This window comes from Trachurus trachurus, assembly GCF_905171665.1.
Source record: "Trachurus trachurus genome assembly, chromosome: 23".
Classification (NCBI taxonomy): Eukaryota; Metazoa; Chordata; class Actinopteri; order Carangiformes; family Carangidae; genus Trachurus; species Trachurus trachurus.
Genome location: NC_139912.1, coordinates 1,327,700 through 1,399,788, shown reverse-complemented (window position 1 = coordinate 1,399,788; position 72,089 = coordinate 1,327,700). Strand labels below are relative to the sequence as shown.

Here is a 72,089-nt window from a genome sequence, read left to right as displayed (position 1 = left end):
AATAGGATATGAATACAGTAATAGATAAGTGTAGAAAACAAGTCTAAAATGACATTTTGTAAGATTGCTTTTTGAGCACAAATGTTGTCATTCTGCCGTTCTATTTTCACCAAATGTCTCAAATGTGAGATAAAAGAAGCTGCATATTGACTTCACATTACATATAAAGCTCATAGCTGCACGTGCAGACCTCAGGATGTTTAAATGACTTGATGAACCCCGGTACCTTTCTGATCATGTGGCCCCCCACCTAACGGCTGTGGCCCTAAACAACCACATAGAGGGTTTATGCCAGGGGCCGGCCCTGTGGAGATGAGCCTGTTGTCTCGTTGTGTCTCGGTCCCGTCCTCCCTCTGATGAACTGAGCGTCTCTTTGTGTCTCCATCCTGGTAGTCTGTCTCCATGGTCTGGTTTATTTAGCTGCAGACAGCTGCTCTGTCTTTCCTCTCTTTGTGGAAAAAATGTCCTGCAAGAAATTAGCTCTGCAAAAACACACGTCTCCAAAAAAACGCAACAAATTGAATAATTCGACCCAATTAGCTGAACAAACACACACTTTCACGCATGTTAATGGGATTAACGAGCTGCACTTAACCGTCTGTTGACATTTGTGTCTTTAAACCAACATCCTCTCCCTGTAACGAGGCCGCCGCTGATTAGCTCGGATGCTAACGGGGCCGTGGGACGCGTCCAGCTGAAGTCGCTCCAACAACAACCCGCCGGTGTTTGAAGTGTGAGCGAGCGTCCGGCAGACCTGAACAACAACACCGAGGCTTCCAGGGCCACCGAAGGAGAAGGAGGAGAAGACGAAGGAGAAGAGGAGGAAGGAGAAGACGCTCCGGCCTGAGGAGAGTCTGCACGGACCGAGCTCATGAATGAACTCCACTGAGCTGCACAACGTCAAACTAACACACACACACACACACACACACTCCATTAATCTGCTGCTCAGGACCAAAAGACACTGAAGTTAACATTACATCATAGTTCAATACAACTAGTATACATTTAGGTAACAAGGGAATAAAAACCAAAACAAAACAACAGTAAAAAATACAGAAATAACGACAGGAAGCCAATGATCCATAAAATTTGTGAAACAGCTCAGAAATAAGAAGAAGCAGCAGTGAAACAGTGACTGAGGCTAAATGAATAAAACGTTTTACAGGAAGGAGTAAATAATGATGATAAACTAACAATAGAATAGAAATAGAACTCTGTATTCAAGACAGGAAGTACAAAACAATCTCTGTCTGCAATTCTTCTGTTAAAGGGATAGTTCAACATTTTGACAAACTGGCCCATTGCCATAATCCCTATAGTCATAGCAGTAGGTTTGTTACCTTTAATTGTCGGTGCAAGCTATTTACACTATTATTATATTATATTATATTATATTACGCTACAGAGGCTCATGGGATTTCTTGGTTTCCCTCATTAAAACTCATCAAATACACAATCCAACAACTCCACAACGCTCTGGTGGACAAGTTGTGAGCTGCACATTCACCACGCTATGAGATAATAACACAACGTTACCAGACAGAGTTGTTTTAGAGGGAAATACAGAGACTGATGATGAAAAACTGTCCCTGAAGGCAACGTGCATCAGCGGTTTTGCATGAATTTCCCTCTAAAACAACTCTGTGTGGTAACGTTGTGTTATTATCTCATAGCGTGGTGAATGTGCAGCTCACAACTTGTCCACCAGAGCGTTGTGGAGTTGTTGGATTGTGTATTTGATGAGTTTGATGAGGGAAACCAAGAAATCCCATAATGAGCCTCCGTAGCGTAGCTCTGAGCAGCTCACGGCTCTGCTCCGCCGTTCTAAAAACACCTTGCACCGACAATTAAAGGTAACGAACCTACTGCTATGACTATAAGGATTATGGCAATGGGCCAATTTGACTAAATGTTGAACTATCCCTTTACATAAAACTGTGGCCTGATCTGATCTGGAGATGATGTGTGCGACTGTCGGCCATGTTGGACACCAATTAGACGAGGAAGAGGAGGAAGCTGCTGTCTGCTGGGCCGGTGTCGTCGTCTCGTGTGTAGGAGGAATTAGTTTTCATCTGTTCAGACAGAAAACTGAACAAACACTAAACGATTCTGTCTCTTTGCTCATTCAAGCGTCGCCTCTCCCTCCTCCTCCTCCTCTCTCCACCTTCATCCCAGATTTCCTCGTCTTCCTTGTTCTCATCCATCCCGGCGCCACAGCCAAGGATTTTCCTTCTCCTTCCTTCTTCTTTGTCAGAGCTGCTTCTGCTCGGAGCCTCGGTGGCTGCACTGCAAAAACTCTACATCTTTCCAAGAATATTTGTCTTATTTGTAGTCAAAATGTCTCATTTCTAGTCAAAACTAATCTCTATAAGACTCATCACCTAAAACTGAACTTGTTTTCAGATCATTTTCACTTGTTTCAAACTAATTTTCACTTGAAATAAGTAGAAAAATCTGCCAGTGAAAGCAAGTTTTTTGTGCTTGTAATAAGAAAGAAAAACTTGCTCCACTATCAGATTTTTCTACTTATTTCAAGTGAAAATCTGCTTGAAAGAAGTAAAAAGTGTCTAAAAACAAGCTGCTTTTAATGTGATGAGTCTTATTTTAAGTAGAATGAGATTAGTTTTGACTAGAAATGAGACAAATATTCTTGGAAAGATGTGGAGTTTTTGCAGTGTGACTGTTACAGTAAAACGGACGCGACGGGAACTCGGCGTCGGTGAATAAAGGCTCCTCTGTGAGGCCGGTCCTCGTCGTCATGGCGGCGGCGTGGATGCTGGATGGGAGCTGACAGAGCGTTTCATCACAGAGAGATTTCAGATGAAGGCTGTCTGGCCCCGGGTCAGGGCGGGGGAGGAGTCCAGTTATCCTCAAAACCTTCTGACAGCAGCTGAAGACTCCAGAGGCCCCGACAGAAGACCAACTACAGCCGACTGAGCTGGAGCGGCTTCAAGCAGCAGCTTCATCGAGCCGCCGGGTTGGACGGGATGAGCTCACTCCTCATTCCCTCCATGAGAAAAACCAGGGTTCTTACTGATCCTTAAAAAGTCTTAAAAGGCATTGAATTCATTCATCTAAAAACAAGGCCTTAATTGGCATTAAAATGTCTTAAATCAATTTTTCAAAGGTCTTAAAAATGTTAACACATGGTAAGTGGTATTTTATGGTTGTAATTAGTCTCAAATCTCAAAATAATTGGTAACATTCCGAGATAGAGAAGTTAGTGGCGGCCGTCAACGCTAAATTTCTCACCGCCACCAGCTCCCCAGTGTTTTGTTTTTTTTCTGGACTTTTTATGCATTTATTTAGAAAGGACAGCTGGAAAGAGACACAATCCAATGTTCATGTAGCAGTCACTTTACCTTGGATCACATAGGAAAGTGGGTAAAATTGTCCCTATAACCCTATGTAATTGATGTGGTGTTTTTTTTCTTCTTTTTTCTGCATTTGTGTTTATTATGAAGTCGGTCTTAAATTTCATTTCAAGTGGCTTTAAAAAAGTCTTTAAAGGTCTTAAATTTAACTTGGCTTAAGCTGTAGGAACCCTGAAAACAAGAGGGAAGTGAAGTGAAGTGAAGTGAAGTGAGGACACTGCTCCCGTCCATCCACCTCTTCATTATATTATATCATCACTTTGAGTTTCCTCCTCTCTCTGATTCTCATTGGTTCCTCGTTCCTCCAATCAGCTTCATCCAGCTAGAAGATTACAGAAGAGAAAAACTTCTTCTGCTTCCTCATGAAGAACTTGTGTCGTCGTCATAGTCAAAGTTTCCCTCAAAGTCTGAGACTGGATGGATGGATGGATGGATGGATGGATGGATGGATGGATGGATGGATGGATGGATGGATGGATGGATGGATGGATGGATGGATGGATGGATGGATGGATGGATGGATGGATGGATGGATGGATGGATGGATGGATGGATGGATGGATGGATGGATGGATGGATGGATGGATGGATGGATGGATGGATGGATGGATGGATGGATGGATAGATAGATAGATAGATAGATAGATAGATAGATAGATAGATAGATAGATAGATAGATAGATAGATAGATAGATAGATAGATAACACTTTACAATAAGGTTAACGTTAGTTAGTACATTATTAAGCATTAATTAACTGTTTACAGATATTAACAATCATTTTCATGTATTACTTAGGATTAGGAAACACATTAATTAATGTAGCCTATTAGCAGGTAATTAACGTTTACTACTCAAAGTTAGATCATGAATAAAAGTTGAATAATGTAATTAGTTATCATTATGTATGCATTACTCAGCATTAATTAACACATTAATTTATATATTAATGCTTAATAATGTACTAACGTTAATTTAGGGACCCTTATTGTAGAGTGCTACCGAACGATAGATAGACAGATAGAACGATAGAACGATAGATAGAATGAATGAACCTGCTAAGGGCAGTTCTGGTTCTGGTTCTGGTTCTGGTTCTGGTTCTGGTTCAGGACTCCCTCAGGTCCGTCAGAACCGTCAGGATGTTGAAAGACGTCAGAGTGTTGTTACAGGACACTGATGCTGACGTGGTTCAGTCGGTCCAACGCTGCTGCTCCAAATCCTTCTCAATACGCCACATTGGTTTAGTCTCAGTCTGACCTGGAGTTACCCCCCAACCCCCACAATTACCCCCCCAACTGACCCACTTTACCTGGTCTGGACTCCCCGCCCCCCTCAGTGGTCCAAACAAACCTGCTTTTATGATTGACTGATCTCATATTGGCACCAGAGATGCTCCACGATTTGGCATTTTTGACACTGTTCTTTTTCTTGTAATAAAACTCCTTTTTGAGTGCAAGTGAAGACGTGTCGGTGGTGATCCCTTCTTTTCATCAACACATCAATATACCACATCAGTTTGAGGGCGGTTCAGTGACTCTCGCCTCTCGGTTGTTTTGACGCGGCTGCAGTTCTGGGTTCTGGCCACCAGGTGTCACCGTTCAGATCGACTGTGACGACAAACTCCTTCTGGCACCGCGACGCTTCAGTTCTTCAGAAAACTCTGTTTCCTGATTTCCTGCACAAACACTCAGTGTTCTGGGCGTCAGAGAGTGATTCACCTTTCATACCCAGTGTGTGTGTGTGTGTGTGTGTGTGTGTGTGTTTCCATCGCTGGCCCGTAGCTGGTCATGGTGATCCTCTGTAAAAGCTGTTAAGGCTTTGTTGATCTTTGTGATTACATGTCATCTTGGCTCCGTCGGGTCCGAAGGTTCGTGGGAGGTTCTGAGAAACATTAATGCGAGGGAAAGTGTTTGGCTGCCGCGGACGGAGCTTTTAGCACATTCCTCCTGCGCTGCAGAAACGTAGACGTGGTCTGGGTTCAGTCCTGGTTTGTCCCCGCTCTCGCTCTGCTCCCAACAGAACTGGGCTCGAGCTCGAAGCCAGTCAATCACGGCTCAGGCTGATCCTGAGTCAGCAGGTTGAGGCGCTGGGCTGGTTGTGCCATGCTGCCGATAGCTGAGCTGGCTGTTGCTGCGTCGCTCCTTCTCCGCTCTGAAGAAAGGTACTTCTGTTTTTTAAAACACGCTCTCCTCGGGTTTTTTTTCTCCGTACGGAAACCTGGGAGGAAAATCCTGACCTCCACTTGGAGTGTTGCAGAGATTATTTAAACGCCAGCTTGCCACAGTGGTAATAATTACGAGTTGTTTTAGACCGACTACTAAAATGTGATGAGCTTACTGATGATTTTATGTGACAAGTCCAACCACATCATTTGGTTGACCCCCAATTTCATATAATAACTACAACATATAACCCTCGTCGTGACAGTGGAGAAACAGAATGAAGACTAAAAGCCCAGTTAAAACAACATTCATGGCAGCAACATCTGGACGGCGATCAATTAATCCAAATGGACCTGCCATCGTTGGTGGATTCGCTCCTGAGAGGAAAATAAGTGAGTTCAACTGTGGTGAACGAACCCCAGAATCCAGAATCCCAGAATCCCAGAATCCCAGAATCCCAGCTCCAAGGCGAGAGGACGAGAGGACGAGAGGACGAGGTCGAAGTGAAGGTGTAAACCACCGCACCAACGGTTCTCGGACCAGATAAAAGCTGGTAGTCAAATGTCCAAAGATCAGATTGGGTCTGAGACAGGAACGTTTTCTACGACTTCATCAATCACATGAACTCCTGTCGTCTTCTGGCCCAGTTGTTCAAAAGGTGAAATCCCTTTTTTTGCTATCCAGAATCATAATTTTATTCCAGTTGTTCAAAGCAAAGTCGGATTGGATCAGTCTGATCCAGATCCAGATCCAGATCCAGAACCTTTCAAGATGACCAAATCTGGATAATGATGCTCTAGATGGGACTGTGCATCACACTGAAGGCTGATTGGTCTGTTAACAACATAGAACAGCAGTATGGACCCACTCACAGTGTGTTAAGAGTGTATGTATTGTTTTCTGTGCCCCTTGTTGTTTCTTCGATGTCTTTTAAACAGCCAGACTCCATCTGGTTGGGCTGTTTAAATAAATAAACAAAGCAAATATACAGTACATACATTATAAATATTGTTTATTTGACCAGTTTGTATATAATTTAAATCACATTTTGTTCCTGAATCCACCAAACTGCTGGATCAGAATAATCCTGCTTTTTTGGATCAAAGTTTTCTCGATCCTACTGAAAAGTTTTGAACAACACACTGAGGGTTTTGATCCAGATGAAAACCAAGACTGGATCACGTGATCTGATCCAATCTCAGAATCTGTTTTTTGTTCATTAAAAGAAAAAGATAATTTAAAAAAAGAAATAACGACTGATTGCAATAGAAGAGAAAGATTCTGGCCTTTCCCAAAAAAAATCAAAGCATGAAAAGCATGTGTAATCTTTTGCCTCCATGAAAAAACTGGCCGTTATTTCTAGGGGGGCTATTTGTTGACATTATCACGTAATAATTATTATTTCTTGGCTATTTGTTGACATTACCATGCAATTAATTGTTATTTCTTAACATTAAGATGCAATTAATTGTTATTTCTAGGCTTTTTCTTGAAGTTTACTACACAATTAATTGTGATTTCTTGGCTATTTCTTGGCATTATCGTGTAATAATTGATATTTCTTGGCATTACTACGCAATTAATTGTTTTTTCTTGACATTATCATGTAATTAACGGCCTGTAAATTCAAGGGTTACCAACTGATCGTTATAAAATAAAATAAAACGGTAAAAAAAAACAACAACCCATTTTCAAGATTTGATCCGATCCATTATCCAAAATCCAAAAGGTTACAGAGCTCTGGAGTCGCTGCTCTCTCTTCCTCCTCCTCCTCCTCCTCTTCCTCTTCCTCCTCCTCCTCTCTCTTCCTCCTCCTCCTCCTCTCTCCTCCTCCTCTTCCTCCTCCTCCTCTGTCATCCTGCTCTCCACCTGCAGCTGCTTCCTGACGCTCCGACACCAGCAGCCTTCAGACCCGGTGGAGTTTGTGGTCTGGGGTCTTTCTGCCGCCTCGAGGCCTCGGCCCCGAAGCCACAGAACAGTAAACCTGGCAGCGGCCGAGACCAGACTGTGGTCAGCGGCCGAGACCAGAGCTTCAGAGCCTCGGGATTCCCCCATTCCCCTCGGAGAGGAGGAGGAGGAGGAGGAGGAGGAAGACTGAATACATAAGCTTAAGCAAGACCAACAGACTAGGGATGCAAATTATCCATTAATTCATGAATCGATAATTGATACATACAGATTAAATGGTCTTTCCTTCCAATACACTATGATGATTACTGTAGTATTTAACTAGGCTACTTCAATCACAGTAGCATAAACTGATGTGTTGAACTCAGCCTGATGTAAACATTAATAAAACTCAGTAACCCAGTGGTTCCCAAACTTTCTCTGCTGGGCCCCCCTTTCCACGCCATATTCAACCTGACCGCCCCTGCTGCTCACACTGTAACACACGGTTCATAGTGATTCCATCACCGTCAGGACGATTAAGGGAAACCTCTGCCTTCACCTCCCAAATGATTGACAGCTGTCAGATAGACAACTTTCCAGCTTGTGTGTGCGTTTATGTATTTGTCAGTATCTAAACAGAGCACGAGAGAGATGAACACACACACACAAAAAGACTTCCAGGTGTCCACATGGAGATGCAGGGCCGGCCCTAGCATGTTGGTGGCCCCCTAAACAAGGTTTTTGTTTGTGTCCCTGCACTCTAAGCGCAAACACCAAATCACTGGTTAAAACTGAATACAGACGTGTTTATGCCCTCTGAGGTTTGAGGCCATTTTCTCAACTTTTACATATTTTCTTACATTTATCTTTTTAAGATACTTGCAGATGTAACAATACTCAAGTGTTTTATGTCTAAATATTAGAACCTCCGCTGTAAGCACACTGAGGCCAGTTTGTCCTAGAACGTTGTAGAAAGAAATAATTTAGGCCAAATGCTGGAAATTTGAGGTCTGCTTTTTGAAACATTTCAAATCCCTTGTGAAAACACTCCTTCAGTCATGAGAATGAACTGTTTTGGTGCTTGAAATAGGATATGAATACAGTAATAGATAAGTGTAGAAAACAAGTCTAAAATGAAATTTTGTAAAATTGTTTTTTGAGCACAAATGTTGTCATTCTGCCGTTCTATTTTCACCAAATGTCTCAAATGTGAGATAAAAGAAGCTGAATATTGACTTCACATTACATATAAAGCTCATAGCTGCACGTGCAGACCTCAGGATGTTTAAATGACTTGATGAACCCCGGTACCTTTCTGATCATGTGGCCCCCCACCTAACGGCTGTGGCCCTAAACAACCGCGTAGAGGGTTTATACCAGCGGCCGGCCCTGTGGAGATGGTGAAAGACTAAAACTAAGAGTCTGGTTGACATTTTTCTTCCCAGTATGAATGAATCCTCCATCTTTGTTTCCTCCTGTGTGTGTGAACCATCAGGCCTGCATTGCATTTCATTCCATCTGCAGCAGCAGCAGCAGCAGCAGCAGCAGCAGCAGTGGGGAGTCTCCAGTATTTCAAACATTTATGTCGAGCAGAGAAAACGCAGCCAGTTGTTTAACGGCCTCTGAGTTCTTGTCGATGTTGCCGGCGTCACAATGAGCTCCGCTGGGAAGCACTAAAACTTTTAACTTTAGCGCTCCAAAGCCCTGAGAACGTTTTTTTTTTCATTTTAAAACGCAGTGTTTCTAAACACGCTGCTTTAATTCCCACAGTCAAACGGCTGCAGCGTGTAGCTATACTATAGGAGGAACTGAGCGTCTTTGTGTGGAATTGATTTCTGAAACTATAACCTGCTTCCTGTCAGAAGTGCTCTGTGAGGAGCTGCTCACAACTCAAATAATGGAAAAAGTTGCTGCTAAGCGAAGTCTAATAGTTGGATGCGGCTCATAAACATGCGGCTGTATATTAGAATTTAATTAACCATCAGAATCACCAGTTTGAGTCCCATTTTTCTGCTGTTTGGTTTGGTTTGGAGCCGGCTGCACATAGCTCGGGGTGAGGTCAGCTTCTCTTCATGTATCTGTAATGATTTTACATGTTTATGACGGTGACTCACTGAGAAGAGAAGAATGTTTTCCATCACCGAGTGAGGTCTTATTCTCCTGCAGCAGCAGCAGCAGCAGCAGCAGCAGCAGCAGCCACCCACCGCTCCGGCTAAGGCTGCTCGCTGCCACACGCCCAGTTAACGCCCGGCGTCGTAGCTACAGCACCGAGCGCCGCCGCCGGCCTCGACTCCCAGCTCCCAGCGACCCTGCAGCGGTACGCCGGTTACCTCTAGCTCCCAGCTCCCAGCTCCCAGCTCCCAGCATGCCGTTGGGCGGATCAGCAGCCAAACATCACAATCACATTATTATAACACAGAGAGAGAAAGAAACATGCAGGTAAAACACACAACGACCACAACGTCCTACTCGGCTCTGGTCCAACTCTGACTGGGACTGACTCATCAAGGAAGGAAGGACGAAAGGAAGGAAGGAAGGAAGGATGAAGGGATAGAAGGAAGGAAGGCAGGCAGGAAGGAAGCATAAAGGGATAGAAGGAAGGAAGGACGAGGGAAGGAAGGAAGAAAGGAAGGAAGGAAGGACAAAGGGATAAGGGAAGGAAGGAAGGAAGGAAGGAAAGCAGGCAGGCAGGATGAAGGGAGGGAAGGAAGGAAGGACAAAGGGAAAGAAGGAAGGATGAAGGGAAAAAAGGATGAAGGGATAGAAGGAAGGAAGGCAAAGGGAAAGAGGGAAGGAAGGAAGGATGAAAGGATAGAAAGAAGGCAGGAAGGAAGGACAAGGAATGGAAGGAAGGCAGGAAATGCAAAGGGATAGGAGGAAGGAAGGGAGAGAGGAAGGAAGGAAGGATGAAAGGAAGGAAGGAAGGAAGAAGGGATAGAAGGAAGGAAGGACGAAGGGATAGAAGGAAGGAAGGAAGGAAGGACGAAAGGAAGGAAGGAAGGCAGGACAAAGGGATAGAAGGAGGGACGAGGGGAAATAAGGAAGGAAGGAAGGAGGGACAAAGGGAAAGATGGGAGGAAAGAAGGAAGGGGGAAAGGAAGGAAAGATAGATAGAGGGAGGGAACAGATTGGGTCAAAAAAGTAAAGTAAAGTGGATGAAGGGAAAGAAGGAAGGAAAGGAGGGAGGGAGGAAGGCAAAAAGGATTGTGGAAAGATGGAAGGGAAAGGGGAAGGAAAGAAAGATGGAGGGAGAAAACAGATTAGTTTAAGGGAGGAAGAAGAAGGAAGAAGTAAGGATGAAGGGAAGGAACGAAGGAAGGAAAGAAGGAAGGGAAAAGGAAGGAAAGAAGGAAGGGAAAAGGAAGGGAGGATGGAGGACTCTTCAGTCGGAGGTTGACTGAGCTAAATGCTAATGAGGCCTAGCTGCAGCTCAGCAGAGTTCATAAAGTCCGTTCATTATCCAGTCTATAAAACATCTGAAAACACAAAGACGTTTCATTTACTTCACTTGTGTTGAAACAGAAAAACATAAAAATGTCGCATCTGAAGGAAAAGTGGTGTTTTTGGTTGAAGATGAAGAAACAGCTGATTGGCTCTGAGCTCATCACGGCTCATAACAGAGAAGTTCCACTTTATAAACACAGTCTGACATCTGAGAGGCAGACAGGCTAAAATACTAACCTCAGTATAACTTTATTAATTTATAAAGCAGCTTTACAGAGATACACCAACATTTTTTTTTTTACGTGTCTTGCCTCACTCCCGAGTCCATGACCAGCAGATAGACACCATCCTTTCCACTGTGTGTGCAGTAACAAGGGAGATAGAGCCGTATCGCCCGTAATTAGCTTAGCTCAAACACTGGAAGTATATGGGTAGTGTTAGCCTGCCTCCACCTAAAGTCGCTAATTAGCTTAGCTCAAACGCTGGAAGTGTATGGGTAGTGTTAGCCTGCCTCCACCTAAAGTCGCTAATTAGCTTAGCTCAAACACTGGAAGTGTATAGGTAGTGTTAGCCTGCCTCCACCTAAAGTCGCTAATTAGCTTAGCTCAAACACTGGAAGTGTATAGGTAGTGTTAGCCTGCCTCCACCTAAAGTCGCTAATTAGCTTAGCTCAAACACTGGAAGTGTATAGGTAGTGTTAGCCTGCCTCCACCTAAAGTCATCAGAGAAACTCTTCAGCAACTCTAAATGGAAACCGGCGGGCCGATCTTCGTCTCAGAGCTACAAAACTCTCCGGTAAGGCATCTTGAGCGGTCAAATGCCGCTAACGGGACGAGATCGGTCAAAACGGAGGGTTCAAGCAAAGACGCTTTATTTTGGTTCAAGCTAGCTACATCGAGGGTAGGTTAGCTTCCTATTTCAAAGTAAAAGCACAAATTCTACTGTCATGGTTTTCTGTATGTAAAGGGCAACGGGTGTTTTATTTTGTGAAAGTAACCGGAAGTGCGTTGGTCACAACGGCTAGCTTGAGTAGCGCCAAATTCGTCCGAACAAAATAGTAAACAGCTGGTATTTAGACAAATTAACGACACACTGCTGATCTAAACGGCTACTTTCTCACCTAAACATGTTTGAAATGTGGATAAAGTGATATATTTACAGAGTTTAGAGCTAAAATGAAATCAGCTTCTGACTGCTGATTTCAGCTCGGGTAGGAGGCAGGCTAACACTACCTATACACTTCCAGTGTTTGAGCTAAGCTAATTAGCGACTTTAGGTGGAGGCAGGCTAACACTCCCTATACACTTCCAGTGTTTGAGCTAAGCTAATTAGCGACTTTAGGTGGAGGCAGGCTAACACTACCTATACACTTCCAGTGTTTGAGCTAAGCTAATTAGCGACTTTAGGTGGAGGCAGGCTAACACTATCTATACACTTCCAGTGTTTGAGCTAAGCTAATTACGGCGATACGGCTCTATCTCCCTTGTTACTGCACGCACAGTCGAAAGGATGGTGTCTATCTGCTGGTCATGGACTCGGGAGTGAGGCAAGACACAACAATTTGGGGGGGCGTATCCCTTTAAAAACACAAGTTTACAAAGTCACAAATCCCATAAAACCATAAGAGATGCAGCACTGCCCAGGTTCTACAGCAACAACACGGGCAAAACAACAAGAACCCAACAACAAACTGAGACCAAGAGGAGTCTAATTAAAATGCAGGAAGATAAAATAAATAAAAAAGAGGGGTGAATACATGATAAAAGTAGATAAGATGAGACAATAAGATAAGAAAAGATAGGATAAACAAGTTAAAACAGGAGAAGGTGTAAAGTAGAAGCATCTGAATGAAACTGTGAGATAAAATAAATGATAAGTAAGTCTGTAAAAGTGGGTTTTAATAAGTGATTAGAATAGAAGTGATGGAGACAATGAAGTTAACTCTGGTGTTTAGTTTCCACCTCTGGAGACAGATGTTAATGAGTAAAGAGATGAAGCTGAGACGACTTCAAAATGATCAGTTTCTCTGGTTTTTACTATTTATAGGTGTTTGTTTTATTCTATAAACTACTGACAACATTACTCCCACATCTTAAATAGAAATATTGTCATTTAGAGCATTTATTGGCAGAAAGTGGCAAATGGTCAAAATAACAAAAAAGTTCCAGTGTTTTCAGACCTCGAATAATAATAATATAGAAAACAAGTTCACATTCATTTTTATTTTTATTTTTATTTAACATTGGTGGAATAACCTCAAATTGTAATCGCAGATGTGTTTTTTTTATATATATAATCTTCCATTAAAGATGATTTAGCTGATCAGCGCCTCATTAAGTAGAACAAGCTGACGTTGTGTTGGAGTTCAATAGAGAAGAGAAGATGATTTATGAACATTTTGGAGTCGTCTCTTCATTTTTTCCAGAGCTTTGTGAATATTATACTTAAATAATGATATAATAATAAACTTAGATGATTGTTTTTAGGGAGTTTAATGTCTAAAAGTGAGAAATAACCAAATGTCTCTGTGTTTTTTCTGAAACATTAAAATAACATTTCTGCTTCAGTTTAAATCAAACACGTTCACATCTTCTCATTGATGCGATTCATCAGCACAACTTTAAAAATATATGAATTAAATGTAAATAAATGTGGTGTTTGTGTGGTTGAGTAACTCCCTGAACTGAAGCTGCTCATCTCGTCTCCATGTGTTGGACAACAGCGCCACCCAGAGGACGGAGGGTGTAACTACAACTACAGCAGCAGCTTCACCAACATCAGGGGAAAATTATCAATAATCAATATTAGATATCAGAGACAAACTGGAAGATCATGCAGAACGACCTGAAGCTCACCTTAGTTTTATAATTGGAGCAATTTAAATCTTTAATTTCAGTTTTTATTTGACCTCCAACAGTTTTTTTTATACATTTAAATTGGTTTTTAATTCATATTTTACTACATTTACTCCTTTTTTCTCCTCCATCACTAATTTATAATTATGTTATTTGTGTATCCTAAATGTCTTTATATGTTCTTTTCACCCAGTTATATTGTAAAATAGGTTGCTACTGTCTAAATAAAGGTTAATAACACTCATTCTATTAAATCCTGGATTCAAAAGTGGTTTAATCCACATTGTAAACTAGTTTAAATTATATGTCACAATGAAAATATTGAAAATAAACCCAGAAAAAAGTTCAAATTTCAAAGTTTTAACTTAAACCTTTTTTATGCATCTTAGTTTTAAATATGAATAATGCACTTTTCAGTTGTTTTGTTTATTTCCTCTTGGCTTAAACTTTATCTTCCATGTTTTCCAGCAACAACAACTTTATTTAAATAAATGATAATCTCTCCACAGGATGTGACAGACACTCTGCTCTTCGTTTCAATCACACATTTAAAAACTTCTATTTTTTTCTTTTCAAACATCGTGTTTGAGGTGCGTTCAGGGACAGTCTGGATTCATTCATTCATTCATTCATTCATTCAGCGTTGTGTCGATGTAAAAAGAAATGACTCGTACAAGACGTCTCTTCTTCTATTATAGAAGTTTTATTATCATTTCCCGCACAAAGTGAAAAAACTGCTTTAGTAGAAGGTGTTTGGTCTCTTGGTGGTGAAGCGGGGTTTGTGCTGGCGACGCAGGACGCGGTGGGGCAGCGGGAACTTGATCTTGGAGTCCTGAAGGAGGAAGAAGCAGAGGAGACACAACACATTTAAAATAAATCAACACTCATTTTAACACAAAATTAAATAAATAAACAGTTTAATAAAGGGATAGTTCAACATTTTGTCAAATTGGCCCATTGCCATAATCCCTATAGTCATAGCAGTAGGTTCGTTACCTTTAATTGTTGGTGCAAGCTATTTTTAGAACGGCGGAGCAGAGCCGTGAGCTACGCTACGGAGGCTCATTATGGGATTTCTCGGTTTCCCTCATCATCAAACTCATCAAATACACAATCCAACAACTCCACAACGCTCTGGTGGACAAGTTGTGACCTGCACATTCACCACGCTATGAGATAATAACACAACGTTACCACACAGAGTTGTTTTAGAGGGAAATGCAGAGACTGTTGATGAAAAACTGTCCCTGAAGGCAACGTGCATCAGTGGTTTTGCATGAATTTCCCTCTAAAACAACTCTGTGTGGTAACGTTGTGTTATTATCTCATAGTGTGGTGAATGTGCAGCTCACAACTTGTCCACCAGAGCGTTGTGGAGTTGTTGGATTGTGTATTTGATGAGTTTGATGAGGGAAACCAAGAAATCCCATAATGAGCCTCCGTAGCGTAGCTCTGAGCAGCTCACGGCTCTGCTCCGCCGTTCTAAAAACAGCTTGCACCGACAATTAAAGGTAACGAACCTACTGCTATGACTATAGGGATTATGGTGATACGCCAATTTGCCAAAATGTTGCACTATCCCTTTAATCCATGCATTCATTAATTCTTCTATCATGTCGCCAGTTTCAAAACCGCCAGATTAGCAGATGGAAGCTGGAAATCTGGAAGAGGAATCTGGCTTTTATTGTGGCGGGTTTATGATCTGGACCGGACGGATGTGGCGTCCGACCAGAGAGAGACCCGCGTCCTCTAGTGATGATGTCATTGATGATGTCATCGATGACAGGCGGCGGCGGCGGGCGGAGACTCACGTGGAACTGCTTGATGGCAGGTCTGCGACACTTGTTGGCGGCGATGACTTGCACCTTCATGATCTGGATGGAGTGGGCGCGGGCGCGATGGCGAGCTCCCATGTCACGGTCTGAAAGAGACGAAGACACAGAGTTTACACACGTCCTACATCAGCGCCTGGTCCTCGAACGCACCACGAGGCTCAGTGAACTACAACTCATTCAATATGGTCCAATTCATTCATATTTACTGAACATGTTTAGTGGTTTTATCATAGCTGATTGTATTATAAACGTTAATAAAACGTCTGTATACACTATATTTTACTTATTTAGAGAATCATTTTTACTTTTCTTGATCAATATTGGTCAAAAACGATCTTGAAAGTGAGTTCCTATGATTTAGTTTGAGTGTAAAAAGAGAAAATGTGACAGAATCCTACTGGAAAATAACTGAACATATTTATCATGGTCAAATTTATTCATTTTTATTATTTACTGAACATGTTTAGTGGTTTTATCACTGTTGTTCTCATTCTTTACATTAATAAAACGTCTGTGTACATTATATTTTTACTTATTTATATCATAATTTGTGCTTTTCTTGATCAATACTGGTCCAAAACGATCTTGACAGTGAGTTTCTATAATTTAGTTTTGTCACACTTTCTCTTTTTTACACTCAAAGACCAACTCAACTACTGGAAAATAACTGAACATATTTATTGTGGTCCAGTTTATTCATATCTATTATTTACTGAACATGTTTAGTGTTTTTATCACAGTTGATCTTATTATAAACATTGATAAAACGCCTGTGTACATTATATTTTACTTATTTATCTCATAATTTATACTTTTCTTGATCAATATTGGTCAAACCCATCTTGACAGTGAGTTTCTATAATTTAGTTTGAGTGTAAAAAAGAGAAAATGTGACAAAAACCAACTCAACTATTGGAAAATAACTGAACATATTTATTATGGTCCAGTTTTTTCATTTTTATTATTTATGGAACATATTTAATGGTTTTATCATAGCTGATCTAATTCTAAACATTAATAAAACATCCATATATGTTATATTTTACTTATTTAAATCATAATTTATACTTTTCTTGATCAATATCGGTCAAAAACAATCTTGATAGTGAGTTCCTATAATTTAGCAGCTCTAGTTTGAGTGTAAAAAATAGAAAATGTGACAAAGACCAACTCAACTACTGGAAAATAACTGAACATTTTAAAGCTGCAATAAATTAAACTTGTCAGAAAACCAGAAGGTCAAATATTCTTCAGACTCAAACGATTAATAATAACCCAGCTGATTGATCAATAGCGGTAAACGTTTATATATCCAGCAGCAGTGAGAGTTCAGGTGTCGGTCCTTGAATTCACTTTCAGAGACACAGCAGCGTCGGAGAAAGGCGACAAGGATCAAATCTCCTGTCTGCACGCCAGAAAAAGTCAAACCACAGACAGATCTGACCTTGGGTTTGGGTGCAAAAGTAGAAAAAACTAATTTTCTACTATTTTAAAGACTGTAAATATATTTCTACAGGATTAAAACATGATTTTACAAACCACATCTTCAGTTTACTTCACTTGTTACACATCAGTATTCAGGTTTTTTGCTATAAATGTGATGTGAAGTCAATTTAGATAGTAATAATAAGTGTTCATTTTATATTTAAACTCATTTTCTTGCAAATCCGTGTTATTTCTACTGTTATCCTGTCATTTAATGTTTTAACTACTCATCATTTAATGTCAATGATGCAACGATGTGACTGTTACCACCATGTTAATATAATAGTGTGTGCATCATGGCTTTTAGAGGTCAAGATGTCACTAAAAAAACATTAGTTTCTCTAAAGCGATGAAAAGATTCTTGCAGTTTTATAGTTTTTTCATGGACTGACATTTAATACGGCTGATTAATTCATCTTTTACAGTTTTTATTCTTCCCTAAGTATGGAAATGTAATCTATTTGCTGATGATGATGAAGTCTGACGGTGACGTTTCAGGTTAACGAGGCTGAAGACTGCGAAGCTACGAGCTGCTAAATATAAACGCAGGGAAACAAAGAGGAAGAAAACTGTCTGATATTTTACTGATGAATTGAATTAATCTGATTTATTTGTTTCATTATTTCACTCGACACAGGAAATAATATGATATGAAAGATATGAAAATCTTGTTTCCGTTTATTTATTTTTATCTTCTTGTTTTTTATTCTTATTTAATTTTTTCCCCCACGTGTGGAATGGTAAAGGTTCATAGCAGGTTCTGCTCGTAGTGGTCTGTGATGTTTAAGAATACAAAAATTTAAATAAATAGATAATATTAATAAGGATAATAAATAAAATGTAAAAGAAAAATGCAAAGTCTAACCCTGTCATTATACAGTGAATGAATGAATCCCAACAGGGAAGAAAAACATTAAAATTATTCTTATTTTATCTGGTTCTCAGTTTTCTGACCCGTTTCAGTCTGAACGATGAAACTGAAGCAGCTTTAAACCTGAGTGTTTCTTACTAAACGATGTTCATCCTCTTTATATTGATTATTGATCATGTATACATTTTTTTAATGATGTATTTATTCATTTTCTTACCTGCAACTAGCAGACTTTGCACACAGCTGTCACACAACTCTCTTTTCTTTCCTTGTTCCTCTGTTATGTTATGTGTGTGTTTGTGCTATGAGCATGTGGTGTGCAAGCCACCAAATGGAATTGCCCTTTAAGGGATTAATAAAGTAGTCTTGAGTGAGTGTGTGTTTAAACGTATTGATCATGTGTGTGTGTTTTATAACTCACAGCACTGGGTGACGGCTCCGGAGGTGGTCAGGTCTCTGTACTCTCTGTACATGTTGTGAGTTCCACTGCGAGAGTCGTAACGCAGCCAGATGCCGAAGTTCTTCACCTTCAGAGGCGTCTTCTCGTGGACCTGCAACCAGAACCAGAACCAGGGTCAAAACCAGAAACACAACCAGGGTCAGAGGTCAGAGGTCACACAGGAAACAGACACAACACATGCAGGGGGATTCATCTGCAGCTCAGACGCTTCAGGTTCTGACTCTAAATCGTCGTCTCGGATTCATGTTAAAGGGATAGTAACATTTTTTTTTAAGTGGGGTTGTATGATCTACAATGGATTGTGTATTTGATGAGTTTGATGGAGGGAAAACAAGAAATCCCATGAGCCTCCGTAGCGTAGCTCTGAGCAGCTCACGGCTCTGCTCCACCGTCCAATTTAAGATAACAAACCTACTGCTATGACTATAGGGATTATGGCAATGGGGGGAATTTGCCAAAAATGTTGAACTATCCCTTTAATTCATTCATTCATTCATTCATTCATTCATTCTTTTATCATGTCGCCAGTTTCAAAACCGCCAGATTAGCAGATGGAAGCTGGAAATCTGGAAGAGGAATCTGGCTTTTGTTCTGGCGGGTTTATGATCTGGACCGGACGGATGTGGCGTCCGACCAGAGAGAGACCCGCGTCCTCTAGTGATGATGTCATTGATGATAATAATAATAATAATAGCCCTGCCCAGAGATTTACAACATACAGTGTTGTGAACAGACCCAAAGAAACGGCCTATTTTCACAGCCTAAAAGAGGTTTTACCTGAAAACAAATACACAGTTCCATTGTTTGCTATAATATAATTTTTTCCAGCCCTTCAAAGTGCAGGAAAAACACAGTTTTTATTTGGACCTAACCAACTCACGTATCCCTCCGCCCAGGGTTAGCGCCCGCCGATCAGCAGTTGGTTAGGTCCAAAAAAAACTGTGTTTTTCCTGCACTTTGAAGGGCTGGAAAAAATTATATTATAGTGAACAATGGAACTGTGTATTTTTTTTCAGGTAAAACCTCTTTTAGGCCGTGAAAATAGGCCGTTTCTTTGGGTCTGTTCACAACACTGTATGTTGTAAATCTCTGGGCAGGGCTATTATGGGCTGGCGTTGCTAACGGGAGGAGTGCAGAGAGTCTTCTACTGCAATTAAAGTATTTAGGGGCTATTTGGAGATCATACAACCACACTTTAAAAGAAATGTACTATCCCTTTAACACGGAAAATAATAAAAGACAACGACCTTCTGGTTCTGAGAGTCAAACAGAACCAAACACTAAAAGACTGAGCTGGAAAATAAGTCTTTTTACTTTGATATTTACAGATTTATTTAATTATTTCTTGATGTGATGGATTGAATGCCTTGTGCCCCGACAGTCGCTGTTGAAATGCATCCAAGGAAAACTCAATAAAAATAATTTTGAAAGAAAAACAATCTGTTTCAGGTCTGATCCTTTGTTTAATTCAGGTTCCTGCTGCTTCTCTTCGTCTCAGCTGAAGATTAAACAACTTCAGGTTTCATCTGAGACAAAATTAATTCAACTCGACTCTTCACTGTTTCTCACTTTATAGACAAAATGTTGAAAGAAATATTCAGATAAAAACAGAAATGAATCAATAGTGAAGCTGCAGCCGGAGCTCAGAGGTGAAAACAGTTACAAGTCTGGACAGAATAAATATCTATCCAGCATTTATCATTTGTTTTCATGGTCTGTTTACATCCCATGTGACTGTTCAGTACAATCTGGCCACTTCACTTTTATCTTATTATAGAAAAGCCTAACTAACTTTTTCAATTTTTCTTATAATTTAAAACAATGGCTTAAAAGCAGGGCACTTGTTACTCAGTTTGTCTCTTAAAAAATGTATCTTAGTACGTCTTAACATATTCAATCTATGGAATTATTTTAAAATCTTGTGAAATAGGTTTTATCGTATTTTGTATCATGTATGACTTAGCTTTTCTTTCCATTGACCATATAGGATATAGGCTACACCTTTATCAAATGTATTGCATGTGGAAACTGTGTGTCTGTGTTGTCTATTGTCTATTTGTGTCATTCTATGTATCACCCTTTTATAGTAGTTTGTGTATTTTTTTTTTTATATATGTTCTATGTTGGGACTGCAGATGGAAATGAGCTGTGAGCTAAATCTGGTGCAACCATCTCTTCATTTTCTGCAAATGATTAATATCATTGCACACTGTCCCTTAATAAACTCAATTTAACTTTTTTTTGTATTATGTTTTTTATTATTCTGAACTTATTGTTCATCAGAGAGCTTTGCAAAACAAGTCAAACATTACTTGTATGCAACACACTTGTCCAATAAATCTGATTCTCATTCTGAAAAGTGTCGTCTTTTCACCTTCAGCTACACAGAAACACACACTCTTCAAATCAAAACATCCACAAAGATCTGATGGAAACAGTAAAGTACTGACACAGATCTGAGTCCAGAGGCTGAACATCTGGATTCAGCTCCACCATGAAGCCTCAGAGACAAACTGGGACTTTAAAGACTTAAAACTGGGACTGAACTGGACCCAGTTTGTCTCTGAGTCCAGATGTGGAGCCTCTGGACTCACTCAGGCCGTGTGTGTTCGTCACGTGGACACGTACCAGACCACAGTAGACGGTCTCTCCAGAGGCCTTCTTCATCTTCCTCAGCTGGGAGACGAAGTACCAGAAACGGGACTTGGCCACGACGTGGTTCGGGGCGAAGATCCTCATCCGGTAGAGAGGGGGGGCCGGGTTCTTGGCAGAGGGCAACAGACGCCCAACGACTTTGTACTCCCTAAGCTGGAGGAGCAGAGACAACAGCAACAAAACATCTGTTAGTATAGAAGAGGAGGAGAAGCATCTTCACGTACAGGTGAGAGCATGACGAGGCGTTCAGGTGTCGGTCCTTGAATTCACTTTCAGAGACACAGCAGCGTCGGAGAAAGGCGACAAGGATCAGTCTCCTGTCTGCACGCCAGAAAAAGTCAAACCACAGATAGATCTGACCTTGGGTTTGGGTGCAAAAGTAGAAAAATCTTGTTTTCTACTATTTTAATACATTTCTTCAGGATAAAAACATGTTTTTTTTGTTTTAAAGACATTTCAAAAACCACATCTTCAGCTTACTTCACTTTTTACACATCATTATTCAGGGTTTTTTGCTATGAATATGATGTGAAGTCAATTTTGATAGTGATAAGTGTTAATTTTATATATTTCCTGCAGATAGCTGTCATCTCCACTGTTATCCTGTCATGTAATGATTTAAATACAGATCATTTAATGTCAACGAGGCAAAGATGTGACTGTTACCTGACCATGTTAACAGTGTGCAGGTCTGTGCATCATCATGGCTTTTACAGGTCAACATGCCACTTCAAAATATTCGTTATTTCAAATAGATTTAAAACACCTGCACAGGTCAACATGTCATTTAGATTAATAAAAAAAACTTGCAGTTATACAGTTTTTCACGGACTCTTCTAGAGGTTTAATGTTGTGTTGATTGGTCACAGGTAACTGTAAACATTTCCATAGTGAATACATGACTAAATGCAGAATTAAACTCAACATAATTAGAGGTTATTTGAGCTAAAATATTTGTGTCAGCATATTTTTAACAACAGGTGCTCTGCAAAAAATAGTAAACCCCCAAAAGAAACGTTTCCCTGACCACAAGCCATTTAGCCCAGGGTCATATAAAACCATTATTTGAATTTTTAAAAGCGTTGACCTGTAAATAACACCAGTTTACAGAAGCTAATTATAAAAACACGCTGCCAATTTAACACCACACTTCAGCTGCACATTAGCAGCTAAGTGGCTAACGTGAGCTAACACATCCAACCAAACGACACGTTTAACGGTTGATTTTTAGCATAATAATTCATTATATCTCTAACTTTTAATTAGTCTCAGCTCGTCTTTAACTGTAGGTGAACATAAATAACCTAATTTACAGCTGAGAGCCATTGAAACACGCAGACTCGTCTCCACTCACTCGTCCACATGGTGCCACCGCGGCCGCCATGTTGTTGCCGTACAACCAGCACCGGGACGAAAAACGCGTTAAATTATCACTTTAACGTGAACTTAGTTGGAACATTAACACATATATCGGAAGAATGCACGTTTATATTTCGGCATCTGTCGTTTCTGGTCGGATTTGGTAGGTAGAAATGGTAAAATAAAGGATTTTTACGTACTGTGCCGGACGCCTTCATGGTGTCTCTCGCTCACTGCCACAGTAAAAGAGGAAGCAGAAGGGCGCAGACTGCGCATGTCTAAAGCGCGAGGACAGCGGAGGCAGGAAGGGGCGGGGCTTCCGGTGACAGCGGCATGAAGTTGGTTTCACAGACGACACGGTGGCGTAATGCACATACAAACAGATATAGTGGGGCAGATAAGCTCATATATGGAAGGAATTGTGCGTTTTAATGACTAAAGCATGAAACTTTCAGCATTTCATCTACATACCCCAAGGTTTAATTTCAGACGTGGAACCACTTTGGTGGCTGACCTTTAGGGGTCTTTAGGGGTCTTTTTCCACATTATTCCCCATTGGAAACCTATGAAAATCTGGGAAGTAAATCATTACCAATAAATTTCTTCACCATTGTGTTTAGGAAGGTGTGTAATATCATGTAATAAAATGTTGAAATTCAACTCCAGTGGGAAACCCCCTAAAAAACGAATCAAAGTTGGGGTACCCGTGCAGATTTTGCAAAAATTCCGTGATGTTAAATTTGGCCTTAAATATCTTGTGAGGGGTCAAATTAGGGTTTTTTCATGATTCTGAGTTGATCGCAAACATTAGTTTTTCAGCCAAAACACTCCTTGGTGGAAAAAAACAGCCACACCCACTTTTCCTGCTCATCGGAACCCCCCCACCACCAATAGAATGTATTGCAGAGAAGCCATTCCTTAGCATGGCAGAGGTTGTTACATAATACTACTAAATACTCAATAATATAACTTATATTTTTTAGCCTTTTTTCTTGTACAACGTTATACAGACGATGAATATAAGTTATAATATTGAGTATTTAGTAGTATTATGTAACACAACCTCTGCCATGCTAAGGAATGGCTTCTCTGCAATACATTCTATTGGTGGTGGGGGGGATTCCGATGAGCAGGAAAAGTGGGTGTGGCTGTTTTTTTCCACCAAGGAGTGTTTTGGCTGAAAAACTAATGTTTGCGATCAACTCAGGATCATGAAAAACCCCTAGTTTGACCCCTCACAAGATATTTAAGGCCAAATTGAATTTTCGCAAAATCTGGTTACGGTACCCCAACTTTGATTCGTTTTTTAGGGGGTTTCCCACTGGAGTTGAATTTCAACATTTTATTACATGATATTACACACCTTCTTAAACACAATGGTGAAGAAATGTATTGGTAATGATTTACTTCCCAGATTTTCATAGGTTTTGGGGAATAATGTGGAAAAAGACCCCTAAAGGTCAGCCACCAAAGTGGTTCCACGTCTGAAATTAAACCTTGGGGTATGTAGATGAAATGCTGAAAGTTTCATGCTTTAGTCATTAAAACGCACAATTATTTTGCTTATCTGCCCCACTAATAATAAATAATAATGTAAACTGGTATGGAATGATTTAAATTGTAAAATTATTTAGTGACTTATTTCACCTTTCACGTTTTATACTTTATAGATGTATATATATATGTCTTTATTTCAGACTCAAGGTCCATAAGATATACAAACAACACAGTAACAGACACACAATACATACAATAAAAGAGAAAAGCTAAATAAATAAATAAATATAAATAACTACATCAAAAATTGAAAATACTAGAAAGTTAAAAAGAGACAACTGTACCAGTGTCTCTAGTGTAGAGACTGATACCTGATGGATCCACTGTAGATGTTGGTCAAATTATTGAGACACATAAATCTATACATAAGTTTTCTAAGTACATAACAGTTTAGTTATGCAAAGTATAATATGTTCAACAAAAAAACAAACAAACACACAAAACCCTTTAAAAAAAAAAACTGCCTTCCTATATAATTTATAATTCATATAGTTGGTGTTAACGGTTGTGTGGTGAGAAAAGAGAGAGACAGACAGAGATAACATTTAGTGTTATCACTTTGAAACAGGAACTACGAATGGACATAAAAATAAAATAATAAATCAATCAATTTTAGTCTGGTAGTCCGGGGCCTTTAGTTTTGACACATTTACTGTCCACCACTGGTTTTACAGCTGTAGGCTTAAAACATTCACTTTATACATTAGATTATAGCCTACATGATATACTTACTTATATACAACAGATTAAAGACTTTGCACAGCTCCACTACTTCCTGAACTCAAGGCAGCTCCTTCATTTCCTGTCTTACATTATTGGACAAAACGGATTAATCCAGGTGTGTCTGAAGTCACAATGGCCAGACACACCTGGATTAATCAGTTTGTCCAATAAAGTAATACAGGAAATAAAGGAGCTGCCTTAAATTCAGGAAGTAGTGGAGCTGTGCATAGAGCCCATTTGATGTTTGTTTTGTTTTTTAACTTTAAAAATAAAGTTACTGTTTTTTTTTTCCAGAACTTTATTAAAAATTGTGCAAAATATTATCGCCAGGGGGTTACATGCATAAAGGCATTTTTTTACAGAATGCATTATAAAAAATATGTTGTAGAGAGCACATAGGTTCAAGGTCTTGATAGCTTTTGTGTTATTAGATTTTTCAATGGTTACTGTTAACGTTTCTACGAATGGGAAACTAACTTCCGTGAATGTTATCATCTAACGGCAACGATCAACTAGTCCCGCTAAAATAACATGCTTAGATACAAAATATGGACCATAACTGTTGGGATAATATACTTAGTTAACACAAATATATATTCATTATTGATATTTTTTTTATTTTGATAGTTCATTTTTTCCCTCGGCGGTGTGTGTTGGATCGCTTCCTGCGGCCGTGACCCGGATGCTAACCGAGCGGACGTACACGCTGCACCGCGGCTCGAGTCGTGTGTGTCGATCCGCCGACGTGCAACTGATTTCTGGAGACTTCGTTCGCTCCGTCCGGTGGTGATGATGAGTTACCGTTAACGGGAGAGACAGCGTGACACAAGCGGCGGAGAGAGAAAAAACACTTGATGAGTTAAGTTCCCAGTAAGGTGAGCTCCTCTCATCTCATCTTTCTTCAGTTGTGCATGTTGGTAAAAATAAATAAATAAATTAAAGATTAAAAAATAAACGGCCGCGGAGTTTGTGAGTGAGCTTCATCATCGTGAGATTTTCGCAGCGGAGGCAGGTAACGTTACCGAGCTCCGCCGCGGTCAAAAACAAGCACCGGAAACACGTTAAAACACCGTCAAACTGCCCCCGGTTCCCCCACCCGGTCGGGCTGGGTGTTACTACCCGCCTCCCGGTGCTGAGCGGGGTTTTACCGACTGTTGTTACCGTTGTTACTGGGTCTGGGTCTGGAGGATCACTGCAACAGGCGAGCTAGAGCTAGAGCTAGAGCTAGAGCTAGCCGCCGGTGGCTAACGGTCGCTAGCTGGGAGTTAGCTTACGCTCAGCTGTTTTCTATGGGGGACTGGAGTTAGCATGTTAGCATGTAGCATGTAGCACTGCGGTGTCAACTTTTAGAGGAGTGGCCCCCGCTGTCTACTTCTTTACTCAGCCCCCCTACACACACACCTGGCCCCCCGGCATCGAACCGGGGGACACTGCTGCTGTGCTGCGGTCGTTTACCCAACCAGGTACAGCCGTTATTACCGGTTGGTGACGTCAGTAACGGTTTTAACGGCAGTGTTGACGGTGAGTTGCATCATGTGGGGGAATCTCCATCCTCACCGTGACTCCCCACACCTGATCGATCACATACATAATCGATCAAAATCGGTTGTTTTTCATCATCGATGATTGACGGATCGATCTTTTCAGCCTTCATCCAATCACAGATTATCAGTAAAACTCCGTGATTGACAGATTTCATCCTCTCACATGAGGCGACTCACGTGTCATTGTTAATGAAGTGTTTAGGTTTCTGTTGGTGTTTGTTTGGACTAATAAATCTTGATTATTGTCAGATTATCTGGTTCTTATTGATCTAGATTCATCAATTACTTGTTGACTTATAAATCTGTGAAGAGATTGATTTTTATTATCATAGTAGCCTACACTGCTCAAAAAAATAAAGGGAACACTTAAACAACACATTGTAACTCCAAGTATATCACACCTGTGTGAAATCAACCTGGGATGATAATTTTGATTATGTTATTTTGTTCTCAACACACTCTACTATATATTGAATAACGATTTTAAACTGCAATATTTAATTAATTCTAAGATGTGTTGTTTAAGTGTTCCCTTTATTTTTTTGAGCAGTGTATATAGTAAACAACTATATAACTTGTTCTCATTATAGCACTTTCTGCTCATTTTAGAGCAATTTTATATATAGAATAGAATAGAATAGAATAGGACTTTAAAGCTGCAACTAACGAGTATTTTCATCATCGATTAATCTGTTGATTATTTAAACCATTAATCGATTGGTTATTTCTTCAATAAAATGTTGGAAAATGTCGATCAGTGTTTCTCAAACCACCAGACATCGTCCTCAAATGTCTTGTTTTGTCCACAAACCAAAGAGAGATTCCGTTTATTGTCATAAAGGAACAAAGAAACCAGAAATGTGATGTATGTATGTTTTGTAAGCTATTGGACAATGGGCAATAAAGTAGTTTGAGTCTATACTGAGAAAACCAGTAAATATTACCATGATCGCCCCCTTCACTGGAACAGTAATCAACTAATTGTTTAAGCTGCACACTGCAGACTAAACAATTAACTGTAAAGTAGGTTAATCAACTTTACTGAGCTTCTCCTCCCTCTAAACAGCTTTAGTCCATTAGTAAACTGGTGTTTTGTTTTTACAGCCGAGTATTGATGACATAAAGTCAAAATAAACCGATCGATCAATCGTGTGTGTGTGTGTGTGTGTGTGTGTGTGTGTGCAGATGAGAGCAACCTGCCCGGCAGCAGCAGAGAGGAGTGAAGCTGCCCTGGAGGAAAGCTAACCCACGAATGGCCTGCCAGTCTGTCGCTGCAGTCATGGACGAGCAGGCCCTGCTGGGGCTCAACCCGAACGCCGATGCCCGCTACAGGCAGAGGGTGAGACGACGCTCTGCTGTCCCACTGGGCCCTGAACGCCACGCACTGAACCCCACGCACTGAACGCCACACATACTGTATCTTTAGTTTTTAGTCCCAACACAGACACAATAATGTTTCTAAACGCTCCTCAGATTTATTCTAAAACCAGAATCAGAAACGTTGGTTGATATAACTGTTTCAGCTTGATATGAGATTAAAATGTACAATTATTCCACTGGCAAAAAGTACATTATGCAGTAGTTTCTATTCTCAAAATATAAATAATAATCTATTTATCAGCTCCAGCTTCTCAGTCCATAAAGTTTAGATCTTTTCTTTATTTTCTGGAACAGTAAAATCAGAATTTTTTTTAATCTATAGAAACAGAAATGATCTGGTTTTGTCTGAAATGATCTTGTGTTAGTCAAAGAAAACTAAAACTACAGCAGTCGGATGTTTTATTTCTAGATGAACCAGTTTAGTTGAAGTAGATTCAGTCGTTGTTTTCAACAGAAAAAGAGACGATAACAAATAAAATGTCTCATTTTCTTTTATCATAAACCAACATCAGTGAGTTTGTTCTGGAGCCTCAGGTAAAAAAAAAAAAAGAAATAAAAAACAAGATAAAACCGACCAATCAGGTGAAGTCGACCTGTTGACATCATCACCTATAAATAGGTCAGTTACACACACACAGTGTTGACACAGTATCATTACACACACACACACAGTCACACATAAACCATCTGCACAGGAAACTTATTTAAATCTCCTCTAATCAATCTAATCTTTCAGCTTTTTATGTTTTGTTTAATTTTCTGTGCAGGCCATGGCTTACTTTGAGCAGCTGAAGGAGTCTCAGGATGCCTGGGAGGTTTGTGCAGAGGCTCTGGCTAAAGGGATTTACAAGTGAGTTGGTTTTTGATGAATACAGGGTTCCTACACATTTGAAATTTCCAAATTCCATACTTTTTCCAGACCCTAATTTCCAGACTTCTCGGTAAAAGAAAATCAAATAATTTGTGATATTTAAGTAAATAGACGTGCATTATATAAAAAAAAACATGCAATTTATCATTTGTTTTCATTATTCTGAATGGGTATGCCATTATGCAATCAAATAATTTCCAGGAGATCGTAGCTAGATACAATAGCGCATACAAAATAGTTAACCCAAATAACTTCAGATAAGACCAAACCAAGATAAGATAAATAAAATAAATATATTTCCATACAATAGTTTCCATTTTCCATACTTTTAAAGACCTGGAAATGTATAAAATCAAATTCCATACTTTTCCATACTTGCGTAGGAACCCTGTGAATATGAAACGACTTCATCCTGTCGTCCGACTCCTTATGACGTCATCGTGACATCATCGTATCATCATCATCATCATCACGTGACGTTTGAGTTTCTGTTTCTCTGTCTCGTTTCAGCGACGACCACGTGAAGTTCTTCTGCTTCCAGGTTCTGGAGCATCAGATCAAGTTCAGGTAGAGACCAAGTTTAACGAGCCGACGGAGGTTTCTGCTGCAGGTTGATGTGGATGAAGGTGTGTTAACCTCTGTGTGTGTGTGTGTGTGTGTGTGTGTGTGTGTGTGTGTGTGTGTGTGTGTGTGTGTGTGTGTTGCAGACATCCTGGTCTCAGTGCAGTTCAGCAGCAGCTCATCAGAGAGACGCTGATGAAGTGGCTCCAGTGTCAGGTACAGTTCACCTCATTAACACTTTAACACAGACCACAACTCATTACTCATCACAAGACAAACTCATTAAAACCATAAAGTTTATACAAAACAAACTGAGGAAACAATAAAAAATGGTCATACAGTAAAACAAAACAAAACAAAAACAGTTTAACCCTCTGAGGTCGGTGCACGCGTCTCCATATGTTTCTGTTTGACTCTCCTCTTTCAAATACATGCTCATGTTTTACCTTTCAAACAGCAGATACACAGTGACTACACATGTACATGATATAAATATTGGACATTTTGTGTGTTTAGTTAATATTTTGTTTGGAGAAGATAAAACTTTTGCCCATTTCTCATTTACACACATCTCATGGAGCTTGATGTGTAATGTAGAGTCATTATTCAACCTCTAGCACTTGTTTTCTACACTTATCTGTTACTTTATTCATATATTCCACTGCTTTTGTGAAGCCAAGACTTTGTTAAACCTGTTTCAACCACCAGAACAGTTTGTCCTTATGACCAAAGATTTGAAAAGTTTCAAAAAGAAGACTTCAAATTTCCAGCATTTGGTCTAAATTATTTCTTTATCCAGTGGGACGACAATGGACTGTTCTGAATATTTAGACATAAAACACTTGAGTATTGTTACATCTACAAGTAAAAAGATGAATTAAAACAGAGTGTTAGATCTCAGAGGGTCAAACTGTTCTGTGTGTGTCTCTCTGTCTCGTGCAGCTGCTGAGCGCTCAGCCGGAGAAGCCGTTCATCAGGAACAAGGCGGCCCAGGTGCTGGCGCTCACCTTCATCATGGAGTATCTGACCATGTGGCCCAAGTTCTTCTACGACATCCTGACGCTGGTGGGTCTGAACCCGCACGGCGTGGACGTCTACCTGAGGACGCTGATGGCCATCGACGCCGAGGTGGTGGACCGAGACATCCTGCACTCCCCCGAGGTGTTCATGGGTTTATTTTCTTATTAAAGGGATAGTTCACCCAAAATTGAATTTTCCCTCATTATCTCCTCCCCCTCATGTGGACTAAGGGCTGGGAGAAGTTTCAGAGTCCTCCGTGGCTTCTCTGAGTTTCAGGGGGTCTCGGCGTAGCAGTGCATGTCCATATAACGGTTGCAAATGGATACCAACTGTCTTCGTAACAAAAAGACACACCAAAAAACATCCAAATACCTCCATGCTGCTCGGATGTAATGTCCGTCTTGTATTGAAGCCCCGACATGAGAAATTGTTCTGAAAAAAAATGAAATAAGTCTATATTTCAAGCTTGTTTGTAGCGGAAGCTTCTCGAATCTCCTTTTCCCAGTCCGTCCAAATCTCGCGAATTTGGTTTTTTGGTGTGTCTTTTTGTTACGAAGACAGTTGGTATCCATTTGCAACCGTTATATGGACATGCACTGCTACGCCGAGACCCCCTGTAACTCAGAGAAGCCACGGAGGACTCTGAAACTTCTCCCAGCCCTTAGTCCACATGAGGGGGAGGAGATGATGAGGGACATTTCAATTTTGGGTTTTATGGTTCAGTCTCAGTGTAACGCAGCTGTAGAGTCGGCGTTTTACTTTGAAGGGCTGACTCTGACTGTGTGTGTGTGTGTGTGTGTGTGTGTGTTGCGGGTGCAGGAGACCCGTAGGAACACTCTGATCAAAGACGCCATGCGGGAGCAGGTGATCCCCAGCCTGGTGGAGTCCTGGTTCCAGATCCTGCAGACGTACCAGCGCTCGCACCCAGAGCTCACCTGCCAGTGTCTGGAGGTGGTGGGGGCCTACGTGTCCTGGATCGACCTCAACCTCATCGCCAACGACCGGTCAGCACGCACACACACACACACACACACACACACACACACACACACACACACACACAGAGGAAACACGACACACAGAAACAGATTCATGTTCATGGTGGAAACAAGTTTCTTTTGTAAAAAAAGTTGAACTTGTTTTTGTCTGTCGGTGTTTGACGTCGCTGCTCAGACTCAGTCTGTCTTTCTTTCTTTCTTTCTTTCTTTCTTTCTTTCTTTCTTTCTTTCTTTCTGCTTTATTCGAATATCATGTCTAACCCTCCTGTAACTATGTAAATGTACTTATTCTGTTATCTACTGGTCCTCCGTCTTTTGGAATTTTTATGTTAATTGTTGTATTGTTTTGGGGACTTAGCGGAAATAATGAAAGTTAGGGCGAACAAACACTGCATATCTCCAAAATCAGGCAGGTTTCCAGGATGCCAAGTAGCCTACTCATTTTAATGTAACAATTGCCGATGAGAACCGGTGTCAAAAAGGAAAAAAGGAAGAAAAAAAAAACAATCGATTACCATGGCAACGAACGAAGCTTCGAAGCTTCGATTTTTTTGGGTCAGCCCTAGTTTTTACCATGCAATAACTAATTATATTAATTATATTTCTAATTTAGGGATAAAAATTATGTACATACTTATTATATTCAACATACACATGAATGCCTATGCCTGCTACACCTCTTCAAAACTGCCACATCCCTTTAATTCCAGTAGTTCATCCATCTGTTCAGCCACCTGTATGTTGTAAGTTTATTACTTGTACATTTATATTGCTATTGCTACTGCACTGTTCTAATGTTTTCTGTTATCTATTTGTACGGCGGCCTTGAGTGCCTTGAAAGCCGCCAACAAATAAAATGTATTATATTATTATTATGCTCAGAAAACTGAGAAAAAGAAAACATTTGGTGTTTGTCAGTATCCCTCCTCCCTGTATCTGGTAAAAATCACATCTTTTTATCTATTTTAGAGCAAGTTAATGCAGCCCAGAGTGACAGTGTGTTTCCTGCGTGTGTGTGTGTGTGTGTAGGTTTGTGAACCTGCTGCTGAGTCAGATGTCGGTGGAGGAGCTGAGGGAAGAGGCCTGCGACTGTCTGTTTGAGATCATCAACAAGGGGATGGACCCTGTGGACAAAACCAAGCTGGTGGAGTCTCTGTGTCAGGTGCTGCAGTCTGCAGGCTTCTTCAACGTGGAGCAGGTGAAACACACAACCACAAACACACTACAGTAACACACTAACACGCAAAAACATCATGCACTGATCAGTGTGGAGATTTTGGGCTGTTTTTGCTTCTTTAACATGTTTTCTGTCAAGATAGTGGAAAGAAACAGTAGAAAATCCACATTAAGGTTTTTATTTGACTTCTTTTCATCTGTAGATTTCTCCTAAACTCACCAGGAGTTAGTCTGAGCCGTGTCATGTCAGGTGTCATTGTAAAGCTCTCTCTCTCCTTAACAATGATGTCATTTCCTTTGTATCATAGCAACAAATCCTAAAAGTAGGATTGACATTAACAATCTGTGTAATTTTACAGTCCAAGTCTTTAAAGGGCGTTTTCTCAGAAAGAGTTTTTCAGACTCAGACTCCTCTCTAGAAATCTCCACTTCAGCAGCACTTCCAGACACCAAACCTTCCACTTTGATCCCTTTCTATATCCTGAAGGTTTTTACAGAGGGGATTGTTGATATATCATTCACAGCCTCATTTATACAACATTTTATTACTAAAAACATGGCGACATTAGATGTTTTAAAGGGCTGGTGACAGTATTTTCTCATTTACAGAGTGATAAAAAGAGATATCCACAATCCTCCTCTGGAAAAACTAAAGACTCTAATATGTCAACAAAATAAAACAAAGTGGCTTTATCCATTGTTCAGATTTCTGTTCTGGACATATGCAAATTAGCGCATTATTTCATTAGATATTGCCTCATTTACATATTTAAACATAAAATTTGACAAAACTTATAATAGAAAAAATACTAACACTTACACAGGTTAAATTTAAACTTGAATAAACTGCTGCAAATCCAGAGTTCATATCAACAGAATCTTGAATCTAAGCTGCAGAAATGTCAAATAAACAGATGCATGTTTGCACTGATGAGATGAAAATACGGATTATTATTTAAAGCAGAAGTTAAGTGATCTTCATTACTTTGGTGGACCAGTTTGTGCAGCAGCTCGGTGCCGATGTGAGAGGAAACGGCTTCGTGTTGATCCTCTCTCCCTCCCTCCCCGAGGCCTGGAGTTTCCTGCTCCTCTCTCTGTTTGTTTTTCATTTCCTGCTTCCTGTCTCTCTCTCTGTCTCTCTCTCTCTGCAGGAGGAGGACGTGGACTTCCTGGCCAAGTTCTCTCGGCTGGTGAACGGGATGGGCCAGAGTCTGGTGCTGAGCTGGACCAAGCTGGCCAAGGCCGGGAACGTGAAGGACGCGGCCGACACGCTGCAGGCGCTGGAGGCCAAGGTGCCGCTGCTGCTGCAGCTGCTGGTGCACGAGGACGACGACATCTCCGCCAACATCGTGGGCTTCTGCTACGAGTACCTGCACGTGCTCAAACAGGTGAGGATGATGACACCACGCCTCAGTCGGGTGATGAATTGGGTTGGGAGAAAAAATCGATTCACATAAGTATAGTGATATTTTTTTTAATGATTTTTAAAGCGATAGTTCAAAATTTTATCAAACTGGCCCATCGCCATAATCCCTATAGTCATAGCAGTAGGTTTGTTACCTTTAATTGTCGGTGCAAGCTGTTTTTAGAACGGCGGAGCAGAGCCGTGAGCTGCTCAGAGCTACGCTACGGAGGCTCATTATGGGATTTCTTGGTTTCCCTCATCAAACTCATCAAATACACAATCCAACAACTCCACAACGCTCTGGTGGACAAGTTGTGAGCTGCACATTCACCACGCTATGAGATAATAACACAACGTTACCACACAGAGTTGTTTTAGAGGGAAATTCATGCAAAACCGCTGATGCACGTTGCCTTCAGGGACAGTTTTTCATCAACAGTCTCTGTATTTCCCTCTAAAACAACTCTGTGTGGTAACGTTGTGATATTATCTCATAGCGTGGTGAATGTGCAGCTCACAACTTGTCCACCAGAGCGTTGTGGAGTTTTTGGGGTAGCCCTAGTGATGAACTGTCGTCATGGCAATGGGAACATCTGACCTCATGTGTGTTGTTGTTCTTGTGTTTACAGCTTCCTCAGCTCACCGACCAGCAGAAGGCAAACATCGAGGTGAGTGTGTGTTTCACTGAGAGGCAGGAAACTGTGTGTGTTCAGCTGAGACACGTTAAAGACTCTTCCTCCTCCTCTTCCTCCTCCTCCTCTTCCTCCTCCCTCCTCCTCCTCCTCCTCCTCTTCCTCCTCCTCCTCCTCCTCCTCCTCCTCCTCTTCCTCCTCCTCCTCCTCCTCTTCTTCCTCTCAGGCCGTCATGCTCGCCGTCATTAAGAAGCTGACGTACGACGACGAGTACAACTTTGAGAACGAGGTGAGTGTGACAATGTCATGTTTACATGATTTATATTCCTAAATTAGAGTGAGAAGAAGTTGTCTGAAATCTTCTGAAACTTTTCTCTTTCCACACTCCTCCTGGACACAATTTACACTCTACACACATTATTTTTTTCCTAATTTGTAGCTGTAACTTGTTCTGTCTCTCACCATGTGCTCAAAATATCAGAGAGACTTACAGAATTTGAATTATCAGCCTCTGAGTGCGGCCACGTCTGTCTCTGCTCCTCATTGACTCCAATACAAAGATTTTCTGACAGAAGCAGAACGGACTCCTGTTTTAAACTCACAAGTGTCTCCAAAATATTTACTGTAGAAACACCAAATCGTACTAAATCATTCAGGAAGTCCTTACAGTGATGATGGTCTGTGTTTTGTTCTGATAGGAGTTACCGTTTTGTCAGAATAAGCCTAAATGTGAGACCAGTGCAGAGGCAGAAAATTGCTCTTTTTCTACACGTTTCTGTCTGCCTCAGCCTCTATCGTCATTGGCAACCACCTCAAGTTGCCGTGGTAACCTCTGAGCCTCAGGCCAGAGCTCGTTAAGGTTTATAAACAATCCACCTGGCGCTCGTTAACATGTTTATAAACACACACACACTAAATCAGACTGGAGCCACTCCTTTAAAAAATCCTAGTGGAAACACTGGTGCTGTTTTATTTGTTTTTTTATTTATTCTGTCTATTTATGGTCGTGTACATGGGCTGCTGGAACCTAGCATTTCCTTTGTGATTAATAAAGTTTATTTAATTAAATTCATAAAATCTATAACCCTGACATGAGTAGAGCGCAGGAGGCGCTAACAGAGCTGTGGTTGTTTGTCCAGGGCGAGGACGAGGCGATGTTCGTCGAGTACAGGAAGCAGCTGAAGATGCTGCTGGACCGACTGGCTCAGGTTTCTCCTGAGCTGCTGCTGCAGGCCGTCCGCAGAGTCTTCACCAACACCATGCAGTAAGACCACACACATGAGGGGGGGCAGTAAGACCACACACATGAGGGGGGGGGGGGGTCAGGTCTGTGAAGTCACCTCAGGGTTCCCACGTGTCCTGGAAAACCTGGAAAATGGTTGACCAATTTTCCAGTCATGGAAAACACATGGAAATTGAGAAAAATAGTCAAATGTCCTGGAAAAGTATTTATCACATCATGACACCAGACCCCACCAAGGATTTCTTTCCCAAAGACGTTCCTAGCTAGAAAACTCTGGACATGAGTTGCTGAGTGTTTCCTGTGTTGGACCTGTTGTCTCCTCTGATGAAGGACAGATGGACAGTGACAGAGAACTATTGTTGTCGTGGTTTAAGAACAAAAACAACATGTTTTTGCTTTGTTCTATGATAAAATTGTCTTAATTTCTAAGCATGTAAGATATAATGTCATAGATAAGTTGGAGCTGTAGACTGCACATCTTTAAATCAGACTTCTGGGGCTGAGAGAATGAGAGAGAGGAGGAATAAACATAGAAACAAACTGGTTAAATGTACAAAATAAAGCTGCAACTGTGGAAAAGACTTCTTCTCTAAAGCATGAATGGAACAGCGTGATGTCAGACTGTAGCAGCTGAAAATGTCCTGGAAAAGTGCTGGAAAATGATTTCAAGAAAAGAGTGGGAACCCTGCACCTGTGTGTTGACCTGTTGTTTCCCTCGGTGCTCCGTCAGGACGTGGCAGTCCGCAGCCTTCATGGAGGTGGAGGTGGCCATCCGGCTGCTCTACATGCTGGGTGAAGCTCTGCCGGCGTCGCACGGCGCCCACTTCTCTGGAGACACGGCCAAGACCAGCGCTCTGCAGGACATGATGAGGACGGTCAGTCACACCACTCCAGCTGCTCTCCTCTCTCTCTCTCTCTCTCTCTGTGTGTGAACGATTAGATTAGATTAGACTTCCATTGTCGTTGCACAAAGTACAACTATGTTCACTGAACCAAAACAAATCCACAGCACATGCATGAACACAGTCATTTGAGTCATTGTATAAACACAACAACATAATAACCACATAAAAGAGCACTGAATTAATGACATTATCTGGGTGGATAATTACCAAGGATATGTAATAACAGACTCACGCATATGGGCGTGACAGACGGAAACTAGCTCTGAGCTAAATCCAGCCACGGCGTTAAATTGTTCATTAATGTGCACTGTCCTCGACAAATAAACAATAAATGCCAGGAAGCCTCTTCCATTTCCTTTCCAGACACTTCTTTTAGGCAGCTCTTTTTCTTTTTTCCTTGATCGAAGCTTTGTTTATTTAATTTCACTTATTCACTTATATCTATCTATCTATCTATCTATCTATCTATCTATCTATCTATCTATCTATCTATCTATCTATCTATCTATCTATCTATCTATCTATCTATCTACCTATCTATCTATCTATCTATCTATCTATCTATCTACTACTCTCTACTCTCTCTACTTGCACTGAAGAAACGTTTTTCTGATGAAGAAACTTTGTTAAAAATATCGCAATTATTATCGATAAGCAAGATAATTTGGTCACTGTAATCAAGATGTCAGATTTTCCGTATCGTTACATCTCTAGTGTGTGTGTGTATAATGGCTGTGTGTGTGTGTGTGTGTGTGTATTATGTGTGTGTGTGTGTTTGTATTATGTGTGTAATGTGTGTGTTGACGCCTCCTCTCTCTCTCCTCAGCTGGTCTCCTGTGGCGTCAGCAGCTACCAGCACAGCTCGGTGTCTCTGGAGTTCTTCGAGACCGTCGTCCGCTACGACAAGTTCTTCATCGTGGAGCCGCAGCACATTCCCAACGTCCTGGTGAGAGGAAATGATCAACACAACTCAACTCAACACACACACACACACACACACACACACACACTTTCCTCTGGGTTATTCTGTTTTTGTGCAACGTTCAACCTCTGTGTTGTGTTCATGGTCAGATGGCGTTTCTGGACCAACGAGGACTGAGACACAACAGCCCGAAGGTCCGCAGCAGAGTGGCCTACCTCTTCTCCAGATTCATCAAGACTCTGCAGTGAGTGTTGGATTCATCCACCAACACAACCTCCCTTTGCATTAAATACCAAGGAGCAACTCCATGTGCTTTACATAAACATTTAACAGGAAGAATTGGAAATGGGGGAAAAAAACATAATACATACAAACATAAAACCCCAAATAGTAAAAATCTGAAACATTAAACATAAAATTAAAAGCAAGAAAAAGAATAAAAGAGAGGACAACAAAGAGAGAATTAAACTAACAACTAGACTAAAATAGAGCAGAAAATATGAGTTTGCAGCAAGAAATATATATATTTTTTATTTATTTAGCACGAACAATATAATTTGAAACAACATGGACAATCATCATAACTGGGATGTGCAAAGGGGAGATATGAAACCCAAAAGGGCTGATATAAAAACCTCACCCACATATTCAAAAACCAATTTGTTACAGTTTAAAAACAATAACATAGGAAATAATTAAACAATAACGGAAAATAAATAGAAAAGTAAGTGATTAAACAGTAAATATTAGGAAATAAGGAAAAATACATACATAAATGAAATATTAAGCAAGAAATATTCATTTGTATTAAAAGAGTAGTAAGAGGACTTTCAGTGCAAATCCAAGATTAAGATTTAAAGTTCTTTAAAAGAGCTCAGCCATAAGCACATGGAAAAAGAAATGTTTTTAACCTGGATTTAAAAATGTTTACAGTTGGGGCTGATTTCAGGTCGGTGTCAGCCAATCAGAAGAGAGGAGGAGGCTCTGAGTCTCTCTTCTGATTGGCTGACTGTTTTCTAAAGTGATCCAATAAAAAACAGAGCAGATTTCAGAATAAAACACTCGGGGCGGGGCTTAGTTGTGACTTCACAAAGAGACAGGAAGTCCTGACAGCTGGTTTTAAAGGTCCAGTCTGTAGAATGGGGGGAAAACTTTGACATCCAGTGTTCAGATTCTAGATCGCAGCGCTCACTCCTCCCGTCGGCAAAGTGACGGTGGCCTCCGAGGACAAAAAAACATGCGTTGATAATCTATTCGCAAACTTTCAGGTTTATAACTCAAAAACGTATGTGCAAACATGGCGGCGCAAGATGGCGACAAGACCCTTGTTATATGTAGATACAAAAGAATAATTATAAGGCTACGATTATACACTGATACTAATATATTCATGGGTCGTATATTCAGATTTTAACAATAAACCTTGTTAATTATTACACACTGGACCTTTAAGGCTCTGTCTCTTTAAATAGTAACATGATGATGATGATGATGATGATGATGATGATGATGATGATGATGATGATGATGATGATGTCATCGTTCTCTGACAGTAAACACCTGACCACCTTCATCGAGGACATCTTGACCCGGATCCAAGACCTGCTGGAACTGGCTCCTCCTGTAAGTCCTTCACGTCTTTACCCACAATCCTCAGCTTCCTGTCACTCAAACAGTAAATGAAGAATGAAACTGTGACGTAACATCTTCCTCCTCCTCTTCCTCTTGGTCCTTTAGGAGAACGGGTTCATGGCGCTGCTGACCAGCGACGACCAGCTCTTCATGTTTGAGACGGCCGGCGTGCTGATCGTGAACGGGGAGAGTCCGGTGGAGAGGAAGCAGGCGCTGATGAGGAGTCTCCTGGCGCCGCTGATGGACGCGTTCCGCCTGCTGCTCGCCAAGCTGGCGCACGAGACCGAGGACGAGAGGCAGACCGCGCTCGCCGACTGTCTGAGCCACGCCGTCGGCTTCGCCAGGTGAGGAAACCACCACGACTCACTTCCTGTCTGGAAACAGCTGCTCCACATTACATAAGTAATCTATTACAGTTGGTGACTGGTGGATAAGTAATCAGTTACTCAGGAGAAAAGGTTGTGACATCACATCACTCCGTAGGGGGCGTGGCCTCTGTGACCGACAGGCTCCTCCTCTTTGACCTTATTTAGATCAGCAGAGGAGGCGGCCATCTTTGTTTACAGTCTGTGATGTCACATCAACTGACCTCCTCTTCCTCCTTCTTTTCTCTACTCCTCCTCTTCCCTTCTATTCTTCTTCATTCCTCCTCTTCTTCTTCCTTCCTCCTCCTCTTCCTCCCCCTTCTTCTCCTCCCTCTCTTCCTCTTTCTTCCTCCCCCTCCTTTTTCCTCCTCTTCCTCTTCCTCCGTCCTCTTCTTCCCTCCTCTTCCTCCTTCTCCTCTTTCTCTTCCTCTTCCTTCCTGCTCTTCTTCTTCCTTCTCCCTCCTCTTCCTCCCCCTACTTTTCTTCCTTTTCTTTCCTCCTCTTCCTCTTTCTTTCTCTTCCTCCTCCTCTTCTTCTTATTCCTCTTTCTTTCTCCTCCTCCTCTTCCTCCCCCTTCTTCTCCTCCCTCTCTTCCTCTTTCTTCCTCCTCTTCCTCCCCCTCCTTTTCCTCCTCTTCCTTACTCTTCCTCCTCATCTTCTTTCCTCCTCTTCCTCCTCGTCTTCTTTCCTCCTCTTCTTCTTTCTTCCTCCTATTCTTTCCTCCTCTTCCTCTTCTTCCCTCCTCCTCCTCTTCCTCCCTCTACTTCTCTTTCTTCCTCCTCCTCCTCTTCTTTCCTCCTCCTCCTCCTCCTTTTCTTTCTTCCCTCCTCCTCCTCTTCCTCCCCCTCCTTTTTCCTCCTCTTCCTCTTCCTTCCTCCTTCTCCTCTTCTTCCCTCCTCCTCCTCCTCTTCTTCTTCCTTCTCCCTCCTCTTCCTCCCCCTACTTTTCTTCCTTTTCTTTCCTCCTCTTCCTCCCCCTTCTTCTCCTCCCTCTCTTCCTCTTCCTCCTCATCTTCTTCCCTCCTCTTTCTCCTCGTCTTCTTTCTTCCTCCTATTCTTTCCTCGTCCTCTTCCCCCTCCTCTTCCTCTTCTTCCCTCCTCCTCCTCTTCCTCCCTCTACTTCTCTTTCTCTTTCTTCCTCATCCTCCTCCCTCCTCTTCTTCCTTCTCTTCTTCCTCCTCATCTTTCCTCCTCCTCCTCTTCTTTCCTCCCCCCCCCCCCCCCCCCCCTGCTGCAGTCGTACCAGCAAGGCGTTCAGCAACAAGACGACGGTGAAGCAGTGCGGCTGCACCGAGGTGTATAGAGACTGTCTTCAGACCTTCCTGCCGGCTCTCAGCTGTCCGGTGCAGCGCTCGGTGCTGCGCAGCTCCGTCCGCTCCTTCCTGCACCGGATGATCATCTGTCTGGAGGAGGAGGTGCTGCCCTTCGTCCCCGCCGCCTCCGAGCACATGCTGAAGGACTGCGAGGCCAAAGACCTGCAGGAGTTCATCCCGCTCATCAGCCAGATCACCGCCAAGTTCAAGGTAACACGGACTTAGAAAATCGATTCACATAAGAATCGCAATTCTTCAGAATCGATATAAAATGTCACAAAATCGATTTAAAAAATACAAAAAATGAAACAAATCTGCTGCTGTCGGCCTCCGTTTCCTTAGAATTTAAAAGGCAGCGTGTTTAAAGGAGAATTTTGGTAATTTTTACCCCTAAATCGTTGTCCTGATGGTCACCCAGTGTTGGTTGGAGCAAAAAATGCGACTAAAATTGCTGCAGGCAAACCAGAGTTACCATGGCTACCCGGCGCTAGGGATAGCCACAACGCTAACCTATGGGGGCAATTCTTTCAACCACAACAAACAGTCAGAAAACAATCAGATATCTCTGGTACATGACTGAATCCTTAGAGACACCACTGAACTCATATAGTGGAGAGTAGAAACAGCCACAGAAACTAACACTTTGTCCTTGTTGTGATGATTTCTTTACTAAAATAAACAGTGGAGCAGTGCAGTGGTGATGTCCATAATGTCTATGACTGTTTATTTTAGTAAAGAAATCATCACAACAAGGACAAAGTGTTAGTTTGTCTCTGTGATGGGATAGTAATGTCTTTCTGGGATGTTTCAGAGTTGGGCTATCTGAGGTGAGTGGCTACATGCAAAAACACAAAGTTTCTACTGTTTCTACTCTACACTATATGAGTTCAGTGGTGTCTCTAAGGATTCCAGTCATGTACCAGAGATATCTGATTGTTTTCTGACTGTTTGTTGTGGTTGAAAGAATTGCCCCCATGGGTTAGCGTTGTTGCTATCGCTAGCGCCGGGTAGCCATGGTAACTCCGGTTTGCCTGCATCAATTTTAGTCAATGTCAATTTATTTAGTCGCGTTTTTTGCATCAGGACCAACGATTTAGGGGTCAAAAATGACCAGAATTCTCCTTTAACTGCACTATTTTTATTAATAAAGAGGCACTTTTCATTTTGTTACTTAAGCAACACTCAATAAATGTGCGACAGACTGAAGCAGAAATCATTAGGAATCAAATCGTTTTGAATCGAATCGTAGCCCCAAAACTCAGAATCTAATCTAATCTTGAGATAGTAAAAGACCCCCACCCCTAACGCCGACAAACCGCCGCCTCTGCTACAGGTCATCATCACCGACCACCACCAGGGTGACTAACATCTTCCCTCTCTCTCTCTCCCCCATTGCCATGGCAGCGTCAGGTGTCCCCCTTCCTGCAGCAGGTCTTCATGCCGCTGGTCGTGGCCATCTTCGAGGTGCTGGCGCGTCCGGCCGAGGACAACGACCAGGCGGCGGCGCTGGAGAAGCAGATGCTGAGGAGGAGTTACTTCTGCTTCATCCAGACGGTGACGGGCAGCGGCATGAACGAGGTCATGGCCAATCAGGGTGAGTGGTGACATCACACCAACACACACTCTTTAAAAGGGCCGATTCAATTCAAATAATTTGATTACAAAAAATGACGTAATTTTTCCTAAATCGAAGCATTTTTTAAGTAATTAATTAATTACACTCAACGATATACGGCGGCATTCACCTCTTTTGTTTCACGTGGACTTTTATCACTGACACACGGCGTTGTCAGAGTTCTTGGGAGCGATCTGAGAAAAGACAGAAAATAAGGAGAGAGACGAGATCAAAGGTGCGTTCACTGTGAAACTGAAGTTTGATACCGTAACACTCGGCCTCAGTGATGCAGCAGTGAAACCGAAAGCTCTAAGGCAACGTAACGACAGGAAACATGTGCATTTAATGTGTTTGCTAATCGAGATAAAGACTTCTGAGATCGTACAGTGATTAGTTATTTATAACGAGTCGATAAGAACGCGAGTCAAGTGTTTAATTTAATTTATTGGTTTATTTGAGAGGGACAGTGCAACACTAATCAACAGAAAAACAACTGGTCAACATCTGTTGTCCCTGGCCAGATGTTACAGGCAACCTAAGAACCAAAAAAAACAATTAAGCAATGCATTAAAATACAGCTGAAATTACACATCAATTTACCTAAAAGCTGATACTAACAAATAGGACATGTACTGTACATAACAGAAGGCAGAAGACACATAGCAACACTGGCATGCAGACATACCATGCAGACAGAAAAAGAAAAGTAGATTACATATAGTAATCAGTAGTAAGTGTTGAGCTGGTTATGACTTCACTGACATGAGCTCAAGGAAACAAAGTAAAACGCTGCTGAGTTCATTTTATTCGTCTTTGCTGGAGCGATTTGACCTAAAAACACAAGAACATACATACATAGGCATTTTACTCTCTCTCTCTCACACACACACACACACACACACACATATACACACACACCACTGATGGCATCAAAATATCAGGTGGTTCATGAGAGTAGAGATGCACAAATGTTAGACAGATATTATATTTAGTAAGCATATCAGTACATCACGTCCTCTTAATATAGCAATTTAATACGGCAAAACACCATAGTTGATTACTCGATTAGTCAATGAAATAATCGATTACATAAATAACTGATAGCTGCAGCCCTACGTGTGATGACGTGGAGGTTTTGTTTTTCCCAGGAGCTGAGAACATCGAGCGTGTCGTCTTCACCATCATCCAGGGAGCGGTGGACTTCCCCGACCCCATCGCCCAGAAGACGTGTTTCATCATCCTGGCCAAGCTGGTGGAGCTGTGGGGTCAGTGTCCACTTCCTGTCCACTTCCTGTCCACTTCCTGTTCACTTCCTGTTCCTCTCCACTTCCTGTTCCCTTCCTGTTCACTTCCTGTCTCCTTCCTCTCCACTTCCTGTGTGTTTTTTTTTTTTTGGAAGAATTATTAGTTGGGACGTACAATGTGAAATGAGGGATGAGGGGGTTACAAATAAAAATGGAATAATGTCAACAGGTTCAGTTACATAGTATCATGAAAGGCAGGAGAAGAAGTACATTTCATGTTAGGCAAACACAGGTCTATTCAAAAACGTGAAAACAGAGAGAATAGTATTATGGTCTTTATGGCTTTCTTATTTTCAGATTGACTAATTAGGTTAATTAGGATGTATTGTTTGATTTCGTTTTTGAAACGGTGAGTGCAAAGTATTTGATTTGTAAATTTGCGGTTGTGAATATGAGCTTTGGCTAAAAATAATATCAAATTAATTACATAATATTGGTTTAATTGAGAAGCCGTGACTGAAAAGAAACCAAACAATAGGCCTACATGTTGATAGTCCAAAGCAAAGTTTTTGTCGAAATGTTGACGGATGAAAGTAGTTACAATTTTCCAAAAGGACTGCAGATGAGGACATGACCAGAAAAGATGTTGAAAATCTTCATTAATGTTCATTAATGTCTTTTTTATATCTTTGCATAGATAAATTGGAGGGATAGATACGATGGATGAGTTTAAGGGATACTTCTTTGATTTTATTTGTGATAAAATATTTGTAGGGGAGGGACCATATGTTTTTCCAGATCAGGTTTGTGAATAAATGATTCCAGTATGAGACAACATTGGGGGTACTGATGTTTTCTTTTGTTCTTCTTCTTCTTCTTCCTGTCCTCTTCCTGTGTGTTGTTGTCGTGGTTACTCGTCTCCTAACATCCCGTGTCTCTCTGCAGGAGGTAAAGACGGGATGGTCGGTTTCCCCGACTTCATCTACAAACACATCGTCCCGGCCTGTTTCCTGGCTCCGCTCAAACCGACCTTCGACCTGTCGGACGCTCAGACGGTGCTGGTGAGTTTCTGCTCTCTTCTATCATTTAGAACAATATAAACAGAATAATATAAACCGTTTTTATGATGATTTCTGCTCGAGTTTCTTTTGTCACCACACCAGAGTTTCAGTGCTCGATACGATTTCGATTTTCCACGAGTCTCGATAAATCGATATTAAAAAAACAAAGCAAAAAACACGAACAGAACCCGTGTTCTTCTAAATCAGGGTATAAACAGGAATTAACCATTTACATCAGTGACACTTTTAACGTAACAATTCTAGTTTGTGATAAAGACTCCCAACCAATGTGATGCTACAGAATTCAGAATAGGCTGGGATAAGGCAAAGTTTATCCAAAAAAAAAAAAAAACATTGCTCCACTCTCAAAAAACAAAAACAACAATCTTCTTTTCTTTTTTATATACTGGTTAATCTTTGTTTCTTAATAAAAATAATAAATTCACACACTTTTACAATGTTTTTTTGGACTCTTGGACAGCTAGGCTAATTCAGAAAAAATACCTTCAAAATGTAAGACTTTATAAAGTCGTGAAAATACTTTTTAAGGGTCTTAATTTTCCCCAAATGATTTATCACCTTCTAATACTTTTCAAGACCCCACGGATACCCTGTAAATTCAAAACAGTTTCACATCAAACTTTCTTGTTTTTAAGCTTCACTGTGATTCAACTGCAGCAGAAAGAAGTGTAAAAAGAAGTGTTTTTATTTTATTCATTTATTCTGCACAAACATATCATTTAGAATAATATAAACAGTTGTTATTAGGGCTGGGACGATACGCTTTTCTCCCGATTCGATTCTTCTACGATTTTTTTTGGATGGCGACTCGATTTAAATTGCGATTCTACTCGAGATATTGCCGATTTTCTCGATTTTTAGTCTTTAGCATTTTTAACATTTATCTGCACACAAACACTGTAGGAGCCTATAAATGAACATACTCCATTATAAAGTGAACTTAAACCCTTTTCAAAACCTGGACTCTCTGTATGTAAAAAAGGCGAACAAATGCACATTGCACAATATTTCAAAAAGTTTCCCCCCCCCAAAAAAATTTGATTGAGTTTGTTGCAAATAAAGGCAAAAAATAAGAAGAAACGATGAAATTAAAACAAAATCTGTGTGTGTGTGTGTGTTCAGACGCTGTCGGAAGTCGCCGTCACGCTGAAGATGATTCATCTCAAACGGGTAAAAACAGATTTAACGAACGTTTCTTCAGTTGGTTGGTTGTTTCTTGTTCTTTAAACTCTCTGATGGTCTTGGTGTTATGATGTTTTTCCTCTCCAGGGGCCGGAGTTCATCCAGTTCCTGCAGCAGGAGTATCTGCCCTCCCTCCAGGTGTCGCCGGAGATCTCACAGGTGAGAAGCGGCCTCTGGCTCCGCCCACAGTGACATCATCATCACCATGAGACAATCAGCTTTAATTTAAAGAGATAAAACCTTGTGTGTTCACCAGGAGCTGTGTCAGGTGCTTCAGCAGCCGGACGTCAAAGTGCTGAAAAACTACATCAAGGTAAAGTTTCTGTGACTGATGAAGAGTTAATGAGCAGTTTATAAGTTCTAATAATCACTAGTAATTTATTAATGAGCTTGTAAAAATGTCCTAAATGAGGTCGTTTCCTGTAAACTCTGGACTATCTCCGTTCAGGACACTGATGCCGCTAACGGGACGAGATCGGTCAAAACGGAGGGTTCAAGCAAAGACGCTTTATTTTGGTTCAAGCTAGCTACATCGAGGGTAGGTTAGCTTCCTGTTTCAAAGTAAAAGCACAAATTCTATCGTCTATCTATTCTATCGAGAAAGTAGCCGTACATACAGGAAACCATGACGATAGAATTTGTGCTTTTACTTTGAAATAGGAAACTAACCTACCCTCGATGTAGCTAGCTTGAACCAAAATAAAGCGTCTTTGCTTGAACCCTCCGTTTTGACCGATCTCGTCCCGTTAGCGGCATTTGACCGCTCAAGATGCCTTACCGGAGAGTTTTGTCAGCTCTGAGACCAAGATCGGCCCGCCGGTTTCCGTTTAGAGTTGCTGAAGAGTTTCTCTGATGACTTTAGGTGGAGGCAGGCTAACACTACCTATACACTTCCAGTGTTTGAGCTAAGCTAATTAGCGACTTTAGGTGGAGGCAGGCTAACACTACCCATACACTTCCAGTGTTTGAGCTAAGCTAATTAGCGACTTTAGGTGGAGGCAGGCTAACACTACCCATACACTTCCAGTGTTTGAGCTAAGCTAATTAGCGACTTTAGGTGGAGGCAGGCTAACACTACCTATACACTTCCAGTGTTTGAGCTAAGCTAATTAGCGACTTTAGGTGGAGGCAGGCTAACACTATACACTTCCAGTGTTTGAGCTAAGCTAATTAGCGACTTTAGGTGGAGGCAGGCTAACACTACCCATACACTTCCAGTGTTTGAGCTAAGCTAATTAGCGACTTTAGGTGGAGGCAGGCTAACACTACCCATACACTTCCAGTGTTTGAGCTAAGCTAATTAGCGACTTTAGGTAGGAGGCAGGCTAACACTACCCATACACTTCCAGTGTTTGAGCTAAGCTAATTAGCGACTTTAGGTAGGAGGCAGGCTAACACTACCCATACACTTCCAGTGTTTGAGCTAAGCTAATTAGCGACTTTAGGTGGAGGCAGGCTAACACTACCCATACACTTCCAGTGTTTGAGCTAAGCTAATTAGCGACTTTAGGTGGAGGCAGGCTAACACTACCTATATACTTCCAGTGTTTGAGCTAAGCTAATTAGCGACTTTAGGTAGGAGGCAGGCTAACACTACCCATACACTTCCAGCGTTTGTGCTACGCTAATTAGCGACTTCAGGTGGAGGCAGGCTAACACTACCCATACACTTCCAGTGTTTGAGCTAAGCTAATTACGGGCGATACGGCTCTATCTCCCTTGTTACTGCACGCACAGTGGAAAGGATGGTGTCTATCTGCTGGTCATGGACTCGGGAGTGAGGCAAGACACGAAAAAAAATGTTGGCGTATCCCTAATGCACATAATGCACAACTATTTACTCAAATATCTCAAATTATTTGATTTTTTTTACCGAGAAGTCTGGAAAAAAGTATGGAATTTGGAAATTTCAAATGTGTAGGAACGCTGATTGATGGCTGCTCTCTCCTCTCTCTCCTCTCCTCAGGCGTTCTTCCAGCGAGCGAGGCTGTAGGAAGAGAAACTGGAAGTTGAGGAAGTTGACGACTCTTCACAGGAAGTGACACAACAACATCAACCACAACACCACAACACCACAACAACACCACAACACAAGGAACTTAGCGTATAGGAGCTGCTTTGCACTTAACGAGTATAAACGCGTAACGAAGAAGCCGCGGTCGCCGTGTCGGACGATGACAGAAGGTCGGTGGAACGGACACAAGCCCCTCCCCCTTCCTCTTCCTCCTCCTCCTCCTGCTGCTGCTGCTGTTGCCGTGACGACGAGCTGACCCACGAGGACCTGAGACGTGAAGCTCGACGGACGCTGTTGTTGGACGTGTTCGTGGTGACGAGTCGAGTTGGGAGGAGAATCATCGGAGCTTCACTCCAACATTTATTTCACCGCTGTCGGTTTATTTTGATTTGAGTTTTATTATTTTGAAGGTTTTGCCGCCAACGGAGCGACGGAGACTAAAAAAAAAGGGCTGAACTGCATCGTTTTTTAATTTAAACGTGGCATTGATTCTTTTTTTTTTCTTGATTTTTTTGAAGTTTGAAGTGAAACATTGACGAGTTGACGAGCAGCCGCCGCCTTCACTCACTCCACGGACGATTTGTCTTCGCTGGAAAAAACACGACACACGAACGATTCTTTTGGCTTTTTTTTTTTTTTTTTTTTTTTTTTTCAGATGGAAATGAACATAAACGGAGGAACAAAGTGTAAATAAGAGAATAAGTTGTTAAAATGTAAATAATGTTCCTATAGGTTTAGTTTCTTTCTTTTCTTTTTTTTTAAATCTTCATTCCCATCTGGAAACGAAACGTGGAGCTCGTTTGTGCCAGAAAATAGAGAAAAAACTACAAAAACACACATGAATTAAAAATTAAGAATGATAAAAAATAAAATTGTTGCTGTGAGTATTTTTTTTTTAAAAACGTATAACAATTTTACTGTTGTTATTCTGACTCCAGGTGAAACAGTTAAATCGCATAAAAGTGTCAATTTGTTTGGTTTTGATGGTTCAGTATTAAAAATATGAAGATTTTCATTTTATATATTTTGAAAAAGTCATAATTTTCCATTAATTTCTACATTTATTCTTATTTTTGTGACGTGTTTTCACAGCTTTTAAATTCCTGAGCCAAATTTTGAATACGTTTTTTAATTAATAATTCTTTTAATTCTGATGTTTCTGTAAATTTCAGAATTATTTACTAAAACCTTTTATTTTTCTCATTCTTAATATTGTGTTTTTTTTTTGGTTTTTTTCTTTCCTTTTCTTGGCACTAATGAGCTTCCGTAGACTCATAGGACTCGTGTACAGACGCAGAGCGGCGGATTTTATATCAAAGCAATTGTGACAATTCAGGACGATTGGTTGATTGATTATGCAACACTGTGAGGGAGGGGGCGGAGGAAATTTAAACCAATCAGAGATGAAATTGTACAAAAAACCTTCTTCTTTGACCTTGTACAGAAGCCCCCCCCACCCCCCCTCCATCAGTTTGTGCTGTTTCTCTTCATTCTGGTTTAATTTGCCTTCAGTTTTATTTTATTTTCTTTCATATTTTCCCAGTCAAAGTGCCTGAACGTTGCTTTTCAGTGCGAAACAGTAGAAATAAACCAGTTTAAAACTAGAATCTGGTTTTTATTCTACTTTTTTTTTTTTCTTAAAGTCAACATATCCCATAAAATGATTCAAAAACAACTTTTTATTTCTTTTGCGCCAATAAAATAAAAAAAATACACAGGGCTCAGATATTTAATTTCTTTTGGGACTATTTTCCGAGGCGGATTAACATACATTTAGATTTAAAAACTTTTATTTGGGATTTGTTGAATAATTAACTGCTTTTTTTTTTTTTTTTTTCATTTATTTTTTATATTTTGGTTTAAATAAATGAAACATTTTCTCTGGAGATTAAATCCAGTTCAAACCAAATCACAGGAAACTTGAATGAATTTTTTAAAGGAATAATTATGGAGGTCTAATAATGAAATTGTTGAAGCGTTACCATGACAACTTATGGAGGCAACAGATAACGAGGCGTCGGTGTGAATCTGATTTTCTTCCTCTGTAAATAAAAAAAAATATCGGACTGTAGTTTTAAATCTGTTGTTTTTAAATAGTTTTTCAGGATTTAAAGGAGCAAAACTAAAAGTTGTTTTTAACAAAGTGTTTATAAAGTTTTTTTCATGGTGCTTTTTCTTTTATTTTGAAGGAACAGTTCATCACTGGGGGAAATCTGCTTTTCTGAATTGAATTTGAGTTCTTTTTCTCTTTTTTTTTCCATTTCACCTGTTTAAGTTTATGAACTAGTTTGTTTTAAAGACCCAGTGTCCCAAAGAAAGAACTAAACCCGGTGAATTTTCCCACAATCCTCAGCGGTTTCACCTGTTCCAACACTAAACACACGACGTTCCTGCACGTAACTAAACTCACCTGTTGTTGTTGTGAACCAGTCGACACCTCATAGCCCCGCCCCCCTCTGATGCTTTAGCCCCGCCCACTACGTCACCGTTCAGGAAGCTGCTGCTGCCTCTCCTCCTCCTCTGAGGTTTTAATCACATCTTCTTGTCTGAGAGAAAAAACTTTGCCAAATGAACGAGTTTGTTCATCGACGGTGAAAAGAGAAAAGTGCTGATTGATCTTTTTGATATTGGTGAAGAAGCTTCTGTTGGAACCAATAAAGTGTTTTACTCATCGACAACAAATGTCCCATGATCCTCTCTGCTTCACTCTTCACAAGTCTTTATTTATTCACTATTTAGGCTAGATTTCAAAATAAAAGTTCAGATTTATTCTCTTAAACTCAAACACTGAATCATTTCCGGTCACTTATTCTTTACTTTCTCGCATGAAAAAATATTAAAACTTAATAAAGTCATCAAGTCCGTCTATCTATCTATCTATCTATCTATCTATCTATCTATCTATCTATCTATCTATCTATCTATCGTTCTATCGTTCTATCGTTCTATCTATCTATCGTTCTATCTATCTATCGTTCTATCTATCTATCGTTCTATCTATCATCCATCCATCTATCTATCATTTCTTTCTATCTCTGTCTATCTCATTTCTTTCTATCTCTATCTGTCTATCATTTCTTTCTATCTCTATCTGTCTATCATTTCTTTCTATCTATCTATCTATCTGTCTATCATTTCTTTCTATCTCTATCTGTCTATCATTTCTTTCTATCTCTGTCTATCTCATTTCTTTCTATCTCTGTCTATCATTTCTTTCTATCTCTATCTGTCTATCATTTCTTTCTATCTCTATCTGTCTATCTATCATTTCTTTCTATCTCTGTCTGTCTATCATTTATTTCTATCTCTGTCTATCATTTCTTTCTATCTCTATCTGTCTATCTATCATTTCTTTCTATCTCTGTCTGTCTATCATTTCTTTCTATCTCTATCTGTCTATCTATCATTTCTTTCTATCTCTATCTATCTGTCTATCATTTCTTTCTATCTGTATCTGTCTATCTATCATTTCTTTCTTTCTATCTATCTATCTATCTATCTATCTATCTATCTATCTATCTATCTATCTATCTATCTATCTATCTATCTATCTATCTATCTATCTGTCTATCATTTCTTTCTATCTCTATCTGTCTATCTATCATTTCTTTCTTTCTTTCTTTCTATCTATCTATCTATCTATCTATCTATCTATCTATCTATCTATCTATCTATCTATCTATCTATCTATCTATCTATCTATCTATCTATCTATCTATCCATCCATCCATCCATCCATCCATCCATCCATCATGTGGATCAGCTGCAGTGTGGTGGATCTACCGGCAGAGGGCGCCCCGGGGCTGCAGCTCCACTCCTCGGCTCTACTCGGCTCCTCTGCCCCGGCGGCGGCGGAGCGTCTGGAGGCGGAGCGGCATTCCTGTGTCCTCCCCCCGGGGCCCGGGGCGGGGGGCGCGGCCCATGGCCATGGCTGCTGCTGCTGCTGCTGCTGCTTTAATTAGTGAAGACACACACACACACACACACACACACACACACACACACACACACACACACACACACACACACACACAGAGACAGTAACACTCCTCCGGCTCCAGCTGCAGCTGCTCTCCGGGATTCAGCGACTTGTTTCCGTGTTGAAGCTCCAGACCGAGACCAGGACCAGGACCAGGACCAGAACCAGAACCAGTCCGGTACCGGAGGAGGGAAGCGCCGGTCTCAGTCCGGTTCTAGACTCGTGATCCGGTTCTCCTGCTGCGACCGTCTGGACCCAGCTGGTCTCCGGTCTCCGGTGCTGGGTCATGTCCGTCCGGAGGGAAGCGAGAAACCACCTGTTGACAGTTTCGGATTCAGATATTTGTTGTATTCATGTAGCTACTTTGCAAGAGAGAAAATATTACAGATTTACAGTTAGGACAGATGCAGATGAACGGGACCCGCAGGGAGGCAAAAACAGCTTATAAATAGATAAATAGAGGACCCGACAATCAAGGCATCTTTATTTCTATAGCGCATTTCATACCAAAGCAACTCAATGTGTTTTACATGAAGACTAAACCATTTGAAAAGAAGAAGCATAAGACAGAATAAAAACAAACCAAACACTAGAAACAGACAACAAGGACTATCCTGGATCTGGACCAGGACCTGAAACCAGACCCCGAGCAGCGTGATGACGTCACGGAGCGGCCGCCGGTACCGGCTGCGGTTCCGGTGATAGTCGGTGGGTCCGGGTTCGAGTCCGGGTCCGGATGGCGCGAGAGGACGCGGTTCGGTGTCTGAGGTGTCTGCTGTTCGCGCTCAACCTGCTGTTCTGGGTCAGACACACACACACACACACACACACACTGAGACACACACACACACACACACTCTGAGACACACACACACACTGAGACACACACACACACACACACTCTGAGACACACACACACTGAGACACACACACACACACCTGGAGGTTTTAACTTCTGGTTCAATAGAAACAGGAAGTAGATTTACACTCACAGGTGTCGGTCTATCTATCTATCTATCTATCTATCTATCTATCTATCTATCTATCTATCTATCGTTCTATCTATCGTTCTATCTATCTATCTATCTATCTATCTATCTATCGTTCTATCGTTCTATCTATCTATCGTTCTATCTATCTATCTATCTATCTATCTATCTATCTATCTATCTATCTATCTATCTATCGTTCTATCTATCTATCTATCTATCTATCGTTCTATCTATCGTTCTATCTATCGTTCTATCTATCTATCTATCTATCTATCTATCGTTCTATCGTTCTATCTATCTATCGTTCTATCTATCTATCTATCTATCTATCTATCTATCTATCTATCGTTCTATCTATCTATCTATCGTTCTATCTATCTATCGTTCTATCTATCTATCTATCTATCTATCTATCGTTCTATCTATCGTTCTATCTATCTATCTATCTATCTATCGTTCTATCGTTCTATCTATCTATCGTTCTATCTATCTATCTATCTATCTATCTATCTATCTATCGTTCTATCTATCTATCTATCGTTCTATCTATCTATCGTTCTATCTATCTATCGTTCTATCTATCTATCTATCTATCTATCTATCTATCTATCTATCTATCGTTCTATCGTTCTATCTATCTATCGTTCTATCTATCTATCTATCTATCTATCGTTCTATCTATCTATCTATCTATCTATCTATCGTTCTATCTATCTATCGTTCTATCTATCTATCGTTCTATCTATCTATCGTTCTATCTATCTTTCTATCGTTCTATCTATCTATCTATCGTTCTATCTATCTATCTATCTATCTATCTATCTATCTATCTATCTATCTATCCATCCATCGTTCTATCTATCTATCTATCTATCTATCTATCTATCTATCTATCTATCTATCTATCTATCTATCTATCTATCTATCTATCCATCCATCGTTCTATCTATCTATCTATCTATCTATCTATCTATCTATCTATCTATCTATCTATCTATCTATCTATCTATCTATCTATCACACACACACACACACACACACACACACACACAGAGCAAACATCTGCTCCAGCTGTGGTCACGTGACTCAGACTGAACTTATTCCATCTAGTGACGTCACGATTGTAGATTTTCTTTTTCTAGATTATTGTCAGAGAAACACGGTGTTACGATCTCCATGATTATTATTATACATTCATTCATTTCACAACACTGTGTGTGTGTAAAATCTAAATAATTGCAATGCTAAAACATTACAGTTTTTCTCAATCACTTTGGTGCTTTTCTCAGATCAGAATGAAAGTTCTCATAACTATTAGTTCATGTAGTCATTTGTCCACATCATAGTAGCAGTTTCTCCTTCCTCTGAACAAAGTGCAAATGCTTTTGGACATGTATCAGTTGCTCTCATACAATTCTCTGCTGTTTTACAACATTATCATTTGTTTATGTCATGTCAGTCAAAATGAACTATACTTTTGAACGCTGAATAGTCTTTCCCTATAAAACTAATAGTCCTCATTTCATTGCCTGAGTCATTACATACAAAATTCTTTAACTAGTTTTCAAAATCTGTCAAACTCATTTTAAATGTTGGGAGAAGCACTGTAACATTTAGAGTAAGGAACAACAGGTATGTGTGGTATTGGACAGTAACTGCTGTCATTGTGTCAGGCATTAGGCTACTGTAAGATACAGTGGGACATTTACATTTAGACTCACAGCTTCACTAGAGAACAGATTTATGTAAAGTTGTACCCAAAGAGTGTTTCTTATGTTTGTTGTAGATGACTGGAGTGTATTTGTCCTTTGCACAATGCTGTGAACAAATCAGAATTGCAAAGAGCAAATGCAGTAGAAATGTGAAACATACGTATTCAGTATCACAGGGTATCCGTGGGGTCTTGAAAAGTATTAAAAGGTGATAAATCAATTTGGGGAAAATTAAGACCCTTAAAAAGTATTAAAAAGTCTTTTCACGACTTTATAAAGTCTTAAATGTTGAAGGTATTTTTTCTGAATTAGCTGTCCAAGAGTTTGAGTTGTAAAAAACATTGTGGAAGTGTGTGAATTTATTTGTTTTATTAAAAAACAAAGATGAACCGGTTCATGAAAAAGAAAAGTGAGTGTTGAGCAATATTTTTTTTGATAAACTTTGCCTTTGATTTATTATCCTAGCCTTTTTTGAATTCTGTTGTATCATAGTGGTCTATAGACTTTATCACAAAAACTAAAACTGTTCAGTTAATGTAAATGGTTACAGCTTGAAGTGGCGGTGAGGTATTACAGTAAAAAATGTTGAGAAGGTCTTGAAAAAGTCTTAAAAAGGTTTTAAAATTAACTTCAAGATTCCTGTATAAACCCTGTATCAGTTACTAGTTGTATAACTTTATTGTAGTTTCCACATGGCTGTAGTAGTGTATAGAGCTGTCTGGAGCATTTTCAGGTAGTAGCATCACTTTGTGCATTGGAAAACACTTAGAGAATAAAGTGTCCTAATGAAAACATGACGAAGCCATGTGATCTTGTTCATAAACGATGGTGTCAGGACTTCTCATGTTGACGACACTGACAGTTTCATTGACATGAGGACTTTAGTTGCTTTTGAGGGATGGACAATCCATTTTGAGCAAGTGACGCGCTTTTGCAGGTCATCCACTAGGTTTTACAGTTTGTGATAATTGTTCTGAGAAATGCACTAACTGTTGTGCAAATGTTCAGAGTGATGTGAGAAAAGCACCAAAGCGACTGAGAAAAACTGTAATAAAGGACCAATTATCTTCCCCAGGGGAAGTGTTTGAATTATTATAAGTCATAATAATATAGATGACAATCTATACCAATTGTTTAAGTTTGTTCTAATCGTTTTTTGTCTGTTTTATTCATTTACAAATGACATGCAAACTTTTAAATTCCTAAAGAGTCAATGTTACGTTAGATTAATGGACCAGTAGTATCTGTGCATTCACCTTCACTTTGGAGCCACATACATACATAACACATAAGCTTTTTTGGAAAGTGACGGTATTTCGGAATCGTGGCGTTTTAACATATCTATAACTATATCTATATCTATATCTATGTTCACTGTAACAGCACTGAACCTGAGTGTGTGTGTATGTGTGTGTGTGTGTGTGTGTGCGCGAGACGTTTACAGAGTGAAAGTCGGCGGATGTTTCACATTCCAAGATGTTATTTGCAGCCGCAGAAACTGATACATGTGTGTTTATTTCTGTGTATTTATTTCTGTGTGTGTTTGTGTGTGTGTGTGTGTGTGTGTGTGTGTGTGTGTGTGTGTGTGTGTGTGTGTGTGTGTGTGTGTGTGTGTGTGTGTGTGTGTGTGTGTGTGTGTGTGTGTGTGTGTGTGTGTGTGTGTGTGTGTGTGTGTCCAGCTGATGTCAGCATGTGTCCTAGGAGTGGCCGCCTGGATCAGAGACTCCCTGAACACCGTGCTGACCCTGACAGCCCACACCAGGTCAGTACAGGAACTATAGGGCTGCAAAAAGAAATGGGAATTAACGGGAATAAATCTGAAATTTACAAAATTGAAGGTTGGTTCTTAAAGGGACATTTCAACATTTTGTCAGATTGGCCCATCACCATAATCCCTATAGTCATAGCAGTAGGTTTGTTACCTTTAATTGTCGGTGCAAGCTGCTTTTAGAACGGCGGAGCAGAACCGTGAGCTGCTCAGAGCTACGCTACGGAGGCTCATTATGGGATTTCTTGGTTTCCTTCATCAAACTCATCAAATACACAATCCAACAACTCCACAACGCTCTGGTGGACAAGTTGTGAGCTGCACATTCACCACGCTATGAGATAATAACACAACGTTACCACACAGAGTTGTTTTAGAGGGAAATACAGAGACTGTTGATGAAAAACTGTCCCTGAAGGCAACGTGCATCAGTGGTTTTACATGAATTTCCCTCTAAAACAACTCTGTGTGGTAACGTTGCCTAAATGAAGGAGTATCTCTGCAGATAATGTGATATTTAGAGGCTCGATCGTATTTTATGATAGAAATAAGGTCCAGATTGTAAAAAAAAAAAAAAACGGTAATTATCCTTTAATTGTTCATACAAGAATTAAAACTTGATAAAGTTCTACTCACAAATAAATCTGTTGGAATGTCATGTTTTTTAATTGTATTATTTTGCATGGATGCAGGGCCGTTGTATAGGGGAGAAAGGTGATGATAACTCTAGGGGCCCAGCGCCCAGTGGGGCCCATAAAAACCCCAGTAGTCTAATCTTTGTATGACTGATTTATTCTGCGTAAGACCCTGACTAATACTCATAGTACACTGTAAAAACTCTACATCTTTACAAGAATATTTGTCTTATTTCTTGTCAAAATGTCTCATTTCTAGTCAAAACTAATCTCTTTCCACTTAAAATAAGACTCATTACCTAAAAATTAACTTGTTTTTAGATCATTTTCACTTAAATTCACAATAAATAGAAAAATCTGCCAGTGAAAGTAAGTTTTTTGTGTTTGTAATAAGGAAGAAAAACTTGCTCTACTATCAGATTTTTTCTACTTATTCCAAGTGAAAATCTGCTTGAAAGAAATAAAAAGTGTCTAAAAACAAACTACTTTTAATATGATGAGTCTTATTTTAAGTAGAATGAGATTTGTTTTGACTAGAAATGACATTTTGACTAGAAATAAGACAAATATTCTTGCTAAGATTCTTGAGTTTTTGCAGTGTAATGCTGCATTAGCATCAAAACAAAGAAGGCTAAATAAAAAATGATAATACATACGTAGTCTAAGAAAAGAAAAGGAAAAGTTAGGGGGAGGGGCCCACTTTAGTATTCTTTAAGGGGGCCCAGAATTCCTAGCAACGGCCCTGCATGGATTATTGCTTATGACAAAACTAAATATTTACATTTATGTTTGGATATGATACAGTTTACTTGAATTACTCCCAATTCCCATTAATTCCCATAAATTCCCATTAATTCCCATTCATCCCGTGCAGGTTGGAGGAGGCGGCGGTCCTGACCTACTCTCCGGCCGTTCACCCTGTCATCATCTCCGTCTGCTGCTTCCTCTTCATCGTGGCCATGGTGGGATACTGTGGCACGCTGAGGTGTGACCTGCTGCTGCTGTCCTGGGTACACACACACACACACACACACACACACACACTGAGACACACACACAGACAACCACACACACACACACACACACACACACGGAGGCCAGGCAGCTTTATTTATACAGCACATTTCATACCGAGGGGCAGCTCAGTCAGCTTTACTGAAGAACTAAATATTGCACACAAAAAAATGTTTTAACCAAACTAAACTAAACTAAATTAACCAAACCAAACTCAACTTAAACCAAGCAAACCAAACAAAAAATAAACAAAATTAACTAAACTGAACTAAACTTAATTAACTAAACTAAACTGAACTGAACTGAACTGAACTAAACTAAGTTAACTAAACCAAACTAAGCTAAACTAAACTAAACTAAACTGAACTGAACTGAACTAAACTAAGTTAACTAAACCAAACTAAACTAAACTAAACTAAACTAAACTGAACTGAACTGAACTGAACTGAACTAAACTAAGTTAACTAAACCAAACTAAGCTAAACTAAACTAAACTAAACTGAACTGAACTAAACTAAGTTAACTAAACCAAACTAAACTAAACTAAACTAAACTGAACTGAACTAAGTTAACTAAACCAAACTAAACTAAACTAAACTAAACTGAACTGAACTAAACTAAGTTAACTAAACTAAACTAAACTAAACTAAACTAAACTAAACTAAACTGAACTGAACTAAACTAAGTTAACTAAACCAAACTAAACTAAACTAAACTAAACTAAACTAAACTGAACTGAACTGAACTGAACTAAACTAAACTAAACTAAACTAAACTAAGTTAACTAAACCAAACTAAACTAAACTAAACTAAACTAAACTAAACTGAACTGAACTGAACTAAACTAAGTTAACTAAACCAAACTAAACTAAACTAAACCAAACCAAACCAAACCAAATAAAACTAAATTAACAAAACTAAATTAAATAAACTAAACTAAACTAAATAAACTAAACTAAAGTAAACTAAGGGACCAGGTGCCGGTGTCTCCATTGTCCCTCAGAGGAGACGCAGCTGTGATGGATGGAGCCCCGGGGGAACACACACACACACACTGAGACACCTGGGAACTAACCTGTGTGTGTGTGTGTGTGTGTGTGTGTGTGTGTGTGTGTGTGTGTGTGTGTGTGTGTGTGTGTGTGTGTGTGTGTGTGTGTGTGTGTGTGTGTGTGTGTGTGTGTGTGTGTGTGTGCAGTACTTCGGCAGCCTGCTGGTGATCTTCTGTGTGGAGTTGGCTTCAGCCGTCTGGACGTACGACGAGGTCAGACACCAACTATTATTCATTAACGATTCGTTAATATCAATGGACCACTTGCACAACGTAGTGTGACGTACTTGCCCTTTAAGAAGTTACGGTCTGCTCACTTCCGGCGGCCATTTAGATTAGCCTACATGTAACACTTTACACCTAACTCTCTCATTCTACATCCATAGTTATGTTTTTACATGTTGTTAATATTATAGTCGGTTCAGTTTGTATAGTAGTCGAAGCATTTTTATCATTTAATCATTGATAGCATTTTGCCGTTAGCCACCCGGCTTAAACGGAACAAAAAAACAGCGTAATGTTCATGAAGAGGGCAACCAGCTCTACAGAGTTTAGAAGGACTGTTTTCAGCCTCTTTGCTCCTCATGTCTTAGTTCTCCGTGTCTTTCCACTCATTTCCACCTGATGCTAAGCTGTTAGCTTAGCGGCAGGTTAAGCTAACACTACGAACTACTAGTAGCCTAGATCGATGATTAAAAATAATCAAAAATGTTCGGATCACAATATCGGCCTAAACACTGAACAATAACTGAAACTATAACAATATGTACAGAAATAATGAAAATGTTGTAGTAATTTTATTTAGCCTCTAATTTTCATTTAGCCAGTATGCTAAGTTAGCCGGGTGGCTAACGGCAAAATGCGATCAATGATTAAATGATAAAAAATGCTTCGACTACTGTATATAAAAATACAAACTGAACTGACTATAGTAGCTACTATATTAACAACATGTACAAACATAAATGGATGTAGAATGAGAGAGTTATATTAGCTGTAAAGTGTTAGGCTACATGTAGCTAATCTAAATACAGCAGCGCTATGAAGTGAGCGGACCGTAACTTCTTAAAGCGTTAGTAGTATGTCACACTACATTGTGCAGGTGGTCCATTGATATTCTCAATGGTGCAAGTTTTTTTGTTTTACGTTTCCATGGTTACCCCTGATGAGTGATGTCACAGGGTGTGTTTGTGTTGTGACCTTTTATCTGACCGGCCTGTTATCAGCAGAGCACAAACACCTGCTTTAAACTGTGTGTGTGTCTCCCTCTGTGTGTGTGTGTGTGTGTGTGTGTGTGTTATATGTGTGTGTAATGTGTGTGTGTGCAGCCCTCGGTGCAGCGCTCCGACATGATCAGCCTGAAGTCTCGGATGCCGAACTACGGCCTGCAGCGCTACCAGTGGCTCACACACACATGGAACAGCTTCCAGACCGAGGTAACACACACACACACACACACACACACACACACACATTACACACATTACACATTACACATTACAGTACACATTACACACACACACACACACGCTGACCTGTGTGAGGGGGGAACTGAACCTAAAACATCTGTATGCACGCACAACTTTAAAAACCTTCTGCATTTCAATATGTGGAGTGAGACTGTGGAACATTTTGCCATACTTGTCATTTATTTTATTTATTTTGACACAAGAAGTTATGGTCTGTTAACATTTCCATATTTCGCACATTCTGTGACATAAACTATAAACTGTCTTGTCTGTAACAACATCTCTGTCCTGGGTGATGATCCCTCCTCTGTTGCTCACCCTGAGCTTTCTCCTGGTTTTCCCTGTTAAAAGGGTTTTCCATGGAGTTTTTCCTCAGTGGATGTGAGGGTCTAAGGACAGAGGATGTTGTTATGATGCAGGGTATATACAGGAATCTTGAAGTTAATTTTAAAACCTTTTTAAGACTTTTTCAAGACCTTCTCAATATTTTTCAACACCTCACCGCCACTTCAAGTTGTAACTATTTATACCAGTGACACTTTTAACGTAACAGTTTTAGTTTGTGATAAAGACTATAGACCACTATGATACAACAGAATTCAAAATAGGCTGGGTAGAGTTTATGAAAAAAAAAAAAAAAACATTGCTCAACTCTCAAAAAACAAAAAAAAACAATCTTCTTTTCTATTTTATGTACCGGTTCATCTTTGTTTTTTAATAAAATGAATAAATTCACACACTTTCACAATGTTTTTTAGGACTCAAACTCTTGGACAGTTAATTCAGAAAAAAATACCTTCAAAATTTAAGACTTTATAAAGTCGGAAAATACTTTTTAATACTTTTTAAGGGTCTTAATTTTCCCAAAATTGATTTATCACCTTTTAATACTTTTCAAGACCCCGCGGATACCCTGTGATTGGATGTAAAGCCCTTTGAGACAAACTGGTGGTAAAAACGGGCTCTACAAATAAAATTGCCTTGCCTTGTTGTTGGTGATTGTTTGTTTTGTTGAGAGTATTAAAAAAACAAAACAAAACAAAAACAGGATATACAGGAAGTTAGATAACCTATAGGAGTTAATAAGCTGAAGCTTCTTCCTGCTCCTTTTCAAACATACAAGGTTTTTATCCACTAGAGCTTCAAGTGTGATATGTTATTCACATGTTTGAAATAAAGTATTCATTCATTCATTCATTCATTCATTCATTCATGTGTTGCCGTGGCGACAGTTCCAGTGCTGCGGAGTGATTTACTTCACTGATTGGCTGGAGATGACGGAGATGGAGTGGCCTCCCGACTCGTGCTGCTCCGACCCGTATCCAGGCTGCGGTCGCCACGCCAACCAGCACGACCTCAGCGCCCTGCACCAGGAGGTGAGATCAAGGATCCTACATTAAAGGGATAGTTCCCCCAAAATTGAAATTTCATTATCATTATCTCCTCCCCCTCATGTGGACTAAGGGCTGGGAGAAGTTTCAGAGTCCTCCGTGGCTTCTCTGAGTTACAGGGGGTCTCGGCGTAGCAGTGCATGTCCATATAACGGTTGCTAATGGATACCAACTGTCTTCGTAACAAAAAGACACACCAAACAACATCCAAATACCTCCATGCTGCTCGTATGTAATGTCCCTCTTGTATTGAAGCCCCGACATGAGAAATTGTCAATCGATCATAGCGATACTAGGAAATTGTACATTGGGTTTAAGTATGGAAAACTGTATATGGATGTGTATTTTTACTTTTTAAATGTTTTTATTATTTTTTAGCACTTTTAAAGGAGCATTATCGCAAATCCAAATTCTAAATTCAGCCACTAGATGGAGCCAGGCGGAGTATATCACAAAGACAGAGACAAATGGCGCTATTTGCGTGTTTCCACTAGCACACAGTACCTGCAACCAGGTACTTTTGTTATCACCTCAGCCCTGGTTCCAAGCGAGCCGAAGCGTTACTAAAACGTGACGTCAGCCGACTGCCTTCCACTGATTGGCCGATGAGTGTCGTCACTGGAAGCGACGACCGACAACAGAAATGTTCCTGCTGTAGCCTGTTATTACGTGACTTTATTAAGTTTTAATATTTTTTCATGCGAGAAAGTTACTGTTTAGAACCCAATGAGCGGTTAGTTTATCCAAACGACGGCTGTTTAGAAGTTTGCCCCGATGTTTTTCGGAGAAGTGAAGCTCCAGGTCCGAGCAGCGACCGGTTCATCACAGAGGCAGCAGCCCGGCTCCTGACGTGCTCCGCCGGCCAGCCTACGGTTGCACTGCCTTGTGGTCTGTACGCACAGAAAACACCACATTTACATCAATAAATAAATGTTTTACAATGAACCAGGTCGATCTCAGAGCTGGCAAGACTCTCCGGTAAGGCATATTGAACGGTTAAATGCTGTTAACGGGACGAGAGCAGTCAAAACGGCGGTTTAAAGCTAGCTACAGCGAGGGTAGGTTCACTTCCTGTTTTCAAAGTAAAAGCACAAATTCTATCGTAATGGCTTTCCTTATGATAAAAGGCAACGGGTATTTTATTTTGTGAAAATAACCGGAAGTGCGTTGCTCACTACGGCTAGCTTTAGTAACGCCGACTTCGTTGAAACAAAATTGTAAACAGCTGGTATTTAGTCAGATTTTCAACACGTTGGGGATCTAAACCACTACTTTCTCGCCTGAAAATGTTTCAAATGTTGCTAAAGTTATATATTTACAGAGTTCCTCCTCCTCCTCCTCCTCCTCCTCCTCCTCCTCCTCCTCAGGGCTGCGGTCCAAAGATCTACGGTTTCATCCGTGGGACGAAGCAGCTGCAGGTGTTACGTTTCCTGGGCGTGTCGCTGGGCGTGGCTCAGATCGTTGCCATGGCGCTGACGCTCACGCTGCTCTGGGCGCTGTACTACGGCCGCCAGGCTCCAGAGGCCGACGCCCACATCGCCACATCGCCACCCGACGACCCCGCCCCCCCCATCGCTGCTGCTGCTGCTGCTGCTGAGGCGTCAGGCTGCAGCCGCTTAGCTCCGCCCCCCGTCGCCAAATCTCATGAGCTTCAGTTTGAGATGGAGCGACTGTCGTGACGAAGACGAAGACGAAGACACGTCAGCAGGTTCACGTCTGTAACGCCACATTATGTAACGATGTCATAAACATTCACCTCATGATGTAATAACATAGCCTGTAGTCAGAACGGCCGTAGCACCGTGACGTCACCCATTGGTTTGGGGGAGTCTGTTTTGTGCCGCTACTACGGGGGTTAGAACCGCGCCATGTTGGATTCTACTTCCATATTTGGAGCGGTGAAGAACCCGCCCACTGGCCTCGAAGCAGCGGTCCCCGGACCTGTCACTCAACGGTCCTGCGCCCTAATTGGCCAGAGTTTAAACCTAATAACAGTAAAACAGTAGAGTTAAAAAAAAATTCACCCCCCTCAGAGTGTGTGCGGGGGTAGAAACTATCGGTTGAGACCAAAACAATAAGATGTACCAGGCTGTAAATATGTTTTTTTAAGCTGTAAAGTGGGTGATTTTAACATGGGGGTCTATGGAGAATGCTGCTTTCTGACACCAGCCCCCAGAGGAAGAAGAGGGGATTGCAGTTTGTTGAACGAGGAAGTGACTTCACTTCTCAGACCCACAACTGCCCCCTTGTGTAATAACCACACATTCTGTAATAACATCAACTTTTCTAATGAGTTGTTACATAATGAACCAAGTTGTTACATTTTCCTCGTTTAATAAAATGCAACATCTGCATTTGGTAACAATTTATGTAATTTGTGTAACAACTTATTGAAAAATGCAGCAAAGTTTATGACACGTTCTGTCCCACAAAGGCAAAGTGCAGTATCTGTAAAAATGCCAAACTGAGAAAAACAGCTTTTTGTGTTTTTCATTGTCAGGTTTAAGCATCAAATGATGAATAACTACCAAGTCTATAACTGATTAGATAAAGGTGGACTGAATTAAGTATTAAGTATTTTGTAGTTCGTCTTTCTGACCAATTTTGACAGTTTTATGGCAGATACTGCACTTTGCCTTGGTTTTACTCCAATGGAGTCATAGAGTAAATTATGGGATGTGGGGAGTACAGTACTCTTTGCAGATACTGCACTTTGCCTTGGTTTCACAGCGCTTTTTTGGATGGACAGCAAAATAAAAAGCCCAATAACTCTGGAAATTTTAGCTGCTACCAGATTTAAGAGAATATGCCACACTTTTCAACTTCAACTTCAAACAACTTTATTAATCCCACCAGGGGCAATTGATTTCAGCAGCTTGCACAGTCCAAAAAAACGACAACAAAAAAAACACAGTACACACAATAAATACATATAAAAGATAAGGTAAATAAATAGAATAGGATGCCAAGGGTACAGTGTAGTCAAAGATCAGTTGAATGAGTGAATAAATACATACGTTGCACATGTTTGACCAATAAAATGTGCATGGTAAGAGGAATTTTGATTGGCACTTGGGCAGCGTTGCTTCATAATGTTATTACAGAATGCGTCGTTATTACATCATGAGGTGAAAAGTTATTACAGTACGCACACACACACACACACACACACACACACACACACCTGCTCAGGTTAATGAACAGACGTGAACCTGCTGAATCGGCTTTTGGGAGCGTTTGATCTGTTCACCTGGACAAACTGACTCTGGATTAGCTGGTGTTTGACAGCTGTGACCCGGGGGGGGGGGGGGGGGGGGGGGGGGGGGCAGGAAACACTGAAGGAAACAACCACTGAGACTCTGAGAGTCAAACAAACAAACAAACTGTTGTTGTTGTTGTTCCACTGGAAGATGAATGTTTAATGAGCTAAAAACATTAAAACAAACAAACTGACCTGAGGACGTTTGATTCACTCACCTGCACCGAAGCCGGGCGGAGCCAGCTGACCCCGAGGGAATCCATCAAGTTACTAGTTACTTTAAAGGGATAGTTCAACATTTGGTCAAACTGGCCCATAGCCATAATCCCTATAGTCATAGCAGTAGGTTCGTTACCTTTAATTGTCGGTGCAAGCTGTTTTTAGAACGGCGGAGCAGAGCCGTGAGCTGCTCAGAGCTACGCTACGGAGGCTCATTATGGGATTTCTTTGGTTTCCCTCATCAAACTCATCAAATGCACAATCCAACAACTCCACAACGCTCTGGTGGACAAGTTGTGACCTGCACATTCACCACGCTATGAGACTGTAATAACAGAACATTACACTGCAAAAACTCAAAATCTTTCCAAGAATATTTGTCTTATTTCTTGTAAAAATGTCTAATTTCTAGTCAAAACTAAACTCTTTCAGATTCATCACCTAAAAATTAACTTGTTTTCAGATCATTTTCACTTGTTTCAAACTACTTTTCACTTGAAATAAGTAGAAAAATCTGATTTTTCTACAAAAATTAGTTTGAAACAAATGAAAATTGTCTAAAAACAAGCTGCTTTTTAATGTGATGAGTCTTATTTTAAGTAGAATGAGATTTGTTTTGACTAGAAATAAGACAAATATTCTTGGTAAGATTTTGAGTTTTTGCAGTGTAGGGACAAGAGTTGTTTTAGAGGGAAATTCATGCAAAACCACTGATGCACGTTGCCTTCAGGGACAGTTTTTCATCAACAGTCTCTGTATTTCCCTCTAAAACAACTCTGTGTGGTAACGTTGTGTTATTATCTCATAGCGTGGTGAATGTGCAGCTCACAACTTGTCCACCAGAGCGTTGTGGAGTTGTTGGATTGTGTATTTGATGAGTTTGATGAGGGAAACCAAGAGATAAGTTACAGTAAGGAGCCTATACTCCACATCTGTTCCTAATAAAGTGAACACTCAGCAGATCAGAGCTTCATATTCATGTTGGAGTTTCCTAATCCAGCAGCGCACAAACACACACACACACACACACACACACACACACACACACACACACACACACACTCTCTCTGTCAGCTGTTCAGTGTGTATTAATAGTTCAGTCTCAGCTGCTGCAGCGTCTCGTCTTACACAGCAGCTCCACAGGAAGTGACATCACAACCTCTGCTGCTCTCTTTGTGTGTGTGTGTGTGTGTTTGTGTATATGTGTTAGGCTACTGTAGCTGTTTCCACGACGACCACACACACACACACACACACAGGTTTACAGTAGCAGTGTTTTATTGTATTTACTCATTTACACAGCACGGAAATCAGGAAGCTCAGTAATCAATAATCAATGATCGATCAGACCCGTTGTCCAGCTGCAACGCAACGCATGCATCAACACAACGAGCACGACACACACACACACACACACTGGTCAGCATCAGCCACAGTAACTAATTAATCAATAATTAATCAATAATTCATTAATCATTGTGTCCTTCTGTACAACCAAACATCTTCATCCTCAAAAATAAGTTTCAGGCGTCGCTACAAAACAACGAGATTAAAAACAAAGTCATTTGCATAATTATGTGGCTTTAAAGTAGAGAGGGGGCGGGGCCAGTAGGGAGGGGGCGGGGCCAGTAGAGAGTGGGAGGGGCCAGTAGAGAGGGGGAGGGGCCAGTAGAGAGTGGGAGGGGCCAGAGGTCAGAGGTCAATATGTACAAACGTTATAAAACTGTTCATTAGATCGTTAAGTCTTTATCCAGCTGTGACGAAGAAACAGACCAGTTCAGATCTTTAAAGAAGAGGAGGAGGAGGAGGAGGAAGAGGGAGGAGGAAGAGGAGGGAAGGAAGAGGAGGACGAGGGAAGGACAGGAGGAAGAGGGAAGGAGAGGAGGAGGAAGAGGATGAGAAGGGGGGAGGAGGAAGAGGAGGAGGGAAGGACAGGAGGAGGAGGGAGAGGAGGAGAAGGAGGGAGGAGGAAGATGAGGGAGAGGAAGGAGGAAGAGGGAGGAGAAGGAGGAGGAAGAGGAGGAGGGAAGGACAGGACGAGGAGGGAGAGGAGGAGGATGGAGAGAAGGAGGAAGAGGAGGAGAAGGAGGGAGGAGGAAGATGAGGGAGAGGAGGAAAAGGGAGGAGGAAGATGAGGGAGAGGAGCAAGAGGAGGAAGATGAGGGAGAGGAGGAGGGAAGGAGAGGAGGAAGAGGAGGAGGAAGAGGGGAAGGAGGGAGGAGGAAGATGAGAGGAGAAGGAAGAGGAGGAGGAAGAGGGAGGAGGGAGAGGAGAAGGAGGAAGAGGAGGGAAGGACAGGAGGAAGAGGGAGGAGGAGGAAGAGGGGGGAGAGGAGGAAGATGGGGAGAAGGAGGGAGGAGGAAGAGGAGGGAAGGAGAGGAGGAGGAGGAAGAGGAGGGAAGGAGAAGGGGGAGGAGGAAGAGGAGGAGCAAAGGAGTGGGAAGAGGGAGGAGGGAGAGGAGAAGGAGGAAGAGGAGGGAAGGACAGGAGGAAGAGGGAGGAGGAGGAAGAGGGGGGAGAGGAGGAGGAGGGAGAGGAGGAGGAAGAGGAGGAAACAGTGTCTGTATGAAAACAGTTCCTTGTGAGTTCGTTACAGTTGAATCTTCAGCGTCGTCTCACCTCAAACTCACCTGAGTGACATCATCATCATCATCATCATCAAAGATAAAAACAGGAAACAGAAACTCAGTCACTTAGCATTAGCTTAGCATAAAGACTGACAGCAGCTTCAGGTTTCAGTCACATGATAATACACTGTGACGCTAACGTTAGGCTAACGTTTTACTACAGTTGGTTAATTTACAGTTTAATTTAATTAATTAAAAAAAAAAAGTCAGTTAACATGAGCTAACCTTAGCTAACATGCTAACTTTGTAGCTACATTCCCAGACTGACGGTAAAAGATCCTGATATTAGCGGAGGAACTCTGATTATGCTAATGTTAGCCAAAGTTAGCTGACCCGTAGCAGCTGTCATACTGCTAATATATTATTATTATTAACATATTACTGTGATACAGCTGTTGGATTTTGTGACTGATTATGCTAACGCTTCTTACGATCAGTCCTCGTCTGTTGATGCTACATGTGCTGGAAAACCACGACTTCACTCCGCTCTCCATCAAATACGAGTTTAAATTAGATTAATTTAGCTAATTAGCTTAACTGATTCACTAGCTGAAACAGAAGGAGAAGCTATGCTAACATGTAGCTGCTAGCTGGCTAACATGTAGCTGCTGCTAACCGTGCTAACTGTGCGGGGACATGCTATGAAACTATGTTCACTATCATTACACATATTTAAAATAATAATAATAATATCAGGCAACAAGTTCATTAAATAAACGAGCAGCAACACGACGAAGTTCAACACAAACAGCTTCGGTACAAAGAGTTTTATCACAAAGTGACATCAGGTGAGTTCAGGTGTCTGTACAGCAGAGGAAGCTCAGGTAGAAAACTTATATTTACACATTATTTAGGACCCTGAACGCAGCACGAGCCACACACACATTCATCAGATCAGCATGCAGAGAAAACACACACACACACACACACACACACTGGACATGCTGAAGGTTTCCTGGTCCCTGAACGTCTCGTCACCGTGTTGAGCTATAGGCTAACAGTGTGGTTGTGCTAAGCTAGGCTAAAGGTGCTAACACGGCGACCGAGACTCAGGACGAACTTCAGCTCCGTCTGCGTCACAGCAGAGTAAAAACCTGGTGGAAGGAAACACGGAGACTTCCTCAGGTGAGTTAGCTTAGCATAGCTTAGCTTAGCCTAGCATAGCTTAGCTTAGCCTAGCCTAGCCTAGCATAGCTTAGCTTAGCTTCATGTTTCAGCTCTGACATCACATGATGCAGCTGTGTCGCCGCCGTTTGAGTCCGTGGTGGTGATGGCTGTCGATCTCCTGCTGAGTGGGAGTTGTGTGTCTGTGTGTTAGTGTGTCTGTCTGTGTGTGTGTGTGTTAGAGTGTGTGTTTGTGCGTCTAGAGCGCTGACACCCGGACGATGTTGGTCTGGGAGTAGTCGGCGTTCGGCTCGGGGGCGGGGCCGGGCGGCGCGGCGAGGCTGATGACGGCGGCCGTCACGTACGACTGCTGATCACAGTTGAGAGGAACCGTCTCGTCCGGCTGCGCGTTGAGGCTGGAGCGACTGCAGAGGAGGAGATACAGTTCATATACGTTACACACACATTATTAAAGGGATAGTTTAACATTTTGGCAAATTGGCCCATTGCCATAATCGCTATAGTCATAGTAGGTTCGTTACCTTTATTTGTCAGTGTTTTTAGAACGGCGGAGCAGAGCCGTGAGCTGCTCAGAGCTACGCTACAGAGGCTAAAGGAATTCCTTGGTTTCCCTCATCAAACTCATCAAATACAAAATCCCAAAACTCCAAAAACGCTCTGGTGGACAAGTTGTGACCTGCACATTCACCACGCTATGAGATAATAATGGAACGTTACGAAACGGAGCCATTTTCAAGGTAAATACAGAGACTGCTTGCTGAAAAACTGTCCCTGAAGGCAACGCGCATCAGCGGTTTTGCATGTATTTCCCTCTAAAACAACTCTGTGTGGTAACGTTGTGTTATTATCTCATAGCGTGGTGAATGTGCAGCTCACAACTTGTCCACCAGAGCGTTGTGGAGTTGTTGGATTGTGTATTTGATGAGTTTGATGAGGGAAACCAAGAAATCCCATAATGAGCCTCCTCTGTAGCGTAGCTCTGAGCAGCTCACGGCTCTGCTCCGCCGTTCTAAAAATAGCTTGCACCGACAATTAAAGGTAACGACTATAGCGATTATGGCAATGGGCCAATTTGCCAAAATGTTGAACTATCCCTTTAACAAAGACACTCTTATTAAAGGTCACATTCACCACGCTATGAGATTATAACAGAACGTTACACTGCAAAAACTCTAAATCTTTCCAAGAATATTTGTCTTATTTCTTGTAAAACATGTCTAATTTCTAGTCAAAACTAATCTCTTTCCACTTACTCATCACCTAAAAATGAACTTGTTTTTAGATAATTTTCATTTGTTTCAAACTAATTTTCACTTGAAATAAGTAGAAAAATCTGCCAGTGAAAGCAAGTTTTTTGTGCTTGTAATAAGAAAGAAAAACTTGCTCCACTATCAGATTTTTCTACTTATTTCAAGTGAAAATCTGCTTGAAAGAAGTAAAAAGTGTCTAAAAACAAGCTGCTTTTTAATGTGATGAGTCTTATTTTAAGTAGAATGAGATTGTTAAGACTAGAAATAAGACAAATATTCTTGGTAAGATTTTGAGTTTTTGCAGTGTACCAGACAGAGTTGTTTTAGAGGTAAATTCATGTAAAACCTCTGATGCACGTTGCCTTCAGGGACAGTTTTTCATCAAGCAGTCTCTGTATTTCCCTCTAAAACAACTCTGTGTGGTAACGTTGTGTTATTATCTCATAGCGTGGTGAATGTGCAGCTCACAACTTGTCCACCAGAGCGTTGTGGAGTTGTTGGATTGTGTATTTGATGAGGGAAACCAAGAGATAAGGTAAGGTGCCTACTCCAGGGGATTATGGCAATGGGCTAATTTGCCAAAATGTTGAACTATCCCTTTAAAGAAGTTTAAATGGTAATCTTGTTTTGCAGTCTGAGTCGTCTTTAGCCTCCAGCTGTCGTCCATGTTTAGAGAAAGTTCCCACAGCTGGACATACTCTGGATTCCTGCTGCCTCTCTACATGGGAATAGACGGTCACATGACCTCTGTTTATATTGTGTGTGTGTGTGTGTGTGTGTGTGTGTGTGTGTGTGTGTGTGTGTGTGTGTGTGTGTGTGTGTGTGTGTGTGTGTGTGTGTGTGCGTTACTTCACTTCTTCTATAAAAGGAACAGACGTCTTTGTTTATAAACTCAGTTATTTCAACATTAATTAATTAAACTTGCGACGGTTTATATATTTTCCTGCTCTCTGATTGGCCGACTGTTCAGGAAGCTCAGTCTTTGTTGATCTACAGGTAACCATAGCAACGCGGCTGATAACTTTATCGACCAGAACCTGGACCTGGACCTCCTCAGACCTTCTCGTGGATCTCCAGGACTCTTCTGGATCTTCTTCAGGTTTCATGAAACCTGGTCCAGGAACTAACTTACGAACTAACGAACTCCCAACAGTAATTAAGGGGGAGATTGTGGAGTGCGTCACAACGTTTAAGTACCTTGGTGTGGTTGTTGACAACAACTGTCTTTTAATGAAAACACAGACATTGTGTATAGAAAATTGCAGCAGCGACTGCATTTCCTCCGGAGGCTCAACCGGTTTGGGCTGTGCAGTAAATTGATGACAATTTTCTACCATTCTATGGTTGAATCGGTGCTGACCTTTGCCATCATCTCTTGGTTTGGCAGTCTCAAACTATAAACTCTGTCTATAATCTCTCACAGGAGGATCATCTCTAAGGCTCAGGACATTATTCAGTGTCCTGACCATCCTCTCCACTGGAGCTCCTTCCCTCTGGTAGGAGATTCAGATTGCCAAAAGGCAAATCAAATAGACTGAAAAACTCATTCATAACACAAGCCATTATCCAATTATCTAATTTTCATTAGGCCTGTGTTAAAGCAGAAGTAAGTGATCCGGTGGTTTTGGCTAATGCTGCGTTCCAGGCCGGCTTTTGAAACCGTAAGTTACAGCTTCAAGTCACAACTTACGACTTTGTAGCGTTCCAGGCAACCCACTCGTGTTTCTCCGACCTGTTTTACCGGTGAAAGTCACTATAACGGCCACTCGTAACTTCTGACCCGTGAACTCGTACCAGATCGAACTGGTACGACTTCACAGGTCGGA

At 40.9% G+C, this 72,089-nt stretch overlaps 4 protein-coding genes across 6 annotated transcripts in view; 2 read left to right on the top strand and 2 right to left on the bottom strand.

The window, feature by feature from the left end:
* Positions 1–14,409: 14,409 nt before the first annotated feature.
* rpl18a (ribosomal protein L18a) lies at positions 14,410–22,663 on the bottom strand. The gene is made up of 5 exons (XM_083999078.1): positions 22,593–22,663; positions 21,007–21,186; positions 18,340–18,469; positions 15,539–15,648; positions 14,410–14,559 (listed from the first exon to the last, which is right to left on the bottom strand). Exons 1-5 carry the CDS (start codon positions 22,608–22,610, stop codon positions 14,467–14,469), a joined length of 531 nt encoding a protein of 176 aa, XP_083855204.1. The 5' UTR covers positions 22,611–22,663; the 3' UTR covers positions 14,410–14,466.
* A 2,691-nt stretch (positions 22,664–25,354) lies between these two features.
* Positions 25,355–48,054, top strand: xpot (exportin, tRNA (nuclear export receptor for tRNAs)). 3 transcript variants are annotated; one of them, XM_083999503.1, is made up of 25 exons: positions 25,355–25,547; positions 27,402–27,555; positions 28,364–28,446; positions 28,978–29,034; positions 29,175–29,244; positions 29,971–30,189; positions 30,868–31,052; positions 32,076–32,244; positions 33,374–33,610; positions 34,257–34,295; positions 34,486–34,548; positions 35,399–35,523; positions 36,233–36,377; positions 37,234–37,353; positions 37,479–37,573; positions 38,883–38,952; positions 39,067–39,305; positions 40,563–40,848; positions 42,043–42,232; positions 43,402–43,518; positions 44,443–44,558; positions 45,702–45,749; positions 45,849–45,920; positions 46,018–46,074; positions 47,728–48,054. In XM_083999503.1, exons 2-25 carry the CDS (start codon positions 27,469–27,471, stop codon positions 47,752–47,754), a joined length of 2,916 nt encoding a protein of 971 aa, XP_083855629.1. In that variant the 5' UTR covers positions 25,355–25,547; positions 27,402–27,468; the 3' UTR covers positions 47,755–48,054. The 3 variants fall into 3 exon arrangements, with proteins under 3 accessions (XP_083855629.1, XP_083855630.1, XP_083855631.1); XM_083999504.1 differs by having other exon boundaries at positions 25,396–25,530; XM_083999505.1 differs by having other exon boundaries at positions 25,396–25,542.
* Positions 48,055–52,421: 4,367 nt separating this feature from the next.
* On the top strand, positions 52,422–63,462 carry tspan12 (tetraspanin 12; the record flags this gene model as incomplete). The annotated part of the gene is made up of 7 exons (XM_083999339.1): positions 52,422–52,556; positions 56,138–56,220; positions 57,736–57,871; positions 59,071–59,136; positions 60,252–60,359; positions 61,625–61,768; positions 63,151–63,462. Exons 1-7 carry the CDS (start codon positions 52,491–52,493, stop codon positions 63,460–63,462), a joined length of 915 nt encoding a protein of 304 aa, XP_083855465.1. The 5' UTR covers positions 52,422–52,490.
* A 5,789-nt stretch (positions 63,463–69,251) lies between these two features.
* The window catches only part of LOC311006490 (A-type voltage-gated potassium channel KCND2-like), a gene marked incomplete at both ends in the record, with an annotated part of 33,833 nt that continues 30,995 nt past the window's right edge, over positions 69,252–72,089 (bottom strand). Inside the window, one exon of the mRNA XM_083999338.1 lies at positions 69,252–69,417. Within this exon, the coding sequence (XP_083855464.1) occupies positions 69,252–69,417 (166 nt within the window). The remainder of the gene's footprint in view (positions 69,418–72,089) is intronic.

Coding starts and splice junctions, on each gene's coding strand:
- rpl18a (XM_083999078.1), bottom strand. Junction 18,470..21,006: donor AGACCGTCTACTGTGGTCTG/GTACGTGTCCAC, acceptor TTCTGGTTGCAG/GTCCACGAGAAGACGCCTCT. Junction 15,649..18,339: donor CGGAGCCGTCACCCAGTGCT/GTGAGTTATAAA, acceptor CGTCTCTTTCAG/ACCGTGACATGGGAGCTCGC.
- xpot (XM_083999503.1), top strand. CDS start 27,469: ATGGCCTGCCAGTCTGTCGCTGCAGTCATGGACGAGCAGGCCCTGCTG. Junction 40,849..42,042: donor AGATCACCGCCAAGTTCAAG/GTAACACGGACT, acceptor TTGCCATGGCAG/CGTCAGGTGTCCCCCTTCCT. Junction 43,519..44,442: donor CAAGCTGGTGGAGCTGTGGG/GTCAGTGTCCAC, acceptor GTCTCTCTGCAG/GAGGTAAAGACGGGATGGTC.